Raw genomic sequence first — 71630 nt, forward strand, 5'->3', positions numbered from 1 at the left:
CTGTGTTTTAAATGTACGTATGATTACGTTTAATCTCGAACAATCCAGATGAGCATATTACTATTCCCCTGGACAGAGGAAACTGCTGCTTAGAGAAGCTCAGTAATTTGCCCCAAATTACACAGCTTGTCAGTGGCAGGATTCAACCCCAGGCTGTCTGTTCCCAGTATCTCCACTCAGCCATTCCACTCTCCTGCCTCCTAACAGTAAAGAATAATATGTAAATCAGGGTTTAGGGCTCTTTCTAAATCATACCAGCATTTCCTAAGCTTCTCTGACTCCAAAGCCCTTTTTTATCCAAACATTTATTAACATCTCCAGGAACTACTATTCCACAGGATATAGTTTGCGAAATTTGTGCTATACTAATTACTGCTATTTATGTAAAATGCTTACTGTTTAGGATAATTACTGTGCGACATAGTAACTGTTATAATTAATATGTCGGCTTAACTTGGTGCACGTTTTTATTTGATGCCACCATACTTTCGTGATTGCCCAGTTTTCTTGTGCCCAGATAGCAAAACCATGCCTTTGGATTTTAAACTCAGAGTGGACTTTTGTTTTTGTCTCATCCGTGGCCCCTTACCCTCTGACTATTTCTTTAACCTATGGGTTCCCCAGGGCACTGTGCTTCAGTCACTGCTCAATTTGAGTAGTTTCATCCATATTTATGGTTTTTACCATGATCTGGGCCCTGATAGCTCCCCTAAATCCCAGACCACTCCACTATGGGTATCCCACAGGCACTTCAGATTCTTCACATATGCACATAAACCTTGGTTGTTAAGAGCATCAATTCTGGAGCCAGAGTGCCTGGATTCTAACTGCTTTTCACCACTCTACCAGCTGTGCAGATCTGGCCAAGCTATTTAGCATCTCAAAGTTTCATTTTCCTCATCTATAAATCGAGAATAATAATATCTACACCTCATAGAATTATGAGTAAATGCATGAAAAACTCTTGGTGCAATGCCTAGTCCATAAGTGATTAATAAATGGTAGCCATCATCAGCATCTCTCTTCCAGATTCGTTTCCCTTTTCTGTATTTATCATCTCAGTTCATGGCCCCATTATCCACCCAGGCACCAAGTCAGAAACCCGTGAGCCCCGCTAGATTTGTGTGTCTCCCTTACCCACCACGTCTTCATCATCATTCACCTCCTGGCTATTTCTTCAGTTCATCTCTCCTTTCATTATAAGTACTTCATTCTCATTATGAATGCCCTGCATCAAGCACTCATCACGTCCTCCAAATGGTTCCTTGTTCCCATTCTTGGCTCCGCCTTCCCAAATCCACACTGCAGTGATCTATCTAAAATGCAAATATCCCAGGCACCTCCCTCTTCCCTGCTTGGAAAAAAGACCATGGCTCACCTCCCTGTGTCTCACACACACACACACACCAGTCTCTGCCTTTTCTCTCCAAAATTCCCCTCTCCCTCTTCAGTCTCTAGTAACACCATCAACTAACTGCCTGTGGTTTCCTCCACACCCAGATTCCACACTTTTGTCCATGTGGTTCTCTGGCCTGTGAGACTATGGCTTTCTTTCCTGGCTAACTCCTTTGAGTGTCCTCTATGAAGCTTTCCCTGAATCCCAGGTGGGATACATACCCCTCTTCTGTGCTTTTTTACATCCAGGTCTTATCACTGACCATGTTCTATTGTATCTGTCAGTCTTATGTTTGTCTATAGTTCCTAGCAGACAGGAATCACACCTTATTTATGTGTGGGCTGCAGAACCCAGCACAGTTCCTGGAACATAGGAAGTTCTCTGTAAGTATTGGTTGAACTGATCATGCCCATTAATGGCTGAAAATACAGCTTGGAAGGACACTCTGTCTCGTCCTCCACTCAAAGAACCATGGCCAGGCTCTTCTGTCTGTCTAGAACCAGCAATGAATGCTGTTTTCACTGGGCTTTTCCCACCTAGAGCCAAGTTGCTAGCTAAGGTAAATCATTGTCAGCCCTGGGGAAAGTCCAAGCCTGATTTCTGAATCGATTTCCTCCTCAAACTCTCTGCTGAGTATTTGGCTGATATCCTGACACCTTACAGGTAAAGACAATTAAGGGCTCTCCTACCCAAAACTAACTGGGTCACCCAGAAGAAAGAGGCAGTGACAGAAGTCATTTCACCAAGCCCTTTAGCCGTTGACTTGATTTAGGGGCTCCAGGAGGATGGAGAAGGATGAGAACACACACACTAACACTCCCATTGCAGTGCAAACTCTGGTGCTAGTTTCCTCTGCCAAGTCCCCAAGGGGGAAAACCTAAAGAAGAAAGGAACATGACTAGAACTACTAGAATCTGCCTCAATTCTTTGCTGATTTTTTTAGGTGGCCTTGAAAGACATACTTCCCTAGGCAACCATTTACTAAGTCCCAAATATTGCCCCAAATATAAGTCTGCTGAAACCTGGAGGAGCCAGCCAAGCTCAACCATATGACTGGAGCTAGCGAGATAAGCACTGGCTGTACTGGGAGTCAGAGGAGAAGTCCTAAGCCCAGTGTGGCTCTAGTCAAGTCATTTCATCTCTCAGAATCTGGATTTCTTCATCTAGAAAATGCAGGACTGGATAGCCTGTAAGGTAGCTGTCAGCCCCGAAGTCTACAATTCTCTAATTTCAATACCCTATCACAAAGGGTAACTTCCCTGTAGGTCAGAGAAAATATCTACCTCTAGCCAAGCTTTAATGCTCTTTTTCTGATTCTTCTCGCTGATCCACTCAGAAGTCAGAGAGCATCTCTCTCTGCTCCCATACCGCCCTCCAAAACTGGGATATCATTTTGTTCATCCTTGTAACCTCTCCACGAATAAAGTATCTTGACATAGTTAAGATTCAGCGAATGTCTAGAGCTTCAATTAAAATATCAAAGCAAATGGGCACCACGAAGGAACCAAGAGAAGATGCTCTAATGAAAGTATAGTAGTGGTGTCTAGGCCATGACTCCTCATAATTTAGAAGTCTTCATCCTCCAATATCTGTACAGTTCTGAGGAACCCTGCCCCTGCTGTGGGAGAATCATGGCAATGACACGGAATTTGTCAGCCCTTGAACATCCAAGATATCAGGTTAAGGTTCTTGGGTGTAAGAAATGTCTGAATAAAAAAAACAGGACTGGAATACCCCTCCTCACCCCCTCCCCAGACTCTGAGGAACGGGAACCATGGAACAGTTTCCTCAGGGCATCCCAGTGGGACAAATCACTAACGTTGTCCTTGAGTTGCCCCACTCTTGATTTAAATTCCCAAAGAAGGGCATCTGATTGGACAAATCGAGTCACAAGTCCACATCTTGGCCATGGAAGTGAAGAGCAGCCTGACTGATAGACCTTCTGAGGTTGAGCGGGGAAATAGTGATAGAAGGAAAATTCACATGCAGTTATAAGAAGCAAGAGAATGGGTACTGGGCAGGCAGAAACCATCAGTTGCTCTTGGAGAGCCTCAAGAGTGGGAGGCAAGATTTTTACATGGGCATCCTTGTCTCCACTGTCATAAAAACACACACTATGCTCTCACCCTCAGTCTGTTAGGGTGAGGTGGGGAATGTTGAGAGGAGCCCTAAAATATTTGATCTGCACAACTTCGCCTTTCTTTTTGAGGACCATTTGGAGGAAAACTTTACATTGTCAAGCATGTTGTAGTATGTTCCAGTTGTCAAAAGCTATTTTTTATCTTTTTCACTAGGAAATGGAGACCCACCTTATATTTCACATAATAAGGTAATTATATATAAACAGCTTGATTGAGATATAGTTCACTTACCATAAAATTCACCTTTTTAAAGTGCTCCATTCAGTCGTTTTTAGTGTATTCACAGAGATACGCAAACAGCACCGCTACCTAACTTTAGAATATTTCCCCACCTCAAAAAGAAACCCCATACTCATTGGCAGTCACTCTCCTATTTCCCCCCAATTCTCACTAACTTACTGTCTCTATGGATTTGCATATGCTGGACATTTCATATAAATGTAATCATAAAATATATGGTCCTTCATGCCTGTTTTATTTCACTTAGAATATTTTCAAGGTTCATCCATGTTATCCATGAATCTGTCCTTCATTCCTTTTTATAACCAGTTAATATTCCATTATGTGGCCATACCACATTTTGTTTATCCATTCATCAGTCGATGGACATTTGGGTTTCCACTTTCTAGCTATTATGAATAATGCCTCTATAAACACACTCATGTACAAGATTTTGTGTTGGTATACATTTTCAATTCCCTTGGATATACACATTGGTGTTGAATTGCTGTGTTTTATGGTAACTCTATGCTTAACCTCTTGAAGAATGGTCAGACTGTTTTTTCAAAGCAGCTGCACCATTTAAAATTCCTACAAGCAGTGTATGAAGGCGGCAATTTCTCCACATCCTCACCAACAACTGTTATTATCTGTCTTTTTAATTATAGCCATCCTAGTTAGTGTGAAGTGTTATCTCATTATGGCTTTGATTTGCATTTCCTTGGTGGCCAATGATGTTGAACATCTTTTCACGTGTTTATTGGTAGTTTGTATATTTTCTGTGGAGAAATGTCTGTTCAGATCCTTTGTTCACTTTTAAATTAGGTTATTGGTCTTTTATTATTGAGTCATGCATGTTCTTTATATATTCTGGATACTAGGCCGTCGTTAGAGTAATAGTTTACAAATTCTCTCATTCTATGTATTGTATTTTCACTTTCTTGATGGTGGCCTTAGAAGCACAAAGTTTTTAATTTTGATGAAGACCAGTTTGTCTATTTTTCCTTTTGTCCTTTGTGCTTTTGATGTCATATCCAAGAAGTCACTGTCTGACCCAAGATCACAAAGATTTACTCCTATGTTTTCTTCTAAGAGTCTTAGCTCTTGCTAAATGATCTAGTTTGAGTTAATTTTTGTATATTGTGTGAGATGGGGATCTAATTTCATTGTTTTGCATGCAGATATTCAATTGTCGCACATCTTTAGTTGAAAAGAGTATTCTTTCACCACTAAATTGTCTTGACACACTTATCAAAGATCACTTGACCATAGATATAGGAGTTTATTTCTGGACTCCCAATACTACTCCATTGATGTATACTTCCGATCCATGAACATGGGATTTCTTCTCATTTATTTAGGTCTTCTTTAATTTCTTTCGATAATGTATTATAATTTTCAATGTACATGTCTTGCACTTCTTTTGATATATTCCTAGGAATTACATTATTTTTGGTGTTATTGTAAATTGTTGCCTTAATTTCATATTCAGATTGTTCATTACTAATGTATAGAAATATAATTGATTTTTGTATATCGTAGTCTGTATTCTGCAACCTTGCTGATCTCATTCATTAATTTCTAATTGTGTATGCATGTGTTTTCTTTAGAATTTTCTATATACATGACCACATCATATACATAGTTTTACTTCTGCCCAATCTAGGTGCCTTTTATTCTATTTCTTGCCCAATTATCCTGGCTAGAACCTTCAGTATAGTGTTGAACAGAAGACATCTTGGTCTTGATCTTGATCTTAGGGGGAAAGCTTTGTCTTTCACCACTAAGTCTAATGTTAGATGTGGGGTTTTTGTAGGCGCTCTTTACCAAATTGAGGAAGTTCACTTCTATTCCTGGTTTGTTGAGTGTTTTTATCATGAAAGGGTGTTGAACTTTTTCAAATACTTGTTTTGTATCTATTAAGATGATCATGTGGTTTTGGTCCATTATTCTATTAATGTGGTGTATTAGATTGGTTTTTAAATATGAAACCAATTTTCATTCCTGGAATAAATCTCATTTGATCATGATGTATAATCCTTATTTGTTGTTTGTTTGCGACCTACAGCACCCGGTCTTCCTAGGTGGTTTCCCATCCAAATACTAAACAGGCCTGACCCTGCTTAGCTTCCGGCATCAGACGAGATCGGGCGTGTTCAGGGTAGCATGGCTGTAGACCTGTATAATCCCTTTTATCTGTTGCTGGGTTCAGTTTGTTTGTATTTTGTTGAGGATTTTTGCATCTATATTCATAAGCGATGTTGATATATATTTTTCTTTGATGTCTTTGGTTTTTGGTATCTGGGTAATATAAGAAATGAGTTGGAAAGTGTTGTCTCCTATTCTATTTTTTGGAAGAGTGTGAAAGATTAATATTCATTCTTTAAATATGTGGTAGAATTCATCAGTGAAGCCACCTGAGCCTGGAATTTTCTTTGCAGGAAGTTTTAAAAATACTAGCAATCTCTACTTTTTTTAAGCCTATTCAAATTACCTACTTCTTGAAATAGTTTCAGTAGTTTTTGTCTCTCTACCAATCTGTCCATTTTATCTAGGTTATCTAATTTGATAGCATTATATAGTATAATTTTTCGTAGTATTCTTTCATAATCTTTTTTGTTTCTCTAAGGTCTGTACTAATGTCCCTCTTTCAGTCCTCATTTTAGTAACTTTAGTCTTTGCTTTTTTCTTGGTCACTCTAGCTAAAGATTTGCCAATTTGGTTCATCTCTTAAAACAACTAACTTTTAATTTCATTAATTTTTTTATTGCTTTTCTCTTAATAAAGTGGTTCTTGAGCACTCAGATGATACAAGCTGCTTGGGTCAAGGGAAGCTCAGACTGGGACTATTTCTTTGAGCAGCTGGATTCAAACTCAACTCCTTGTCTATTTCACTCTAAATCAAGGTTCTCTCTATTTTAGTGTCTCCCTCAGTCCCATAACTCCTGAAGTGATATGACAAAGAAGATAGAGACCACACTATTACTTGGGGGCTGTGAGAAACAACAATTTCTTTAAACCTATAAACATTTCTTTTTTTTCCCCATAAACATTTCTTAAACATCTGTAAAAAGCTCTTAGGAAGGCACCAAGGTGGATAGAGATGAGTAGCCAAAAGCAGCCTCAGACTTTTCCAGGCTCACAGTATAGTTAGGGAGACACTCATGTACACAACAACTTTAACACAGGCCAGACTACATTGAGGACTGTGATTGAGAGTAAGCAAAACTCTCGATCACAGTTGGCACATGAGGGCATGGGGGTTGGGGGCATTTAATCTGTCTGGAAGAATCAGGGAACAAGAAGAGTTGACATTTAAGATAAGTCTTGAAGCGTGGTAGGATTCAGGGGAAAAGAGAAAAGGGAGGAAGAGAAGATTCTTCAGTCAGAAAGAAGCACACAAGCCAAGGCAGGGAATGGTAGGAAGCCAAGCCTGGCAGGGACAGAGTGTGCTGGGGAAAGGAACAGGCTAGACAGAAAAGCTAGGGACAGACTTTAGAGGGGCCTGAAGGATGTGCTAAGGAGCTAGAACTTTATCCTTAAGAAACTTGGGACACATTGAAGGGCACTGAGCAGGAAGATGACATAACCAGCTTATATAGGAATTCGGGGCTGCACCAGAAACCTAAGTTGGTTTCTTCAGGCTCAATGGTGCCATCCACACCCATAAAAACAGCAGAGAGAGCTGCCTTTACCACTGTTGATCACCCCTCTTTGGTACTGTCTCCTCCCTAAGCTTCCATGGCAGAGCACATCCCTGATTTCCTTCCTACCTCTCTAGCTGCCTTAGCAAGCTCCTTGTCCTCTGCCCATCCTGAGTGCTGGTGTTTCTCAGAGTTTTGTTCTAGATCCTTTTCTATTTTCACTAGACCATTGTCCCTTGGAGATCTCACGTGTTGCCATAGTTTCAATGGCCAACTGTGGATTGAGAACTCCCAAATCTATATGTAGCTTTCTCAGACCCATCAGATCTAACTGACCTTTGGACATCTCCATTTATGTGCCATACTCATTAAAATTAGGTCCAGCTGTGAGTAGAAGGAAAACCCCAAATAAATGGCCCAAAGAAGAAAGGAGTTTATTTTTCTTTTAGATAAAAGGAGTACAGAGGTATTAGGTCCAGGCCTGGTATGACAACCTGGGAGTTATATCTCTGAAATCTTTCCTTCTGTCTTTATGCCCAAGCCACCATCCTCCTGCAGGTCAACTGCAACAGCTTGGTCATTCTTACTCCTCTCAAATGCATTCTCTATATCTACCCCATCCAACATGGTGGCCACTAAACACATGTGGCTATTAAGTACTCAAAAGGTGGCTTGTCCAAACCAAGATGCACTGTAAGTATAAAATATATCCTAGATTTCAAAGGCTTAATAGGAAAAAAATTAAAATATCTTAATATTTCTCTATTGATTATATGTTAAATGATAATTTTGATAAATTGAATTAAATAAAATATATTATTTAAAATTAATTATGCCTCTTTTTTATACTTTTTTTATTTTTTATTTTTTTTAGGCAAGGCAACCCTTGGTTGACCTCACCAATTACAAGGACCTTGTCAGCTTACAATCTCTTATTTTTTTTTATTTTTTATGCCTACAGCACCTGGTCTTCCTAGGTGATCTCCCATCCAAGTACTAACCAGGCCCAACCCTGCTTAGCTTCCGAGATCAGACAGGATTGGGCTTGTTCAGGGTAACATGGCCGTAGACTCTTTTTTTTTTTTTTTAATTTTTAATGTAGCTACTAGAAAATTTCATATCACACATGGTTCACATTTATGGCTCTTATATCTTTATTAAACAACACCGTCACCCTGAAAAGTAGAAAAGATCTTTCTAAAACACAATTCTGAACATGTCACACATCTTCTTAAAAACTTTCAGTGGTTTATCTTTGTCTTTAGGATAAAGTTCATTCTACTCAATATTGTTTTCAAGTCCTCTGTAACCCAGCCCCAGTCTCACCCTGTAGCCTCATCTTTCACTACCTCCTCCCTCCGCCTGCCCCTTTCACACTACGCTTCAGCCCTCTGCACTTTTTTCAGTTTCTTACATATACCAGGTGCACTCCAGCCTCCAGGCCTTCACACATGCTATTCCCTGTGCCTGGAACAGTCTTTCCCCTCTTGGGTGGCTTATTGCTCCTCCATCTTTCCAGCCTCAGCTTAGATGTGTCTCTTCTCCAGGAGGTCTTCCCAGCTACCCTGCTTCTCTGAGCTCCCATTACTTCTCTATCCTGACCTCACCCCACTCCATCCCCAAATAACAGTGTGCCAACTAACTGTGACCTCCAGACCAACCAGAATCTCGCCTGTCATATTCACTGTGGTATCCCCTGCACCTAGAGCAAAGGCTGGCACATGTCAACAAGTCAACAAGTATTTGCTGAATGAATGAGTGATTACCCAAAATTTCAGATGTGGGTACGGCCAGACTAGATGATTTCTGATCTCAAAGAAAGGGCCAGCCAGTGACCATTAGGTTCCCAGTTTTGGAGGTGAGGCAAAGAGAAACTTACAACATATTGCCTGGTTTTCCATCCTGCCTCAGGCCCCAGAGGCCCATTTATGGAGACCTGGGCCACCACCATCTCTTCCTCCTCCTCAGGAAACCCAAAAGGCGCTCACTTTCCTCCCAGGAAAGCTCCCTGGCACGTGCCCCCACATTTTCAGAAAGAGCTATTTGAGGATTCTCACCAGAGATGAGCTTCCTCCTGGGTGGGGGCGGGGCGGGAGGGGAGGGTTGAAAGGGGAGAAGGAGGAGGGTGCCCGTTTTGAGTTACTGTTTACCCAGCACCAGGAGAGTTGATGTGTATGTTGCTAATGGAGCGTGAGCCTCTCTGTTGAGATTTCCTTTTAGTAGACTGGTGGTAAAGGAGATGGAGGAATGGGGAGCCAGAGCCAAAGACAGGAAAGAACTTGGAGTCAGGAAGCCAGAGAGGGATTCCCTGGGGCTCCACTGCTAATGTGTTTTGTGACCCAAATTACATAGCCTCTCTGTGCTTCAATTCCTCATCTATAATCAGAAAACTCCGCTTTCTGTACCTCTGGAGGGGCTGTTGTAAGAATGGAAGGTGATGATGGATGTAAATGGGCTTTAAAAATACAAGTATCAGAGTAAAAGGTACCATGCAAAGACAAGGTTTTTAGACTGTTGTTCTGTTCCACAACTGTATGTTCATCTCTTGTAGATGTGGAAATGAGGCTGGGAGTGGTGGGTGGGAGCCCACCTTCTCTCAGCAAGTGTCAGAGCTAGAAACCATCCTCCCTACCATGGCCCAGTAGCCTGATCTGCCTATTCTAAACTTGGACCAGAAAAGATAAATTAATAAATAAATTAAATAATTAATTAATAAAAAAATAAACTTGGACCAGAAAAGCTGAGTTTTGAACAGAGCCTTGGAGAAAGTGGACCCAGCTGGGACCTCAGGACCCTGAAAGAAGCACAGTTCCATTTTGGCCCCCGCAATGCTTCTGATATACTCAGGTGAACATGAACACACACACAAACACACACACACACACACACACACACACACACACACACACACACACTTTGTAATTGATGCCCAGGTCTTCTGCCGAGGTCCCTGAACCTTAGAACTTCCCATTACTCTTTCTCCACTCGGAAGGACTACAGGTGGATTAACACTGCCCTTTAACCCAGCTAGAGACCACCCTGCCATGGGCTGCTCCACATAGAGTCCCTGATTCCAAAAGAGGGTTTCCCTTTGTCCTACTGAAGTGGGTCCGGAAGTTGGGATACATGTTGGAGGCCCCTCCCTCTTGGGGTAGACCCCACACCTGACAAAGCCATCGCTCACAGCTTTTATTATCCTTGTTTCTCTTTTCCTTTCACAGCCAGGTCAGATCTCACAAAGCAATCAGTAGTACCCACAGTTCCCAACCTGGAGAATTGAAAACACATTCCCCAGCATGCTGCCAGCAGCAGCCAGCACGAAGGGCTCTGTAATTACAGACAGGCAGGAGTTTGCCTTCTTGTTCTCACTCATCTATGAAATGCCTCCATTCCCTTCATTTCCCATGGTGCCTTAAAAAAGGAAATGTGAAACCGGGCCCTTCAGAAAAATAAGTTCCAATTCCCTACGCCATTGTAGGCAGACTTTAGACCTCGCTATGATTCAAATCCATTAGGTCACATGTTCATTTCTTCGTCCAAAACACATTTAATAGCCTCCTACCATGTGCTAGCACTGGGCCTTGTGTTGGGGGCACACCAAATGTAACCCAGGTCCTACTCTTGAAGAGCTCACACTCTTCAAAAGGTATTTATGATATAAGTAGTTACAGGAAAAAAATAAAAAAGTAATGTGTAATAAAGAAAGTGAAGATACAATCGTAGATAAGAGAAAAATAATTTTGGAAAGGGTAGCTGTTTCTTGAGAGGTAATATAGTATAGTGCCTGAGAATATAGAGTCTGGAGACATAGGCCTGTGTTCAAATTCTGACTTTGCCACTTAATAACTGTGTAACCCAATGGATAAATGGGGAGAATTTTGAGGTTATTATAAAAAAGAGTATAGTGTCTAGTGCAAAGTAGAACTCAACGGTTGTCAGCTGGTATAATCAGGGAAGGTGACATAGAACATGAATTTTCTGGAGCAGGAGGGTAGGGCATTCTAGAAGGATAGGGGCACAGAAAGAAAATTATGTTTTTATGGAATTCCTGTTGGCTACAGCATAGCCTGTAAGAAGGGAAGAGATGAGGCTAGTAAATTGGGTCAGGGTTAAACTTTGAAACATTTAATGAGCTTAAAAAGTACAATGACATAGGGCAGAATGCCCACTTAGCCTCAAGCAATGGTCCGAATGTTTAGAGCCACGTTCTGTTGAACCAAACTTCAGGGTCCCCAAAGATCGGGGAGCCTGCCCTTGGGGCTTGGTGCAGTGTGCTGGCCTGTCTCCTGGATTCTGCCCACCTGGAAAGGTTTATTCCTGTCTCTCCAGCAAATTGAGCCCTGGAAACAGAGCTGAGAAGAACCATCTTCTTTCACAGGGATGAGTGGATGTGGGCATCTCTGCGTACCAGAAGGCTGGTGTTGGGGCACAAAGGCTGGGAGAGACTTCAGGAACGATGGCTGATGGGTAGGGAGGTGGGAGTAGAGGATAGATAAGGTCAGGCAAGGCTGATCAGGCTCATAGTCATTATCACTAGCCTGTTTTCCTTTGGGGTTATACAGAACTTCCTCAGTCCTATTTTGGAGTGAGGCAGACTGAGAGCAAAGATGTCATCAAGTGCAAAACTAAGGAAAGGCCCTGATGAGAGACTGCAAAGGGGGACAAGAGTCTCAGAGAGTGATTCCTAGCTCAGGGGGCATCCCAGCTCTGGATTGAGGGATCAGATTGGGAGGTACCGTGGTACCTTGCAAAGGGTCCTCGCCTAGAGGAATCAGGAGGCCTCTGTTCTTATCTAGATTGTGTCTCCCTTTGTGGACTTTGGGGAAATCACTTCCCCTTGGCCTCTGTTGCTTCTCAGTAAAACAAAAAGATTTTACTGGGAACATGTCAGATGCCTTTACAGCTCTTTACTTGAGTTAAGCAATGCCCTGCTGTTAGAATTTGGGGTGCTGGAGTGTGTCCTAGATATTGGAAGAACCACCAGACCTGAGAAGAGAGGGAACTAGAGGGGCTGTCCTGAGCCCCCAATTGGTCTTCAGGGTACACGGGTGAGAGCTGCAAAAGGTGTGGGGAGAAGAGAGAGAACGAGGAGAGAGAGGAGGACAGCCTATCTGAGCGCCTGACATCTCCAGGGCAAAAGAAGCTAGCTGGTAAGTGTTTTTCTTCTACCATCTTCAGCTACCTCAGGATCCTGTGGAAAAACTGCATTATAATCGATAGCCTCATAAATAAATGAAGAGTCAACGCATCCTGTCTCCAGCTCAGGGCTTCTTCAGGAAAATCGAACCTTGACCTACTTCTGCTCACCCATTCTGGATTTCGAACTCTGACAGGTCATCTTGGGCATCTCTCCACTCTGGGCTGGCCTGTCATGCACCCCATCCAAGAAGGTCAAGGGCTGGGAAGTGTGCCCTCTGCCTCCCCTCAACCCCACCCGCTAGGAAGGCCCTCCCTCTCCTGCAGTCTCCCTTCTCCAGTCCCTTGGGGCTCTCTCACTCTTACCTTCATCCTCTTATCCCTGGTAAATGCTCCTTCTCAGGCTCTTTGCCTCTCACCTCCCCTAATGTTGTGCCTTTCTTCTGACTACTGCTTGGCACCAAACAGAATCAACAGCAGGAGGAAGGAAGGAAAAAAGGAAGGAAGGAAGGAAGCTGCTGCCCAACCTCTGAAGTCTCCCTCTATACCCACCCCTCAGACTCCTTGTCATCAGTTGTCGATGAGCCCCTTGGGGTCTGACAGAGTAGAGGTATTTCTGGAAGCAATGGACAAAGACCCTTGTAACTTTATAGAACAGATCCGTGCCAGCGAGTTAACTGCAAGGCAGTCTTTCTATTACAACACTGGAGATGTTTTCTCATAGGAAAAAGCAAGTCTCCGATACAGCAAGTTCAATATTTTGGACCCCGAAGAATCAGATGGTGGTCAGCTCTCTGTGGTAATGGGCAACTGTGTTCTGAGTGTGCCTTGACACACCTCAGAACCTCTCCTCTGCGTGGGTGCTTCGGTCTCTCCTCTACGTCCTGGCCCAGGCAGGGAACACCCCCATCCTTAAGGATCTTAGGGACTGCCGGTGCAGTGAGCACGGAGAAAGGAGCTGTCGGAGTGTGACAGCCCTCTTTGTTCATAATTAGTGACCACCACACTCCAGCTGATTCCTGGGGACTGAACATTTATTTAATTAAAGGTTTCTGACTCGAAGGTACCACATCCCTGCTTTCTCTGTTCTTCAAGTATGAAATTTAGAATATTCTATTTTCTTCAGAGTTAACCACGGCAGAGTTTTCCGCCCCAGCTTCCCAACCCCACCTGACCTCCTCCTGTCGTCAGTAGTTTCCTGAAGGAACAACTAAGGGTGACTTGGTAGCCAATGTCCCCACGGTGCTTCCCAGTGTCATTCTGAGACACCTACACTGCAGTTCTGTTCCCTTGGCACTGATAACTGGGGTTTCATTGTCCCAGGGAGGAACTCAGGCCTAGGAAGTAATCAGGGCTCCTGGCTCTGGTTTGGCTATCTCACAGCTGACAGGACGTAGCTCTGGCTGCCCAGAAAGTGGTAAAGGATTCATCCCCTGGGACCTCCTAAGGAGCAAAGGTGGCCAGTAGCACACTTCAGTGGACTTGTAAAGCTTGGTTACTAATTCGCAATGCTGAATGAATGAACTCCTTCAAAACATGGGGAACATGCCTGTAACGGAATTCCTACCCTAGGAAAAGCTTACAAATGCAGCACGCCAACCTTCAGCCATAGCTCTGAGAGCCGAAAGGGTCTTCAAGAAGTTATTTAGCACACAGTTGTCCCTTTGAGCAACACTCAACACCCAGCCTTGAAGTGACTGGCCCAGGGTCTCATACAGGGCACTAGGGTCCGGCCTTAGGCTCCCAGCTCTACCCGCAGTACAGGCTAGAGCTGGCACTGAGCAAATGGGTTGTGGCTGTCACCAGAGAGGGACTGGCAGCAGGCACAGCAGACTATGTTTTCTTTGCAGGCTGAGGGTAACTAGAAGAAGCTGAGAATTCTTCTGCTCTGCTCTGCCTCAGGCAGGAGGAAGGGGAATAGGGAGGAGAAGGGGAGCTGGGAAGGCCAGGGGCTTTCACTCCAAAGGAGGAATTGCTCCAGCTCCTAGGATAACAGAGGTAGTTTGGATCAAAGATGGAAAAGAAGACAGACTTACGGCCCCATGGAGTCCCTGAGGAGGATGTTAGGAGCCTGGGTCTCTTGTTTGGAACTGCTCTGGGGGAGTCATGGCGAGAGCTAACATTTACTAAACGCTTTGCTCTGTGCCAAGCACTGTGCTAAGAACTCTGTTGCATTATGAAGGCAGTTTATATAAGAGATGGGAACATGGCCTAAGTGACACAAGCCCAACTTTGCTACTCACTGGCTCTGTGACCTTGGGTAAGTCACTTAAGCTCTCTATGCCCCAGTTACTTCATTAATAAAATGGGAATAATAATAGTACCCACCTGATAAAGTCATGAATATTCAGTACATTCACATACATAAACCTCTTAGAACAGTGTCTGCCATGTAGTAAGCAGTTTTTGCTATCACTCCTTAGTTGAATCTGAAGTAGATATAAATTTCTCAGGCTCAAAGAAACCAAATTGTTGAAAACATGGGTGCCCTCCTAAAGTTCTTTTTGAGAGGAAGCAGCTTCTGAATTCACCAGCTCCCCACCCCAGGTCCATTTCTTTTTATAAACTCCACAGCTGCTTCATCAACAGAAGGAACAAAGGTGGATCTCTATCCTGCCTCAGAGGCTTGGCGTGCCTCTAGGGGCCAGGCTGGCTGGTGGCTTCAGGCCTAGCCAGAGGTCCCACCCACTGACTCCTGCAGCACCCAGACCAGGGAACCTCCTAGAGGCCTCACCCTGCATCACCGCCTCCAGCTTCCCCTGGAGTCACCACCTTCCCTATAGTTTCTCCTTCTTATGCAAGATGCTGGCCGCCCAGACTGGAGGGACCCTTTCAATCTCAGGATAAACAAACTGCTGCTGTGGCCCAGCCCTCTGCTGGCTTGCTGTTCCCTGCCCCCCTCAATCCGCAGTGCATAGTCGCTCTGTTCTCCTGCCAACTTGGCAGCTCGTCTCTGCTGTTACTATCAACACCTCCAAGGGAGAAGGGAGCGGAGTCAGCTCTGATCGCCTGGCGCGCTGAGCAGCAAATTCATGTCAGAGCCAGCCCTGGAATGTCTCCCAAGCTCCCGAGGCTCCTGGTGAAGAAGGAAAGGTGGGCCTGATCACAGCAGCCTTGATTGCAACCCAGCCTCCCAGCAGAGCCGCTGGGCCTGGCCAAAGCTGCAGACCTCCCAGGAGCAGGCAGCCCTGATAGAAAAGGCTGCAGGAGGGTGCTCTGAGGCTAGGCAGGAGCAAGCTGCAGGGGCTGTCTCATCCCGGCTCTTGCCATGGTTCAGGGCAGGGTTGGTGGCTTTGATTACAGAGATGGTTGGTCGGGGTGGGGCAATCTGTAGCCAGGGTTGAAGAAATAGATCTTTCTCTCCCCTGATAGTGATTCTTGGAATACCTGGGCTATGCCTTCTTTCTTAAACTGCTGTCTTTCTTAAACTCCTTGTGTGCAGAGCTCTTGCCTCCTTTGTCAGATTGGACTGGGAGCCCTAAGCAACCACACTTTCCCCACGGAATGGAAACTTCCCAGAAAGAAACCATCTTTTCCTTTTCCCAGCCCTCTCCCCCAGCCTCCTGGGCCCTGCCCATTGTTTCTATAAAGCAGCTGATGTCCTTATCTGGCTCCTGCCAGGACTCCTAGGGCCCTGTTAGGAAGAAAAGTGAACCCATATCTTGAGAGATGCAGTGCCCACCCTCAAGCAAGGCCTTCCCATGGCACAGGGTCTGTGGTCAGTCATCTACCCCTTGGCAGGACCAAAGGTGGTCACTATGCAACTCTCCCAGGAGGAATTACCTTTCCAGCTTTTTCACTGCTTGTCAAGGGAAGGCCTACGGGCCCTGCTCAAGACCACTGGCATCAACAAAAGTGATGAGTTCAGGGGAAGCTTCCTAATCCTTACACCACCCAGCTACCTGGGCTATTCAAGGATGTGGTTATAAGCTCTCACTCTGGGTGCTGCTAGACTGTTTCCTTCTCTACGACATAGAAATAACCTTTATAACTCACTGGGTTACAGCAATGGTGATAAAGATATAAAGACAATGCCTATATGCTTCTAGAATTGTGCCTGGAACTTAAGTCCCTCCTTTCTTCCTTCCCTCCCTCCCCACTTCCTTCCTTCTCTCCCTTTTCTTCTTTCCCTCTTTCCTTCCCTCCCTCATTCCTTCCTTCTCTCCTTCCTTTCATTCTTACTTCCTTCCCTCTTTCCCTTTTTCCTTTCTCTACTCCCTCTAGGAATCCTCCTCCCAGACACGAAACTGGTCCTAAGATGCCTTCTATTTCCTCCTTGAAAAGTCTGAAAAACACCACCAAGAGAGACTCAAGCCACCTTCCTTGCAAAACCCCCCAAGTTCCTGGAAGGCCAGCTGACTTTCTAGGCGCCTGGAAATAGGAAAAGAGAATAGTGGGCCAGGAAGTAAATAAACCACAAAAGGCTGCACCATTCCAGGCTGCACCTGTGAGCATCCCTCGGCTAAAGCCCTGTCAGCGTTTCCATGACAAACTCATATTTCTGGATGCCTCTCTTCTAGCTTCAAGAGCATGCCTTGTGGTAAGACTTGACACTGAAAATGCTTTCATAATTTTTTCCCCTAAAAAGGTTGCATGCTCTAAAAATCCACCTGCTCGTTATATATGTTAGCTTTCCATTCCGAGAGGTTTTTTTTGGATATTGTATTTATACAGTATGCATGCAAGCATACGATATACACGTGGGAGTTCTGTGGTGGAGAGCTGTAATGGCAAGTACGACCACCACACAGCATGATACGACCTCTGCCCTCCCTAAAACAGCTCCCACATTCCTTTGCCTGTCCCAGAGCTTGAAATTGTACCATTAGAGATTTACTATTTTTGAGTTTGAATGATTATCGGTCCCTAAGAGTCTCCTATGACAATGCATCACCCTCTGAAAGGGACTAAGCTACCATCTGATAAAGCATTAGGAAAAGAGCCACGAGTCATCAGGAAGGATGGCCCAAGGGTAGAAGAGCCCTAAAAGAGTAGATGAGTGGCATCCAAGATGGATTACCTGTTTTACAGGTTTGTTAGGCCTGCCTGTGGGAGGACACATGCCTGCACACAGTGCTCTTTATATAGAACAGTTGTTCCCCAAACCTAAATGGTGTTCAGATTCATCTAGGATGCTTCCAAAAATGCAAATATCCAGGCCCTGCCCCCAGACATACTCATAATCAGAGTTTCCAGGGCTGGAGTCAAGCCCAAGACTGCATTGAAGCGAAGCATTCAGGTGATGCTGATGATCAGACAGGCTTAGAAACCATTGATATAGAGGATAGAGTACCAGGAGAAGAACTGGAACACCTGAACTTGGGTTGCAGTATCACCATTTTTTGAGGGTCCCTGGGCACAGCGCTCTCTGAACATGGGGGAAATGTGAAACCTAGCTGCCATGGCCTGTATGAGGCAGTGTTACAGAAATGCCTGTTGAAAACCATCAGACAGTGCAAATGTTAATTGTTATCCCACACACACACAGGGCATGTGGCATACATGGGTACACGTGTTCATGTGCATCCAGGTACGTGAATTTCCTACCAAGAGGGCAGGTCTGATCTTCATTCTCCTTCACCTAAGCTTGTGGCCGTCTTCACTTCCTGATGGACTTTCTCACTTCCAGACATGCTCCCTGCTCTCCTCTTCCAACAGCTTAGCACAGCCCCCAATAACTCAAAAAAAGTTTTTCTATCTAATGGTTTTATCTACCATCTATAATCTCTCAGATGTTCATCCCTTCCAAGGAGTAAGAAGGAAGAGGAGTAGTTGCTCCCGTTTTATGACAAGGAGAAACCCAGGCAGGTGGTTTTAGATGACTTTATACCATTTAAATGAAAATATACAAACACAAAATTCTTCAAGTGTCAGGGTTTCATGGATTTCCTGACACCTTCCCATGGCCTCCCTTGGAGTCCAGGAACCCAGGCAAAAAACACCTGCCCCACCTGGCTCTGGCAGCCCACACCCTCTGAGCTCGCAGAAGGTCCCATTCAAGCACGGGAGACATCCTTTCATCTGTGCCTTTGCTGACTGACTGACTTGTCCCTCCCTCCCCACAAGCTTGGAGATGAACTTGCCTGACCTTCCCTCCTCCTCAAGAAAAAGAGTTAAAATCCAGCGATGCAGTGACATATCACCCGTGTCAAGACAGGATCTTCTCAGACCAGACTCTGCCTTCCTGTTCCGGAACCTGCAGCACAGAGCGTCTGAGCTGCAATAAGATGTCAGGAGGATGGATGATCATTTTTGCAATAATGGAAAACACAACTCAGACTGGCTTAAACAATAAAAGGAATCTATTGGTCTGTGACAATAAAAAAGTTTGAAGAAGGGTAGGCTTCCTGCAAGGTCCAATCCATCTGTTCTGTGTTGTTTCTTTTTGTCTCTCCACACTTCTCCATGATGTCAACTTCGTCTTAAGACTCTCAGCCTTCAAGGTTACATCTTGGTCCCCTGCAGCAGGAGAGAGAATGCAAACTACTTTTTTGATAGTTCCTGTGAAAGAAAGTGGAAGCCTCCTTCCAGAACCGGTCAGTCACCGTCTCCCCACATTTCATTAGCCCACATTGGGAAACATGCCATCCCAATAAAGGCCTCTGACACTGGAGTGCGCACGGCTGGGAAATTCAGAACATAGTAAAGATGGCATGCCTCGATGCTCAGACTCCCAAGTCCTGTCCTTGGGCTTAACACCCCCACCCCTGTGCAATTCAAGCTACTTCCAGGAAAAGAATTAAAGACTCAAATGATTTTGTAAATACCCGGGCTCTGGTATTGTCCCACACAGGCCCTTGGCAAAAGCCTGAGCCTTCTCAGAAAGGAAAGGAGAGATGGATTTTCACTTTCTAGAAAGGGAAGGAAACAGAATCTGCAGTCAGTCAGCTGAGTGGAATGCAGGCCACGTAGGGAGTTGGAGGCGTGGGGGATTATGCCTCCTTTTTCCCTTAGGCAGCCCTTTGGGTTGCCATGATCAATTTGTTTACCCTCTCTGGCCTCTGTACAAAAAGAGTAAAATGATTATCCCTTCCACTTCACAGCGATCCTCTGTGAGGTACCACAGCTTGGGAGGAAGCTGAGTCTAAGATTCTGGGCTTGTGTTCTACTATGCAGAAGACAGAGAGCGTGGTGCGTGGAGTGGTTTCTGGCCAGTCCTCAATTGTCAAAACCATCCAGAGGTCTTCTAGTGTAACTCCAATGAAAGTATGGGTCCTATGGGGCCTTGGCTCACTCGAAGGTCATATAATTCAGAAACATGGTTAGGCAACTGAAAGTCATTTTAAAAGAAATTCCAATTATTTAGATCTTTTGAAGAGATAAAAACACTTGGCAATGTTTTTCTAAAGCCTTCTCTTCTCATCCCTAAGTCGCACATCCATAGCTACTCAAGGTCCTTTTATAAGTCAAAAGCTTCCATACTCTCTCCAGCACCCAAATATCTCCCCTCTTTCTGAGCTTTATTATGGAGGGTGGTTTAGCCTCTTGCATCCAGTCCTTTTTTCCTCCAGTCTCTCTTTCCACTAATTCTCCCAATTCTACAACCCAAAAGATGTGGACATCACAGTTATCAAGCCAAAACTCGCACTTCAGTAAATCTTGTCCCTGCCACATAAGTGTCATTGGGGAAGACTTTCAGTCTCATATACATATAGTTTCCTCTAATACTATGTATTAGTCAGGGTTCTCCAGAGAAAGAGAACTAATAGGATATATAGAAATATATATAAGATATTTAATATAGGAATTGACTCACAATTATGGAAGCCAAGAGGTCCTATGATCTGCCATCTGTAAGCTGGCAAACCAGAAAAGCTGGTGCTGTACTTCAGTTCAAGTCCAGAGGCCTGAGAACCCAGGGAGCCACTGGCATAAGTCGTGAAGTCCAAAGGCTTGACAACCAGGAGTTCTTATGGCCACAGGCAGGAGAAGATGGACGTCCCAGCTCAAAAAGAGAGAGGGAGAATTCACCCTTCCTCCACCTTTTTGCTGTATTCAGGCACCCAACAGGTTGGATGATTGATGCCAGTCGCACTGGGTAGGGCCATCTTCTTTACTCAGTCTGCTGCTTCAAATGTTAATCTCTTCCAGAAACATCCTCACAAACAAACCAGAAATAATATCTTACCAGCTATGTGAGCATTCCTTAGCCCAGTAGACACATAAATTTATTATTTATTTTTTTAAATTGAAGAAATGATTTAAATTATTTCCCCCCTCGTGTGAGCCTCCGTCTACTTTCCCCCTCCCCCCTCTTACCCTCTGGTAACCACTAGTCCATTGACTATGTCCGTGAGTCTCTGTTTGTCCTGTTCATTTGCTGCTTTTAGGTTTATATCCCACGTATAAGTGATATCATGTGATTTTCCACTTTTTATGTCCGGCTTATTTCACTTAGTATAATTATTTCAAGGTCCATCCATATTGTTGCAAATGGCGGTATTTCATCTCTTCATATGGCTGAATAATATTCCATTGTATAGAGGTACCACAGCTTCTTTAGCCAATCATCTATCGTAGGACACTTCGGTTGCTTCCATGTCCTGGTCACTGTGAATAATGCTGCTATGAACATTGGTGTGCACATATCTTTTTGGATATGAGTTTTCAAGTCTTTGGGGTAAATACCCAGTAGAGGGATTGCTGGATCATATGGTAGATCAATTCTTAGTTTTTTAAGGAACCTCCATACTGTTTTCCATTGTGGCTGTACCAATTCGCAGTCCCACCAGCAGTGTATGAGGGTTCCTATTTCTCCACATCCTCTCCAACATTTGTTATTACTTGTCCTGTTGATTATAGCTATTCTAACAGTTGTGAGATGGTATCTCATTGTGGTTTTGATTTGCATTTCCCTAATAGCTAGCAATGTTGAGCATCTTTTCATATATTTGTCAGCCATTTGTTTGTCCTCTTGGAAGAAGTGTCTGTTCAGGTCCTCTGCCCATTTTTTGATTGGATCGTTTGTTTTCTTGTTGTTATTGAGTTGTATGAGTTCTTCGTATATTTTGGATATTAGGCCCTTATTGGAGGAGTTGCTCACAAATACATTTTCCTATTCAGATGGTTCTTTCTTTACCTAGTTGATGGTTTCTTTTGCTGAGCAGAAGCTTTTTGGTTTGATGTGGTCCCATCCATTTATTTTAGCTTTTACTTCCCTTGCTTTTCAGGTCAAATTCATAAAATCCTGTTTAAGTCCAAGGTCCACGAGTTTAGTTCCTATGTTTTCTTCTTTGCATTTTATTGTTTCAGGTCTTACATTCAGGTCCTTAATCTATTTTGAGTTAATTTTAGTGTGTGGTGATAGACAACAATCTAGTTTAATTCTTTTGCAGGTGGCTTTCCAGTTTTCCACTGGAAAAGGCTTTCCTTTCTCCACTATATGTTTTTGGCTTTTTTGTTGAAAATTATTTGCCTGTATAAATATGGGTTTACTTCTGGACTCTCAATTCTGTACCACTGGTCCATGTGTCTGTTTTTCTGCCAATAGCATGCTGTTTTGATTACTGTTGCTTTGTAGTATAATTTGAAGTCGGGCAGAGTGATGCCTCCAGCGTCGTTATTTTTTCTCAGGATGGCTTTGGCAATTCGAGAAGTTGACACATAAATTTAATTATTACATACCTCATCTTGAAGTAGAACATCAACTTTTGTTGTTTTTGCTAGTATAAACAGGGGGTCATGAACCATCCACCTTGAGAATATTACCTTCTCATAGCTTTGACTCCTAGATTTGACATTCAGAACAAGTCTGTAGGACATTCTCCACTGGCTTCCTCAGCTCCACTTTCCAGCCTTCTCTGCCCCATTCTGAGATCCAAGAGGCTGACCTGCGTGGTCTATACCAAGAGTCTCCCTTGCTTTCTGGTTTCTGGTTAGGTTTGGCCAGTGGGAGGCATTGACAAGAGATGGGAAGGAGAAGGAGGTCCGGATGTTTATTCGGCCAGCTCCCTCCCTGCTGGGCTGATGGTTGAGTAAAGTCCTCATTCCAAGCTCTCTCTCTCCTAGCTGCAGCTGCCTCTGGGATCGGGCCACTATTCCCCACTTGCTCCTTGAGCCTAGAGGTGATAACGAGTCCCTGTTCTTGCTGGTCCCTGGGACTCCTTACTGCCTTCTCTTGCTTCTTCACCCTTGTTGCTTACCTGAACCTTGGAAAACAGCCCCTTCATCCAACTCTCCTCACTACCTGGAGCGACAGGACCCAGACTGATTCAGTGCTCCCGACTTCCACAGCATTGTCACTTCATTGAGGTCCATCCTATGGTTATAAAGTGAAGAGGGGAGGGATGTAGAATTACATTCTTATTTATGGAGGTTCTGACATGTGAATCTTTTGAAAATGATTCAAACGTCAAGGTCTAATTTGCATTTTTGGATTGAAATATCCACGACTTTTGGCCAAGTAAAGGGCTTAGTCAGTGGCTGAAGAATAGCGTTTATGAAAAGCTAAGATAAGATGAAATCATATCTGCCCATATCTGAAATTTCCTCAGTAGAGTGGCATAATTTTGCCTTTAGGCCAAATGTAAATACGGTTCCCTGAAAGGAATAATCTAACTGCATTTGATTAATAGTTTCATTATGTGCAAGGCACTGTGCTGAGCACTAATGTTTTAATCATATTGGTTACTCTTGAGTATGAATAAACTGGATATCAGGAAAAGAAAGAGGAACAACAGAGAGGTGGAAAGAAATATGCCAAAAAAAGGAAGAAGCTGAAGACACACTTTGCCTTTATTCATTCTGTGCTCAGGGGAGAGGCTCTGGATAGTGATATAAATAAGGGGTCTTGCAGCATATGGCTGGTGTTTAAAGCCATGGGACTAGATAAGGCCACCCCAGAAAAAAAGCCTAGAGAGGAAAGGAGAGGAGAGGAGCAGAGAGGAGAGGGGAGGGGAGGAGAAGGGAGAGAAGTGAGGTGGAGGGGAGGGAAATGAGGGGCAGGGAAGAAAGGAAAAGAGAGGCTAGTCAAGAACTAAGCCCTAGGGCATTCCAATCTTAGAGCAATATGGTCCTCCTGTGGTCATAGGTCATGAATTTAAAGGGAGACTTTCAGCACAGTCATGTGTTTTTCTCCAGCTACATTTAACAGCTAGAGTATAGTCATGGAATAGGTGAAAGTTAGATTTGACCAGTGTTGGGGTCTTGCTAGGCCCATAAGTTGGGAGGGATGAAAGTCAAGATGGTTGTATCTATTGTTAAAAAAAAAATTATCCCAACACTCGGTGGCTTAAAACAATAGACATTTATTATCTCATAGTTTACATGAGACAGAACTTGTAGTTTGGAAGCAGCTTGGCTGAGCAGTTCTAGCTTGGCATCTGTCATGAGGCTGCAGTTAAGATGTTAGCTGGGCCGTCATCATTTGAAAGCTTGACAGGCCTAGAGAATCTGCTTCCAAGATGGAGCACTCCATGACTGGCAAGCCAGAGGTGGCCGTTGGCAAACAGACTCGGTTCATCTCCATGTGAGCCTCTTCACAGGCTGCTTGAGTGTCCTCACATCATGACATATTCCCTCTCCCAGAGCTAGGAATCCAAGAGGGAGAACAAAGCAGAATCTCTCCTTAACAACCTAGACTCCAGTCACATTGCATTACTTTTGCTACATTCTATTTGTGAGAAGTAACTAACCAAGTCTACATACACTCACAGTCAGATGATAATACAACATATCTCATAAGGTTGTTAAAAGGACTAACTGAGCTAATATTTAGTGCTTAGACTGCCTGTGTGGTGTGTTTTCTGACACAAACCAATTCTCCGGCCGTAAATAGGTGTGCAACAATTTAGTTCTGACACTGTCTACCTGGATTTAGCATCAGATCCCACAAGTTAAAGGACTCAGTCCCACAAGACTACCGCCACTTCAGATGTCAGCTGTGAATGGGGTGCCCAGACTTCCCACACTTCCACCCAGACAACTATAAATTTGCGGGCTCCCACAACCCTCCTCAGGTTCGGTAATTTTCTAGAATGACTCACAGAACTCAGGATAACACTTTACCCACTTTACGTACATTTATGGGTTCCTTATAAAGAATATGAATAAACAGCCCAGTGAAGTGGTATATAGGGTAAGTCCAGACACAGGTGCCTCTGTCCCTGTGGAGTTCAGGTACACCACCCTTCCTGCACGTGGATGCAGTCACCAACCCAGAACCTCTTCTGGGTCTTGTTGTTCAAGACTTCTTTTTATCTTGAACAATCTCTAGCTCTCCCTTGACTCCAGAAATTGGGATAAGAATGGGACTGAAAGTTCTCATCCTCTAATCTTACCTGTTTGGTCTTTCAGGTGGCCAGCCTCTATCATGAGCTGTCTAGGGGCTCCACCCTGAGTCATCTCATTAGCAGAAACTCAGATGTGGTTAAAAAGGGGGGGGAGGGGCTCATTATAAATAACAAAAGACATTACTACAGTATCACTCAGGAAATTCTGTGGGTTCTAGGAGCCCTGTGCCAGAACCAGGAACAAAGGCTAAAGATATTTTTTATTATACCACAGCCTGCCACATAGTAAGTGCTCTATCAGGTATTAATAATCCCTTGTTACAAATGAAGCCACTGGAAGTACAGAGAGATTAAGTAACTTGTTTATGGGCACAGCTAGAAGGGCCAAAGTTAGGGACTCAAACGCAATTGTGTTAAAGGAAAGAGCCAATCTATTGGAGGAGCCACCTATCCGGAGGATCTTAAGCAAACCTTCCCTGCTACCATTCTTTTTTTTTTCTTGAGATAGTCTGAGTTGGTTGCTTTTATTACAATGAAAAATGCTCTGACCAGAGTGGCTACACCAAGGGGCGGAACAGCCTATGTGAGTGATGAAAGCGATAAGTGGCTGGAAAAAAAAATTTTTTAAGGGCCAATAGCAAAATTCCTCTTTGAGAGAGAATTGTTGGAGTTCTAAAACATAGGCTTTCATACATAAGCTGGAAGTTGAGGGCAGAACAAAAGGAGAGTTGAATTACTTTGCTTAAAAATCAAAAGGAATTTGGTTTTTCATTTGGCCTCTTAGGAAAGGTTAGGCTGCCTCCAACTTCACTTCATTATGAAGCTGTCATGAACAAATAAGTATTCTTATAGTCAAAACTCCAACCATATTTCTAATTATATCTTTAAGACCAGATTCTAAGAAATGGAATTATCTGGTCAAAGGACATAGATACCTTTAAGACATTTTTCTTTACCTCATACCAAATTGCCCTCCCCAAAGATCAGAACAGTTGATATTCCTACCGGCAGCGAATGAGAGTGCTGGTTTCCCAGCCTGTTCCCATATGTTTAAATCTTTGACAAATAGGTGAAAATTGCCATTAGTGTGTATTTTGATATTACCAGTAAGCTTGGACTTTTTTAAATGTGTTGATTGGCTATATCTACTTCTTTTAAGAATTGCCTTCCCACCAGCCTCTGTCTGTGCTTCCCATCTTTCTGGTGAACAAAATCAGAACAACTCCTCTTGCCTGCCTATACTGCCACATCGGTTTACTCATCACAGCCCCTCACAGGGTGACCGGTTTGTCTGGTTTTAAAACTGGAAGTCCCATGTCCTAGAGATCCCATCAGTCCTGGGTAAATGGAGACAGCTGGTCGCCCTACCTCTGGGCCTTAAATCTTTGCCTGGACAATGAGGACCAGAGGCCCTCTCATGTCCCTCCCAGCTCTTCCGTCATTCATCCCACAAATTTGTACCATGCTCTACTACTGCTCTGGACAGGCATCCTGCTAGGCAGGCTTTAGGGATTCTTCATGAACAGGATTCAAGTATCCCTAACATCCATGATGATTCCCGAAGGGATAATATCTTGATGAATTTTCAACTAACACCTTAATGTGATTGGTTGATAGCAAATAAAGGAGTCCTAACATGGGAGAAGGAAGAATGGTCCCCAGGGTATACCTGAGAGGAGTTGGATGCCAAGAAGGGTGAGAGGGATAAAGGTGCAAAAGATAAACCAGACATACTTTGAAGTTTGGCCAAGGACCAGCCTGTCCATGGCTCAGCTCAGGAACAAGTAACAACGTCCACTTCCCCAGAACCGAGACAGATGCTGTACTATCTGAGGGTATCCATTCCCTCACACCCTTGCCAAAGTCCAGAGCTCTCAAAATAGGCATTTGAGAAACTCCCCTGGGTTCCAAATGACTTCATGTGTCTCTTTTATTGGCCCAGGTTTACATCTCCCAAGATTTTGAAAGAGTTTCTCTTCCTGGGACATCTTGTAGAAATGAATATCACTAGAGATTGTCTATTCAATGATCCCCAACCTTTCTGATGATCTGAGGTGAAGCTGAGGCAGTGATGCTAGTGGCTGGGAAGCAGCTGCAAATACAGATGAGGCTTTGTTCACTCACCTTCCACTCACCTCCTGCTGTGCAGCCCGGTTCCTAACAGGCCATGAACCAGTACTGGTCCGCAGACCAGGGGGTTGGGGACCCCTGGTCTATACAGAGCAAGTACTATTGTGCTCCACATTATTGAATGGCAGAAAATAAATTTTCACAGCGCCCAAATAAGGACATCAGAGAGAAGCAGCCAGGGACACAAAGCTGTCCAAAACCTCTCTACTCTCCTCAAGGGTCAAGTGTACCTGGCTTTTTGGTTCTAATCAAGAGACTGCTGGAAGGACAGGGAGCTCTCTGAAGGCAAGAACAAATTTCTGCCTCCCACACCCGGCTGCAGCACTGAACACAGAGCCTGCGCATGGGAGGAGCTGAGTAAGCGCTGACTGAACTGAGTGGACCAGGCGTGGAGGAGAGGGATCAGGAAGGGGAAGAGGGAGCTGGAGCCCAGAGCTCCCACCAGGCGCCTTCAGGCTGCGGGGAAATTCTAGTGAAAAGCCTGCCAGACCTCTAACCAGAGCTAAACCGCCAGTGGGCTGTGATTGCTCATTGTTTGGTTGTAATTAGGAGCGTGCTCTGTGATGGCAAAGGTGCAGCCTGCAGCAAGCAGGAGCAGGGCTAGGGGAGGGCTGCCACCCTCGCAGCCACCAGACCTGGGCTCCAAACCCTGGGCCCCTTCGCTTTCTGGCCCAGCTTGCCCCGTGCTCACAGGCAAGGCCCTTGGCTGGCCAACGTCCATCACTGATACTAAGCCAACACCAAACCCCGTTCTCAGGCCAAAGAGGAGCTGCTCACTGTGACTGCATGAGAGCATGTCCTGAAAAATAGGCACACCTGGGTATGAGACCAAGTTCTGTCTGCAACATACAAGCTATGTGGCCTCAGGCAAGTTATTTAACCTTCTGAACCTCAGTCTCTTCACCTATAAAATGGAGACAGTGTAGGAGTGAAAAACTTTCCAATAAATCAGTCACAGGGAAATGATATCTTCAGGCACCAGCCCCCAGGAAAGCACTGACAGCCACAAGGATGCAGATAACGAAACTGCCTGCTAGGCCCTGTTTGATCTAAGAGTTCCCCAGAAACATTTGTCTTTGTGTAAGATGTTTACAGCCAACATCTGCTTTCTGTAATCTGCTTGCTTGCTTGTTCAGAAGACCACCAGGATATGGTCTTAAGCTTTATAAGCTGCCTCCTTTGGAAGCTCGGGGCTGATCTCCTCTGACCCTGCGTGGTAGAGAGTCAGTCGCAGGCCGGCTAATAAAGGCTCATAATTAATCTCAATTGGCTCCGTGGGTCTTAGAATTGATCGGGCCACAACAACGGTAATAAAAGTACTCAGCCTCCTTATGGGGTGTGGTGAGACTCGAAAGAGATTGCTCATTTAAGGTATTTGGGAGAATGTCTTGCGTGCTGTTGGCACTCAGTGCATTGTGGCTGCTGTTGTGAGGCGATGGGAAATGGGCTTCTTCTCAAGCTCTTTCCTCTCTCTTTCTGGCACTGTGTGTCAGCAGCCTGCTACTCTTCTCTTCCCCTGTGGAACCAGCTCTCAGGGGAGGGTCCGCTGTCGCAATTTCAGTCTCAGTGTGAACATATCTAATTGTGTTACCTCTCCCAGAGAGTAGTTTCGAACTTTTTTTTACTGTGACCCACAGGGAAAAAAAAAACAAAAACAAACCTTTCACACAGTGGCCCAAGACACAAGGTACAGGCAGATAAAACAGAAACAAAAGGTTCACGAAACAATACTTATCCAAATCAAGTGTGATGTATTCTGATATGTTCTGTTCTCTTCCCTTCTCGTGTCTATATTTATTTATATCTATGTATGGTTTTGAAGTTTTGCCAGAGTTCAGGACCCGCTAAATTGATTTCATGACCCAACAGTGGGTTGAGAACTTCAGTGTGTGAAAATGCCCCAGGAGGAATAGGCCAGTTAACTCTTTTCTCTCATTATAGAGTAAAAGGCTTTGTTCCCTTTTAAAGGGATTTTTATCAGAAAGCTAGTGGGAGAGAGAATTTTGAAAAGCTGAAGCCACATAGCTGTGTCTGAGGTTTAAAGATGAATTTAAAGTCTGAATTTCTGTCTGTCATGAGGGTGGTTTTTTGCCTAAATTTTGGGGTGCTTCAGAATCAAGCCTCAAAGAATAAGAGGTCATCTATTCTTTGCTCCTATGCCAACCTGCAAGCTAACTTTTCCTTAGCTGGGATTCCAGCAAATCTTCTAAACGCCACTATGCCTGGGTGCCAGGGAAGAGCAAGATTTATGTAGACTCAGCTGGACAAAAAATGCTCTGAGCTAGAATTGTACTTATGTTTTTTGTTTTTTGTTTTTTTTTGTTTTTTCCCATAACAAAATCAGGGCCTGTAGCCTCATAAGTACTTACGGAGACAATAGGATAAAATATTTAAAACTGAAACGGTCATGGAAAGTCACAAACTTGGGATCGCAAGGTTACCACGAAAAGTGGAGCCAACGGTCAAGGCAGAAGGAAGGAGAAGTCCTCTTTCTCATGTACCCAGATTCTCCTCTCTGATTTGAAAGGAGGCTTGGGCTTCCAGAACCTTCTGGAATACCAGAAACTTCTGATTTCCCTGAGGGTGTTGAGTTATTAAATGCGTTAGTGGATCTGTAGGAGGACTGGATCCTGATTGGTAAGAGAAGTAGAGAGAGTAAAGGGACATGGGAGGCCTCCAGAGTATTTCATGATTTTGCTTACAATCGCTTGGGCTCCCGGCTTCTTGCTCAACCTGCCTTGCTCCAACAGCCCCCTCCCCTCACTCCCTGCCCAATCCCCACAGCACCCTCAGCTAATTCTACTGTGAACAACGTGACTGTGGCCAAAGGTGGCTGTTGTTACTGAAGAACGAAGAGGGGCTGAACTGGGCTGGGCTGAACTTTCACACTCGGCTCTTTTCTTTGTGGATCACTTCCGTGTAGGAATGTGATAGAATAGTTTCCTTGTCATGTGAGGGCTCAAATGCTGGGGTTCCTCCCTTCTACGCTGCAACTCAGGTTTCTGAGGCTTGAGTAGGATAACAGTCCTGTGGAAGGGTCTAAGGACATCCGCCCGAAATCTCCTCTACCTCATAATGTCTTCTACGTCCAGCCCTAGTTATTATATACACTGCCCACATCTACACTGCGCAGTAGGACACACAGCCAATAGGAATGGTCACCTCCAGGCCTGGGCCTTCTGTGAGCCCTCAGGGGGTTGATTCCAACATGTATATTCAAGGGCTTGCTTCAGGACCTAAGGGAGGAAGCCGAGTGAGACAAAGAAAAACTCCCTCTGAGAACTCTTTCTGAGACCTTCCTTCCACAGATTCCATGAGAGAAGGTAAAGGGATCATGGATTACCTCTTAAGAATTCTTATCCTATTAAACAAGCCCAGCTCAGCCCAGCCCATGAATGAAGTCAATGGTCAATAGATCCCGACCTCAGTGCCAGAAAGTAAAACTCGAAGTCCCTCTAATCGTTTTCCCAATTACCTCGTTCCAAGATCTGACCTCTCCATTCCTTAGCCCTGTACCTTCTGAAAACAGTGCCTTTAATTAAAAGCCCGACTACTGTTGCTTTCTGCTATCTGCCTCCTTTGCCCACTTGTTTCCTATGTCTATGTTTCTAGGAGTCTAATTGTGATTAAATTACAGGGTAATACTAATAGAGGGGTGAGAACCCAGCTAATGGCTCACTGTTCCACTAGGCAACAATTGTAGTAATCACCAAGCTAAAGGCTCCCGTGCATTAGCTGAAGGTTACATGGGTTCCCTGGCCTACGCTTCCTCCACACCCCGTCTAAGCGAGTGAATACAGTTCACAGGGCACGCTAAAAACCCAGAGGCAAAAGAAGATGAAAATGACATTTTTGAGAGAATAAAAGGGAAAGCAAAAGAACTCAGAAATAAGAATTTGAGTTACAGCAAAAGTAGAAGCAAAGAGAATTGGGTTCAATATTTCAAAAGAAAAAAAAAAAACCTTGGAAAATGAAACCAAGTCATCATATAATTTATTAAAGGGGCTTTGGCTTAGGCGTTTTGAGATGTGATGAAGTTGGGGTAGCACTGGTCCTTCACTCTCTCCAGATTCGGCCTGATGAAGAGAATGTGTAAAATAAACATTTGCTCTGCAGAGAAAATCCACACCACAAACATTCCAACAGACAAAGGCCAGTAGCGCTACAATTCCATCCAATAAATTGTGCTCATATTGAGATAGAAGAAAAACAACATGCCATGGGTCTTGACTTCAGGTTCCACACAGTACAAGATGGGGGACTGAAAAGAGTTTAACTGTAAGTACCTATTCCTGACACTTGTGACTCACTTCTCAGTTTAGAAAGCACTGCACAGGATTTTGGCTGTGAGGAACATAGAGACTATTATTCCCATTCTACAGATGTAGAAAGCAAGTCTCAGAGAAGTAACTTGATAAAGGTCATGCATGGCCCAAGCTCCTGAATTTCTTTGACTCTTGCCCCTTTCCTGCAGGGAGTCCCCACAGTGGCTCAACCTGCTCTTGAAGAAGTCAGCCCCTGCCACTGCTCCACCACCTCCTACCACACCCTGGGGGTGCTAGAAAGCAGCCAAGGACAGCAACTCCCCTCTGGAGTCAGAGTTCCATACAGGAATGCGCCAAGACCATAGGAGTTTGAATGAAACTCTGCCTCTCTCTCTTTTTTTAAGTCGAGCCCCCTCTCTCACTAGAATCTAGATTTGGATTTAAAAGGGCAGGGCCTGGGAAATAAATCCAAAGGGTAGGCAGTATCCAATGCTTGAAAAAGATAAGTAAATGTCTTATTAATGCTCAGGATTCAAGTAGGAGCATTTTGGTTCAAGAGGTATCCTAAACCAAATGAAATCAGGTGTTAAAACAGGAGTTTCAGCTGAATCACAATAAATACCAAATTCCAAAATGAAGTGCTAGACCAGGATTGGCAAAGAATGTTTAAGGTACAGAAGAGTCGAGGGTAAGATTTTAGATGAGAATTCTTTGGAAGAAGTTGTGCTAGGAGTTCCACCCTAGCCCTATCTCACAGGTGTCAAGCCCAAGAAACCAAAATGGCAAGAGGCACAGCAGAGCAGAGTATTTATTACACTTGAGAATTAACTATGTCAAGAGTTGTTGGGGCAAAGTTGAGAGCTGTGAGTGAGAGAGAGGGTTGGCCCAGGATAGTCAAAGATTCTTGAGGGCAAAGAGATCTCAACCAAGATAAAGTGGAGCTGTGGAGGAAGGAGTAAGCAATGAACCAGAGGAAAGCGCATCACCTACACAGAGAGAACTGTAGGTGAGAGGGACCCAGCAATTAAAGTATTGCATACTGAATGTTTTTGTGTCTAAACCCCACCTCCTACCCCCTCCTCCAAATTCATATGTTGAAATCCTAACCCCCACTGTGATGGGATAAGGAGGTGGGACCTCTGAGAGGTGATTAGGTCAGAAGGGGGAGCCCTCGTAAATGTATTTAGGATCCTCATAACAAGAGGCTAGGGAGCTAGTTGGCTCTTTTTCTGCCTGGTGAGGATACGATGAGTACTGGTCAGCAGTCTGGGACCCAGAAGAGGGTGCTCATCAGAATCAGCCTGTGTTGGCACTCTGACCTCAGAACCGTGAGAATTAAATTCCTGCTGTTTCTAAAATACCAGTATATGTTACTTTTTTTTCCTTTTTAAAAAATTAATTTATTTTTAATTCTTTAATTTCACCATATATTTGACCCCTTTTATCCTACCTACCTACCTCCTCTCCCCTCCCCGCCCTTCCCTCTGGTAAACACTAGTCTATTGTCCATGTCCATGAGTCTCTGTTTGTCCTGTTCATTTGTTGCTTTTAGGTTTCTATCCCACATATATGTGATTTTCAACTTTTTCTGTCTGGCTTATTTTGTTTAGCATGATTATTTCGAGGTCCATCCATGTTGTCGTGTTACTTTGTTATAGCAGCCCAAACCGATTAAGACAGAGGGTGGGCAGGATATAAAGAACCCACACAAGTGGCAGCTTTAAACACCTGCCAAGTCCAGAGAACACCGATGCCAGATCCTCAGGCTAGGACCGATTAAGTGGGAACTTTCGTGCTTCTTCTCACTCCAACACGGGAAGCACCAGAAACCACAGTTAAAAAGACGGGAGAGGAAGGACAGAAGCATTGCGGACTTTAAGTGATCATTCCGCCTGAGGTGAAGGAGGGGGAAAAGCCTTGGTTTTACATCACATTTTGAATTTTAATGATTACATAAACATTTTAGTCACTGAATTGCATATATATTCAAGTGAGTCACAAGACTTAGAGTGAATACAGACTAAAAAAGACCAAGGAAGTCATGGGCCCACCTGAATTATCACCCAGGTGCAGCAGATGCACCAGCCCTACCTAACATAAAGGGTTAACAGGAGAGGAAACAAGTTTCTTTACAGTTACATCCCATCATTTGTGCTTGTTTAACAGTTGTTCAAAAAAAATGGTCTGAATTGTTACAATGCTTTCCTGAGAAAGCCAGAAACTTAGTATGCCATCACAAATAGACCCTGCCCCCGAGACTGGTATAGATTATTAGGAGGTGACAAGCCAATGAGAGACAGGGCTCACTCTCAGGTGACCAGCTTGAGGAAAGTGTGCAGTCAGGAGCAGGCTTGCCTCTGCAGGGTGGACCACTGGTCACTGCCTGAAGCTGTGCATCCCAAGGATGTCCTGAGTCCCAAGACTCTGCCAGCTCCCCTTGGACAGGAGAGATGGAGAACTATGCAGCTGAGTATTGGTGCAGGAGGAACCATGCACACAGAATCCGCTCTTCATCCCACTCTGGGCTGGGTGGGAGGAGGTGTTGAGCGATTGGTGCCACTTGCTTCTCTGTTCACAGTGTACCATCTATAAGCCTCTCTGCACATATGAGTGCTGAGGGTCAAGCAGACTCACTTTAGCTGAGGCATGCTTGTAGGCAAGGGAGAATGGAAATGGACTTTCTGGAAATTACTGAAGGAGTTCAGAGGTCATGCTTCTGGAAGGCAGCTCAACCTGTTTATCAGACAGGTACCAACAAGTGTGAATTCTAGCTGAGCAATAGGCTGAGACCTTTCTCTCTCTCTCTCTCTCTCAAACACACACACACACACAACGCATGCAGCATTAGGAAGTAAAATATAAAAACGCAGGACTTTCAGCAAACCTCTTCCCCAACATTGTCCTCGCCGGCCTCCCTGCCTAAAAATATCCCTCCTCCAATGTGGCCTGGACACCATCACACCAGACTAACATTCCTCAATCCCCGTTTTTATTTCACCCCTTCCTCAAGCATGAACGTCCTGATGCCTTTAGGCTCTATCCAACCTTCCGCAGTGCCTTCCTTCCAACAACCCTTTGTTCTTGTATAGCTACACTGCTCCATTTACTGGCACCCCTGAAGATGCTCTGCACTTTCCTCCTTACCTGTCGACACACTTGCCCCATCCTCAGCCCGGCAAGGCAGAGCGGCTAGCAGTGGACTGAAAACGAGGCCTGACCAGGGCCTCTGGCTCTGCCACTCTTCAGACTGTGAACTTCAGGAAGCCACCTCTCTAGGCCTCTTTTCTTCTGTCATAAAATTAGACTGAATAATTTTGAAGGTTTTTTTTTTCCCTAGCTCAAAGTTCAGTAATTCTTCCATCGACCCTGCTTTTAAGCAAACCTCTGCCTCTCAGGTAATTCTTAGGCCCAAGTAACCTAAATCCAATGACATATCACTACATTTTTTCTGCTACCCTTTATGCAGATTTTCTCTCCTTTGGCCCTGGACTGAGATGGGCTTGCATTGCTTTTATGATCCTCTCCACCAACAAAGGAAGCTTTGTCTTTTTTTTCCTTTCCCTAGTATCTTCTGGGTCCCAGTATTTGTGTTTTTACAGCAACAACTTGACTTGAGGCCCTGCTTCAAATGGTTCAAGTATTTTAAAGATGTCTCTGTCTAAGCTTTAACTGGACACAAAAGGCTCTAGGTTCATTTGGGGCCACAGGAACAGGATTCTAAAGGAGAGTAAGGACAAAGGGTTAGTTATAATATTTTCAAAACCCAAACGAGACTGAAATTTCATCACTCAGGAAGGACTGGAGACTCCCGAATTCCAAGAACCTGGCCAAGAGATGTTAGCAGCGCCTGCTTATCTGCTACTAGGTAACTGTTTTGGTCCCATTCTGGGTATCGAGGATCACAGTGTCTATCCTTCTTCCCAATCATAAGCCCATTTGAGAACCCCATTTAGATGGACATAGGCTTATCAGAATGAATATTAATCCTCAGAAATGCAAACATTTGCATTAAAAACTGGGCATCTCTGGGTACTGACCCTAGACAGCTGTTTTAATAACTGGCTGACTTTGGGCTAGAGTCTTAACCTTTCTGCCTCAGTTCATTAAAAAATGGGAAGTAACAATAGGGTTATCATGAGAATTAAAATAAAAGAATGAATGTGAAGCTCTGAGCATTATGCTTTGCCCTAGTGTTTCACAAATAAGATGAATAACCATATCAAAGGCTAATGGTCACCTAGCTTTGCCTCCTGGATAGTGGGGTTGGATAATGAGAGGACACAGAGAGGACACAGAGAGGACACAGAGAGGACACACAACCCAGGTTATAATTCTTGCTCTCATCTCCTTGCTTTCAACACGAGTTCCAAAGCACCTGCCTCCAGCACCAATGCTATAAAAATCAGAAGTAACATACAGGCAGCAGTATGATTAGTTATTATAAATAGCCATTAAAAAAGGCTTACGTGTAGGCGAAGATAAAATATAAGAACTGGAGGAGCCTCAGAGACCCTGGATTCCATTCACCCTTGAACTCTTTTTACAAATAAGTAAAGAAAGCCCAAAGAGTAATATCGAGCCAATGGTAGGACTAATTCAGGGAAATCTAGGTAAGTTGCAGACTGAAGGAAATATTGCTCAATTAAATTTTAGAGGGTTGTAAATATTTACTGGTTGTTGGTTTTTTGTTTGCTAGTTTTTAATTTTAAGGAAGTTTTTACTAAAGGGTAATAAATCTGACTCCCAGACAGAAAGAGCATTTTTTCACTGATTAAGAGAGCTGGGGAAAGAAATGGTCTGGCTTGGATCAGAGAAAGAAGAGAGGAGTAGGTGAGGCAGGCATGAGTCGTGGAAGGCTCCAGCTAAAACTGTGAAGTAAAGGCCAAGAAGGAGGACCCACAGAAACAGTTTGTGCAGAGCCTGGACGATGTAGCTGCTTCAAGCTAGTCTATTTTGCTGCCCCCTCAGCAATCAGAGTGTTGGCCAAGGCTGTCCTATTCTAGGAAGTTAACTTGAGGGTGGCCAGCGGACAGTGAAAGGGGAAGATCTAAAGAGTGTGGTATTTGTGTGCAGAGAGGAAACCCTAATTGCTAAGATGGCGGTAGGTAAAAATCCTGTCGGAAGTGGAAAACATCTAGGAAGTCTTCCAGGGGTGTCCTGGGTAAGGTAGTTTGGGGAAGAGGAAAGAGAAAAAGAACTTTTATTTCAGCCTCTACCGTGGGCCAGGCACAGTGCTAGAGAGCATTGTTTTTAAATAGCAATTCTTTTTTTTAGGCGAGGCAACCCTTGGTTGACCTCACAGATTGCAAGGACCTTGTCAGCTTACAATCCCTTATTTTTTATTTTTTATGCCTACAGCACCTGGTCTTCCTAGGTGGTCTCCGATCCAAGTACTAACCAGGCCCAACTCTGCTTAGCTTCCGAGATCAGACAGGATCAGGTTTGTTCAGGGTGGCATGGCCGTAGACTTAAATAGCAATTTTAATGAGATATAATTCACATACCACACAATTCACCCATTTAAAATGTACAATTTGGTGGTTTTAGTATATTCAGAGAGTTGTGCAACCATCACCAGTATTTAATTCCAGGACATTGTCATCACCCCAAAGAGAAACTCCCAAACCCACTGGCAATCTAACACCCCCACCACCATTTCCTCCTAATCCCCACCCTAGGCAACCATTAATCTATTTTGTCTATTCTGGACATTTCATATAAATGGAATTGCACAAAACGTGATCTTCTGTGACTGGCTCTTTTCACTTAGCATGTTTTCAAGGTTCATCTGTGTTGTAGCACGTATCAGTACTTCATTTCTTTTTACTATCAGATAATATTCCATTGTATGGATATACATTTTATCTATTCATCTGTTCATAGACATTCGGGTTGTTCCACCTTTTGGCTACTTTGAACAATGCTGCTAACTTGTATATAAACAGTCGCATACAAGTTTTTGTGTCAGCATACATTTTCCTATGTCCTAGAGCGGAAGTGCTGGGTAATACGGTAACCTATGTTTAACCAGTGGTGAACTGCCAGACCGTTTCCAAAGCAGCTGTACCACTTTACATTCCTATCAGCAGTATGAGGGTTCTCACTTCTCCACATTCTTGCCAACACTTGTCATTATCTGACTTTTTGATTATAGCCATCCTAATAGGTATGAAGTGGTATCTTTATATATTCTAAATAAAAGTTCCTTTATCAGAGGAATGAGTTGCGAATATTTTCTCCCATTCCGTGTGCTTTTTCACCTTCTTGATGTTGTTTGGAAGCACAAGATGTTTTTATTTTTGATGACGTCCAATTTATCTATTTTTTTCTTTTGTCACTTGTGCTTCTGGTTTCATATCTGAGAAACTATTGTCTAATTCAAGGTCATGAAGATAATTATTTGCTACTCTGGGTGTTAAGTTGATGTGTGGCAATTTTGATGAATTACAAAATAAAGACATATTTGATTTATAAATTACTACATCTTTAGTCCATAAAATATATTCCATAAAATTAATCTTGCCTTTATTTCAGCAAAATCACTAATTTTGTTGTTACAATCTAGATTTTTCACATAACTTATTTTCTGTTGATAGTAACGACCTAAAGCAAGGGTCAGCAAACTATGGACCACTGGACAAATTCTGCCTGCCATGTGCTATTACAAGTAAAGATCTATTGTCACACAATCATGCTCATTCATTTACTTATTATCTATGGCAGTGGTGTTGAGTAACTGTGAAAGAGATCACAGGCCCCAATAAGCTTAAAATATTTACTATCTGGATCTTTACAGAAAAGCTTTACCAAACATTGATGTAAAGGATTAATAAATAAAAAGCAATTTTATTCAAAATACATCCAATTTAAATACATTTCATCAAAAATGTTAAAGTAAATGTCAAATATTGAAAATATAAAATTAGATTCATGGTTTCAAAAGTTTCTTCTAAAAATTAAAAACTATTAAAATTAAAAGAAAATTCAAATTATAATGAACAAATATCAACATTTTAAATTAAAAGTCTAAATAAAATAAAGATTTTAATTTAATTTTTTGGAAACTGTAATTAAATTTTTACATTTTTTATAAAAATAAAAGTGTTCAATTCTAGCATTCAATGTCCATCTAGTGACTAATATGAAGAATCTGTACCATGCTTCACACATCATATTACCTACATATATGCACATTTAGGAGTGATATAAATTGTTTAATATTGCAACATATTCCTTATTCACTATGTGCAACTTTCGCAAATACCACTAATTAGCGTGAACCACAATGGAACAGAAAGAGAAATGAGAACATGGATGCTTAGCACTACTGGGAAATAACTTCATTATGCAACAATCTATCGCATTTATGCAGAGAGGAAGGATTTGACAAGTTAATTTGTCTTTTCTCTCACCTAAGTCTCTCTGCCACTCAGACCTAAAGCATTCTGTCTCCAACACAGGCAGCAGCACAACCCAGTCTGTTTCAGACACTGGGCTGCAAAGAAGCTTTGCCCTGGAGCCTGAATTGTCCACCACAACAGTGGAGGTTTAAGGTAAGTCATGCTGGTTCCAGGCTTAGTATAAAAATCAGAGTGCTAGAGGTATCTATGTCTTTATTTTTAATTTTTTAATTTTAATTTTTCAATTACAGTTGACACTCAATATTATTTTATATTTGTTTCAGGCGTACAGCATAGTGGTTGGAAATCCATATAATTTATGAAGTGATCCCCCCACTATACATGGTTATTACAATATTATTGACTATATTCCCTATGCTGTACTTTACATCCCTGTGACTATTTTGTAACTACCAATTTGTACTTCTTGATCCCTTCACCTTTTTCACCCAGCCCCCCAAACCCCTCCTAATCTAATCTGGCAACCATCAGTTGGTTCTGTGTGTCTATGAGTTTTGTTTGTTCATTTATTTTGTTCTTTAGACTCCACATATAAGTGAGATCATATGGTATCTGTCTTCCTCTGTCTGACTTACTTCATTTAGCATAATAAAGGCAGCTATGTTTTTAAAATCAGTGTGTTTTGTGATATGTGCGGAAACTTGAGCAGAGGCTCTCCTGCCTGCATCTAATGGTGGTATTTCCAAGACTGTAAGAAGGAATTGGCATGAAAACCTGGAGTTTAGATAGGATCATCCTGAAAGTAGTAACTAGGAACCAGTGTCTCAGTATGGAATATCTTACTATAATTCAAATCAATAACTATATTGTGGTCCTGAGCCTCAAACTAAATAAGTCTAGTTGGTTGGCTTCTCTTGGCTAAGATTTTGCCATCACATAAAGGTGCAGATGATAAAGCAGATCCTTGAAATATTTTAGAAAACGACATACTAGAGAAATGAATATATCAAATTTGTGGTTTTAATTTGAAATGTTTAATATCATTAGACATGATATTTAAATTTTCTTATCAACATACTCCATGCTTTGCAAAAGTAAACTATATTCTTAAACAGTTTAAAAGTAAAATAATGATTCGAGATTTATAACAAAAAAACAACAGTCCTCAGTCAATTCCAATAGTAATCATTTTCAATTCTTTTAGCTCTTCTAGTAACTACCTCCATATTTCTATGGTATACGGTTCTCTTTTAACTCATCAATTGCAAATGGTACGTAATGAGTTATTATTATGATATATGAGAGTGTTTAACTCTCTTACATCCCATCCAACTTCCAAATAAACTTAGATAACAATTTTTGCTTGGATTCATACTTCACATTTTAGTTACCATGACTATGTAAATATTGTTCAAGGCTGAATACTACTTAGTTTTTCCTGGAATTAATAACTGACTCAGTTTTAAAACAGATTTTTCTATTTTTGAACAGATTCAGATTTATAGAACTATTGCAAAGGTAGAACAGAGAGATCCCACATACCCCATACCCAGTTTCCCTTACCATTAACATCTTACATTAGTGGGGTATATTTGTCACAATTAATGAATCAATAATGATACATTATTAGTAATTAAAGTCAATATATTTTATTCAGATTTCTTCAGTTTTCCCCTAATGTCCTTTATCTATTCCAGGATCCTGTCTCCTTAGACTCCTCTTGGTTCTGATAGTTTTCCAGACTCTTCTTGTTTTTATGACTTTGATAGTTTTGAGAATTATTAGTCAGGTATTTTGTAGAATGCCCCTCAACTGGTATTTGTCTAATGTTTTTCTCGTGATGAGACTGGGCTAATTTTATTTTTAGGAGGATCATTCTCATCACTTCATACCAAGAGTACATGTTATCGATATGACTTATCATTAACCCTGATCATCTGGCTTGAGGGAGTGTTTACCGGCTTTCTCCACTATTAAGTTACTCTCCTGCCCCAACACACACTCATTTCTATACTGTGCTCTTTAAAAGAAAGTCGCTGTGCTCAGCCCACACTTAATGAGTGGGGAGTTAGCTCTATATAACATTTGGAATTATTCTATATGGGAGATTTGTCTATTTTCCCATTTATTAAATCATGTATTATATCAGTATGGACTCATGAATAAATATTTTTTATACTTTGGGTAATAAGCCAATGCAAATTGTTGTTGTCGTAATTGCCAAATTGTTCCAGCTTTGGTCATGGGGAGTTCTGTCAGTTGGCTCCCTTCGACATTATCCCCATAATCGTGGTGGTTGTTTTTTATTGGTTTTTTATTGTTCTTTTTTGGGGGGGAGGGCAGTTTCTTTTTTTAAGCACTTATTTTCTGGCACTACAAAATGCTCTAGGCTCATTTTGTATATTTCCTGCCCCAGTCCTAGAATCAGCTATTTCTCCAAGGAGTCCTGGTTCCTTTTATTGGAAAATGGTATTAGAAACCAAGATCAAGGTGCTGAAAGTGCTTATTACTACTGGTGTGTCTTTTCTTTAGGCAGGCCTTCTCAGCTGACAGAGCAAGGAGATATAAATGTGTATACTAATCAGTGTACACATGCATACCTAGGAGATATTGTGGGTTCAGTTCCAGACCACTACAATAAAGCAAGTATTGTCAAAGTGAGTCGTAATCTTTTTTGCTGGTGGAAGGTCTTGCCTCCAATTTGTAAAAAACACATCTGTGAAGCACAATAAAACAAGGTATGCCTGAATATACGTATCTATAAATATTTCTATATGTAGCAATCTGTATCTATACATATAAACATGAGTTCATACTGTCCCCAACTCTATTCCATTACCACATGAATCATCCTTGCTTCTTCTTCTAATATCTTCTTTTTTCTTGGTTTACTTTTTTTTTTTTTTTTAAGTGGAATATATTTTCCAGCAATTTCCTGAGAAATAGTAAATGGAAAATACATCACTGAAAATTTTGGCTTCACTCATGATTGAGAGTTTGGCTGGGCATAGAAATATCAAGGAATTGCTCCGTTGTTATTGTTTTAGCTCTGAGTGTTGTTATTGAGAAATCTAATGATATTCTGACTCATGGGAGAGTTTGTATGTGATCTATTTTTTTTTCTTTAAAAGCTTTTAGAATATATTCATTATCTATGGTATTCTAAAATTTCACAATGATGTCATTTTGTTTGAGTTTTCCTTTTGTTCACGGTGCTGTTTGATGGTATCTGTTAGTTTGAACACTCATATCTTTTAGTTCTGAGAGATATTTTATACTATCTCTTTGATAATATTCTCCCTACCATTCTGCATTTTTTGGAACACTCATTTTCTTATTTTTTTCTCTCCTTATTGTCATCTATTCATTTTTTTGGTTCTAATTTCTGATAAGTCTCCTTGATTTCACCTTTCAACTTTTCTTTTTAGTTTATTTTCACTATCATATTTTGAATTTTCAAGAGTGCTTCTTTCTTATGCTGATTGTTTTATATACATACCACATAAACATGCCAAATCTCCTTTTGTTCCTATTTGCTCCAGTTTCTTTCTTGTTAAACATTTTCCTTAAACATCTGGCATGTTTCCTTTTTCACAACTATGAATGGTCCTTGACTGGCCATTCATAGTATAAGTCACTAAAAAGATGACTGAAAGCACCATATGTATGAGTAGGACTTCACTATAAGGAGATCAGGCTACAATTCATTTACTTCTGGTCAAATTGAATTTTTTCAGAGAGTCTATCTCTTGTGTTAGTCTCACCCACCATGGAACCTGTTTCTGAGCTTTTCATGGGTTTTGAGAAGGAATTCAGCTTGTTGTGTAGGGCACCCAGGTTTGCCTTTCTGTGACTACGCCAATCTGGCAAGTCATCTATCTACTTTCTATTTCCACTTTCTACTTTTCTGTATGGTTTATGGCCTCAGATGTCTTCTAGTTCTATCAGAGATAGAGTTTGTATTTCTGATTTCTGTTCTTGTATTTTTCAAGATGAGAATGGGACAGAAATGTTTATACTCTGCCTCCTTAAAACTAGAAGTCTACTAGAATTATACTTTTATTTGAAAAGGTATGATGGATATTTGTGATTTTAATCTGAAAAGTGGGAAGAATTTGGTTAATTTCCTAAACAGAATTTTACAAATGTTGGGTTGATAAGCAGTGTTACATTAGGAAATTTTTCTTTATATTAGATTTGCATAATGGCCGTGAGTGCTATATATGAGTATCGTTCTCAATAAACTCATACCACTAGGGCTGTGGGTGTAAATGAAGTTACACCAATTAGTATACTTGTGCCCTAATACAACAAACTATAAAACTTTCCATTGTATAAACTATGACTAAACATCTACTATCTGCAGCATAGTAGCTACATAGTAATGCCTACAATGGATGCCTGTGATTCCAATTGCGAATGAAGTGCCAATGGAAATGATCCAGTTCTTCTTTTCCATTTCAATAGTACTTCCTGGGCATGCTCAGTTGCCTATGTTTGGCACACTGGAAACTGAACTGCAAGAGATGGACGATTATAATAATCAATCAAAACCAAAGCATCAAAATGACTGTATCAAATATCATACGTTGAATATCTAAGCATCAATGTATATTTACTGAACGACTTCTTTGTGACTGTGTTTCAGGCTGAAAAAAAACTTTTTATTTTTCATGACACCTTTCCTCATGAAGGTTTCAATTTACTTAGAAGAATCACAACAATGAGCAACAATGATCAAATAAGACAGAAGATAGAAGTCTGGCAATGTCTATCTTCCTGACGCTTTATAGTGTGTGGTGCTGATGAAACTTAGGGTTTCCAGAGTCATCTCTAGCTTCTTGGGTGTTGAGAAGCAACTGCAGTACTGGCAGCCAGATAGCACAATTCAGTGATGAAGCAATTGTGGTGGCTATTACAGCTTCCTGATCCTGGCTCTATGATCCCTGAAAGGCATCTTAGGCTGTATACTGAAGATTTTTTAATCTCAATAGTTCAGATTCTGGCCTACTGACTTCCACTTTCCTGACTGTAGAAGAGGAAGCAATGCTCTTAATAGGTTGGTTCTGCAATGTTTTGGGAGCCACACCTGGAGGTATGCCTTGAACCCACTCCTGCATTTCTTCCAACAATTTGCAGGTACCTAATCTCCTGGATTTAACCCCTTTCTGCCTAAAACACCTAGAGTGTTTCTGTTTCCTACACTTACTCTGACTAATGTAGGAATAATGTCAGAAATTTGAAGTGTTTGAGATAATCGGATATATTAAATATGTAATTACTTAAAATGTTCATGTTTCTTTAACTTTGTCCCCCTGATGTCCAGCTTAGGGCCTGGCATAGTGAGAGTACTTGATAAATGCTGCGAATAAAAATGAATACACAGGTAGATGAATGGATGGAATAAAAGGGCATTAATTTAGATGCCCAGCATAATATAACCAATAAATGGAAGTGTCAGGATTCAAATTCAGATCTGCTTAACTCCAAAATCTGTACTTTTCCAAGAACAGGCTGCTGCTCAGCACACTAAACAAATTAGCAAATGGAACTTGAGATGTTCTTCCAACTAGTTGGTTGTTTAAAAATTACACAAGATAAGTCCCAAGCAACAGAGAAAAGCATTACATCAATCGAGAGGTTTTTATCATCCTATCAGCTTTCCCACAAGGGAGACATTCTTCAGAAATATACAAAAGCAAAAGAGCTACATCACATTTCCCCCAGTTATATATTTGGGTAGCACTAGAGGCTGTGTCCTCTGTGATTAGGGACACTTTTGTTTCTCTACATGATACCTGGAGGGAATTTCTCAACTCTTTCAGCATTAGCCATATCTTCCCTGTCAAAACCAACCAACAACAAAAAACCCTTAACTTAAGCAAGAACTTCAACATTCTTTTCCACTAAGCTATCTATCCATAATATCAAGTTAGTCACAAGACAGACTAAAGTTTCACTTCTAGAGTAAAGTGAACCAACATTTGAACCTTAAGTGTTGAAAAATCCAAGGGCATAGGTAAGTGTTTAGACCCTGAGCAAGAACCACCATTAATTATTCAGAACCTCTGTGTGCAGGCCACTGTACTACATGCTATTTCATTTAATCTCCACAACAACCTTTGAAGTACTATTATTATGCCCAGTTTTAAGATGAAGAAACAGAGTCTTAAGCATGTTAAGGAAGTTGTGCAAGATCACACAGCTAGTAAATGACAGAGGGGATTTAAACCAAAACCTATCATGTTCAAAGGTCATCTTTCCATTACACCAGATTTCCAGATGGCAGAACGATAAGATATGTAGAGTAGTTCCTCTGCTGACACATGGTCGCCAATATGTAACATAAACAAGTAAACCTTGGTTATTCTGTAAGCCACTAAGATTTGGGGGGTTGTTTATTATTACAGTCTTACCTTAAAAAAGCTGGTTGGTATGGGTCTTTAACTACTTACTGTTTATAGTGGTATAAACTTTGGAAATTGCTTTAATAACTTGGTACAGTGCAAACTGTGCTTAGTAAGAGCCTCTATTACTTTATACCATCTCCAAACAAGTATTTACTTTAATTTAAAATAAAGCCTCAAAAATTATTGAAACTCTGCAAGGAAGGCTGTGAATATGTTGGGGCATGGCTTTGCATTCAAATAGTTGAATACAAATTGCTGCATAAACTTCTAGAAAAACATATTTTCTTAAGGGCAATTAGAGAAATGTAAGAGTACATTATCAGATGGGAAATGTAATTAGAGCCCCAATATTTATATGCAAACTTGCAAACTAAAAACTTATAAGAAATTTTCTAGAACTGATTTGATAAAATATTGCTAACAGAAATGCCTATAATTTTCTTAAAAACCTGTATTTAGTTGAGGCTAGGAAAATATATCTTAAGGTGATAAGCGGTTACTGCATCTATAAAGATAGAAGATCTGAATAATCCCTTAGACTGTTTTTGTGTTAGGAAGCCCCTAATGGGGCTCTTTAGTTGCACAAATTTAAACCAATACCCATTTACTCATCTTGGAAAATTTTTTTAAAAAGCTTTTTTCCGAACGCAGATATTTTAGAGTGAGAAGCTGAATATATTACTTGGGTATATAAATTACTGTTTTTGACAAAGACATGCTATACTAGTGCAAAATTATTATGGAGAATTATGAATGTATAGATAGAAATATTTCTTATTTCTAAGTGGATGTAGATGTGTGTTGTGGGAAAGTGTATGTTCTTGTTTAAGCTGTGGCTTGCACTGTTTCAGAAACATAGATCCAGAAGATCACGTAAAGGATTGTCAGACTTGTTTTTCATCACTTACTAGAGGAGCTGGAACTGCAAAAGGAAAAATATATTAGCCCATGTTTGGCTGGCAAGATTCAACCTCGACTATGTACTACATGTGGTGTTAATTGTGAGCAATCCAGATTTTGGAAAATATATTGATGTTGGCAGAGGAAGAGGTTATATTCCTGCAGAAAAGACAGGAAATTCTTATAAAGGCAAACATTCTCATTCTCATTCTCAATCATCTTATACAGAGATAGATTAAGCCAAGGGAAAGAATTTTTTCTCCCCTGGACTCTGGATTCTACAGAGTAGAAATTAACTAAGAAGGAATTCCAGCCAGACAAGGAAGGGTCCCATGGTCATGGGTCTACACTGTAGACTACACGGGTCCCCACATTTAGTAGCCCTCTAGAGCCAGCATGGTAGTACCAGCACCAGCCTGAAAACTGAGGGGATCCCAGAACTGTAGAACATAATCTGCAAATTTTGGAAAGTTCATCTGCAAATTCCACAGTGAGTAAACACTAATAGATACTTACTGAGAACAAAACCTATTATGGACACTTTGCATAAAACATCACTTCAATGCAAGAATGGTTATAGACACCTACACTCCTGCACTGAGCATTATGAGCCAACTAGACTACAAAAAAATAAAATAAAATAAAGCAACCAACTGGAACAGAGCAACAACTCCCGTTCTAGGCTAAGCAGACCAACAGGGGAGTTTGTTTCCACCAGCTCTTGGAGCCTTATTACTAAACTGTAGTAATGGTTGATGAAGCATATGGAGGGAACATTTCACTTGAAAAAGTATATTATGTTTACAACTATTAACAATGTAAGATTTACCCGCAACAAAAATATCTATAAGAGAAACTATGATAAAACTGAATTTTTGAATTAGGTTTAAGCAAAAGTTACAAAAGCAGGTTATTTTCCTCTCAGTCAGAGACTGGCAAACTTTTTCTGAACAGGGCCAGATGGTAAATATTTTAGGCTTGTGGATTGTGTAGTCTATGTTGCAATTACTCAACTCTGCAAGCAAATTTAGAAAAGTAGTTCTGAGAGTTTTCAGCTAATCTGGGGTACCTTCCAAAACAATAAAGAGCAAAAAATAATCATTCTTAAAATTTTAAATAAAAAAAAGTTTATTGAAACTCTTTCTAACACACTTGGCAGCAGTATTAATATATAATACCACTAATACTACTAATACTAATAGCTAACAGTTATATAGGACTCATACTATAAGATTAAATTGGCAAAAAAGGTAGCTTTTTTATCAAATAAAGCATATCTGCCATATTTTTAATATAATTCCTTAAAGAGCCATTTTCTCACTCCAATTAGGAAATGTACAATATAAAGTTGAGTTTTAAGTTTTAAGAGAAAGGACTAAGTAAGACGAGGGAGAGAGGGAGTAATAATTAGGAAGAAGACATGGTAAAAATATCTCTTTGCAATAGATCATTTTAAGAGCTGTTTTCTGGCAAAATCATATTCTATTATCATCTATAATGGAACAATAAAGATGAGAAGAATTAGCCAAAAACAAAACAAGAAGAATCAAAGAATGAGGGAGGCCAGTCCTACAATAAGATTTTCAAGAATGTATTATTAGATGACTTATTTGGGCTTAAAAACTGACCATCCTTATTATACTGTGAAATGAAAAAACAATCCTTGCACCCATCGTGTCTATCCTCTGACAGCAACATGATGAAATTTCCATAGAAACAACATTCTGCTCATCTAACATCTCACCTTTTTCAAAGAACAGTCAGTAAATTGTCAATATTTGTTTTAACAGAGAATTTACTGGTAATACAGGGAGTTACAGCAGAAATATGTCCTCAGCATAGTTTACTAAGGAAGATGAGACAAACAAATGAATAGATATATACTATTTCTTCGTTTTTCAGAGAATATTTATAACTAAAACAAGTGAAACCATGGAATAGAGAATTATGTGAGTGAACTGTTCCCAGAGATAACTCCTGCACACAGTAGAATCAAATATTCCTAATCTTTGTGCTTCTTAACCTAGTAAAAATAAGTTATCCCCAAGGAAGACAATAGGCCTTGACACACAAATATTAAAAACAATTGCCAAATTAGGGAAACCATATTTCAGTGCAAATTATTCTATAACACCTCCACCCACAGTATTGCCTTTAGAGGAATGGTACTAGAGAGTGTTTTTGCTGCTTGTGGAGATATTTTTTCCTCATTTTTTAAAACTTTTATTGAGTTATAACTTACATACTACACAATTCACTCACTGTAAGTGTATACAATTCAATGGTTTTTAGTATATTTAGAGTTTTGTATAATTGTCATCATAGGTATAGGGTTTTAAGTGGTCAGCAAATCACTGAAAAACTGGGTCTTCTGATTTCAACACTAACAGTAATCAACTCTTTGAGTATCTTTCTTTTTTTTCCCTCGAGTAATTATTTCCAGGGTATAGTGCTGACACTAGAACATCCTTACTGAATTGAATTGACAACATTTAAAAAGTTTCCTTTTGAGGAAGTAACTTCTCATAAACATCAACAGTGTTGAAAATAAAGCAGCTTCTAGGAATCGAGCTAGTAAAATCCATACTTAATAGATTAGCTAATTGCAGGAACAATCCATAAACCTGCCTGTGTATATATAACTAAGGAGTTTAGAAATATTCTAACCTTTTTAAGATGAAGATGTAATCTCAGGAGGCCAAACTGCAAGAGGTTGTAATTCAGTCAGCAGAAATCTATTCAATTGCCTCGCATGCTGTTCAGAGAAAGTTTGCGTGAAGATTAGCCTACAGAAAAAGAATGGCTAATTTTTACCCAGCTCTATCCAGGAATAGAGACACAAAATCCAGTGGGTATGAATTATGCTGTCACTGAAAAGATATACTCTGTTGTGGGGCAGGAATCATTTATCAGGTCTCACCAAGATCTGAATGAAATATCTCTCAAAACGGTTCACCTCATTTTGTTTTGATTCCTCATTTATTAAGCAATGGCCTGATTTGCTTTCCAGATCTGCCAAAACAGTTATCTTGGTATATGCAATTTGAGTGTCCTGGTTATCCAAAATGAATCTGCCCCACCACCCAACAAAAGAACAAATGGTTTGGTTTACTTGCTTTCTTGTCAAATAAAATATGTTAATCAACTCTGGTACACCAATAATATTAAGATCACAACCTTAACTAGAATAATCACCAAGCCAATGTCATCCTGGGAGACCTTAATAAACAGCCATTCCGACTTCTCCTGCTACATCCTGACCTCATCATGGACTCCCGAACCTATAATTTGGTTTTGTTCAAACACAATAAAAGAGAGCAACAGAGAAACAAGAATGTCCTATTCACTCTATATTGAAGTCTACTTTGTATTTTTCTGAACTGAACAAAATCAGAAATGACTGCATTAAATCAAAGCAAATTCACAGTTTTATTATTTTTCTGGAATGAAAATGTTTTGAAATTAAATGCATTTGTTTAAATCACTTCAGTTATCATTGACTTAACATTAATCAACAGAAGGTGAATCTGAATAATTCTGTATTTATGGATAAAAGCTAGAACAGAAAGATAACATGCTCAGTAAATAAGACAATGCTGGAAACTAAATAGATTTGTTAAAACGGTATCCTTTTTGATCAGCTACTCATTTAAAAAATTATCAGGTTCTTGCCTTTTTAATTAAAAGATCAGTTTTGAAAAATATCATTGAGGATGGTCAAAGGATAGACAATCTGTTTTTCCCTCTAAAATTTTCAGACGTTCTTTTCCCTCTTGGGATCTACAGACCCCTTTAAGAATCTGATTAAAATTTCAAATCCTCTTTGCAGAAAAAGGGACATGCACATATATACATAATTTCGGAAACCAGCACAGATTGTTCAAGGACTACCAAACATTTGTAAACTATGTTCAATCAACTTCTAGAACTAAGAAATAATACCCTTCTCCTAAACGATCTATTTTTTTTTTTTTTATCTCAAAGGAACTTTAGATTTAGAACGAATTTGTTTTTCCTTCTTTACTGTGACTTCTGGGATGACCAGTCAAATTTGCAGTTCATCTCTAGGAATTCACCAGGCTATTACTGCAGGCATTTTGTGTACTAACCTTATCCATGACTTATTTTCCCATTCCCCCTCATTTCTTCATCCAGTTTTAATAACGTTTTATGGCAGCTCTACAAACAAACCGCCCCATGTTCTTGGGGAGAGGGATTGTTCCAAATAAATGTATACTATGAAGAAAATCATCCTTAAAGTCAGGGTGCAGATTTGTTTTAGCACACTTATGACTGCAGGGTTTTTTAAGAATTTGAATTCATTACTAATATTTAAATCCCAACATTTCACATAAAAATTCAGATTTTAGATGTCTCTGGAAAGAATGTAAAAAGTTCTTATCTCCTTGGGTGAGCATGGAAGCAGGATCTGCTCTGAGCAAGCAACTGTGGTCTCCAGTAATCACAATTCTCACATATCCATTTTGCTCATTTACATTACCCGAAAGTCCCGATGAGTTAAAAGAAGCGAACTTTAGGATTTTATACACGCACACACTTTGTCTCGTTCTTTGAAAGAGGGTGGGAAAATAACATGCACAATTCGTTCTGTAAACCTTCACTGGACCTCTACTCTGTGCTAAGCCTAATGACAGGCGATTAAAGAGAGAAGCTGAGGTCTGGGTTCCGGTTGGCAGATACCACCAGTGATTGATCAGGGCACGAATCACCTCCACTAGCACAAGAATGAATTGAGCTATACATAGTTAAGTTTTGAACCTAAGGTTGGAAGGACACTTAAAGTTAAATATTTACTGGGTTCCCCTAAATGAGACATTTATCTAATCAACCTACAGCTTGTTCACACAGGAAAGGGAAGACACAGTCAAGCCTTGGATCTTGATTAAGGACAACGCGGTCCCGGACTCGGCGCACTAAGGATGCCCCCGTTTCCGGAGCAACCGCCGGTCCCACCCCCTTTGACCCCGCCCCCGGGATTCTTTCCCGCCAAAGGCCGTTAATGCCGCAGAGCATAGTGGGACAGGTTCTGGACTAGGTTTCACTAAATCCTTTTAAGGTGCTGAGTTGCTTTAAGAGGCTCGTTCCTGAGGAAAGTAGCTCTTAAGACTCGACAAGGATTAATAACTCCTTCAAGGAGAACTCTCTATTAGTTTATCAAACGGCGAGTCACTCCACGAGCAAACCACTCCGCAAATCGAAAACGCGGGGAACTTTTTTCCCTTCGCGCGGAGGGTGACGTCGCGCGTGCGTGGTTGTAGTTTCGCTTCACCCGTTACGCTCTTGCGCGTGCGTACTGAGATCAAATAGCAGCTTCCTACCGCTTCTCTTCCTCCCTCCTCCCATATCCGTGCGCCAAGCTGATAAAGGCGCCATTTTGGACGGGCCGCGGGAGACGTGGTGTCGCTGCGGTCTCGCTCTGCTGTGCGCTAGGCTTGGTGGGAAGGCCTGTCCTCGAGTCCGCGCTTTTCATAGCCGCCATGTCGGGAGGTGGTGTGATTCGTGGCCCGGCAGGGAACAACGATTGCCGCATCTACGTGGGTAACTTACCTCCAGACATCCGAACCAAGGACATTGAGGACGTGTTCTACAAATACGGTGCTATCCGCGACATCGATCTCAAAAATCGCCGCGGAGGACCACCCTTCGCCTTCGTTGAGTTCGAGGACCCTCGGTGAGGCGGCCTAGGCCTTGCGGCCTTGTGAAAATAGGTTAGAGTAGTTGGGGATAACTCCAAGGCCTTCATTTGGAGAACTGGGAGGTGGGCTCTTAGGTTGAGAGCCAGACCATATCTCGCAAGAGTCGAGTAAGGAGCTGAGTCGGTGTGGCTTTTCTGGTGGCTGGGGCCCCTGGTTGTTTCCAGAGCTTACTCAGACTCGGAGCGGGAAACTGAGGCGCTGAGAGCTTGTGTAGTTAGTGGTCGGGAGCCTGGCGTGCTTCTGGGTGGGGGAGGGGCCATTCCTATTATGTAGCGCATGTGGGCTCTTCCATACTGGGTGCGCATGTGCGGGGAGTCACTAGTTCCTGGCTGTGTTAGCTTCTCCAGGTCCTTTTTCTTACCCCTTTTGCTTTCTGTGATCATGCAGAGACGCGGAAGACGCTGTGTATGGTCGCGACGGCTATGATTACGATGGATACCGTCTGCGGGTGGAGTTTCCTCGAAGCGGCCGTGGTACAGGCCGAGGCGGCGGCGGGGGTGGAGGTGGCGGGGCTCCCCGCGGCCGCTATGGCCCCCCATCCAGGCGATCTGAAAACAGAGTGGTTGTCTCTGGTGAGTCTGCTGTTAATGTGGATTGATGAGAAGGGACAGAAATCACTTAAATTTTTTTCTTGCATGACCAGTTTGATAGATGCAGGTTTTTATGTTAGATCTTAAATTAGTTTGTGTGAATTCGGTAAACAAGGATTACTGTAATGAAGATTTATCAAATTAGGTTGCAGTACCTACAACATGAAGATCCTTACCTGTCAAATACTTTGGATTCTGGATTGCAGAATCTTAGGTCTTTACCCAGGATCTTAAATGCAATCATTAATTTTAAAGTAGTCTTTGTTGTAATGTAAATTAAGTTTAATAAGAAGTTTAAGATGATTGGAATTGAAAAACACTTTTTCAGGACTGCCTCCAAGTGGAAGCTGGCAGGATTTGAAGGATCACATGCGTGAAGCAGGTGATGTATGTTATGCTGATGTTTACCGAGATGGCACTGGTGTCGTGGAGTTTGTACGGAAAGAAGATATGACCTATGCAGTTCGAAAACTGGATAACACTAAGTTTAGATCTCATGAGGTAGGTTATACACTTATTCTTTTCTTTGGCCAGAATTGGATACAGTGGTCTTAACAGTGGAATTTTAAGGTAAGATTCAGAAAAGAGTGTCCAAGTAAAGTGCCAGATTTCTGGTATTAGCTACATTGTATTCATTCAGCATGCCTGAAGACAGGTAAAAGCTTAGATCTTTCAATCGAAAGTTCTGTCTATTCAATAGGGAGAAACTGCCTACATCCGGGTTAAAGTTGATGGGCCCAGAAGTCCAAGTTATGGAAGATCTCGATCTCGAAGCCGTAGTCGTAGCAGAAGCCGTAGCAGAAGCAACAGCAGGAGTCGCAGTTACTCCCCAAGGAGAAGCAGAGGATCACCACGCTATTCTCCCCGTCATAGCAGATCTCGCTCTCGTACATAAGATGATTGGTGACATTTTTGTAGAACCCATGTTGTATACAGTTTTCCTTTACTCAGTACAATCTTTTCATTTTTTAATTCAAATTGTTTTGTTCAGAATGGGCTAAAGTGTTGAATTGCATTCTTGTGTACTATCCCCTTGCTCCTAACATCTACATTCCCCTCATGTCTGATAAATTGTATTTTAAGTGATGTCATAGACAGGACTGTTTAAATTTAGTTAACTCTCCACGCTCTTCAGACTGTGATATTGTGTAAATGTCTTGTTCTCCTCTGGTTTGTGTGAACTGGGATGTTGGGGATGTTTTTGGTTATCTTACTTGGGGAAGTTCTTATGTTTATCTTGCTTTTCATGTGTCTTTCTGTAGACATATCTGAAGAGATGGATTAAGAATGCTTTGGATTAAGGATTGTGGAGCACATTTCAATCATTTTAGGATTGTCAAAAGGAGGATTGAGGAGGATCAGATCAATAATGGAGGCAATGGTATGACTCCAAGTGCTATTGTCACAGATGAAATTGGCAGTATTGACCTTATACTAAGAGGAAAGGGTTAAAAAAAAAGAATATATGCATCTACCTTAAAACATTTGCAAACATCTTATGCAGTTAGCTACAATTGCTTTGCTCATTAAACCTTGGCAATTGTGGCAAAATTACATTGCCCATTTTGTAACAATTTATTTTGCTCCCTTCCCCCCTTTTTTGTTTTAATAGGGACTAATGTGGGAAGAACTGGCTAATTTGTCACAGTGCTTAGTTACAACTGTTAATGTGTGACCTGCTGTTGGTGTACATGTGGGTACAGGGTGTCTTTAATTCCAATCAGATAGAGTATAATATCAATACTGCTAAATCTGCATGTCCTCTGTGTGACTGATATAGCGTTGCTATTTCATTTTTTTAAAGACAAAATGAAAGCAAATTATAGAATTCCAACATACTGGTGTAGATAATCTAGTTGGGAATACTTTTAAGTCTCACCTTCCCCTTTAAACTAATATTCATAATTGACTGATATGTTTAAAACTTTAATTTACAAGTTAAATTGCAGATGGGAGCATTAGATTTAGTTTAGACTTAGGCGTGGGTAGCAATCCCAGTATACTTTTCAACTACATAACTTTTTGCGACCACAAAACCTGTAATACGCTGTACAGTAACAAGTGTTGGCATTATCAGTTGAACTGTAAATATAAAATGCTTCTTCCAATTAGTCTCTATGATGATTAAGTTTCTAAAATTTATCTGAACACCATTCAGAAACTTGTTTTGGGGAATTTGATAGTTATTGATGTACATCTGTTAAACTGATGACAGACATAACTCATCATTCCCCAGAAACCTTTTTTGATTACAGTATCTAACATTTTGCCTCCTCTTTTTTGGTTTTGCTGGTTATAAAGGTTTGGATTGGAGAGGGCTCACTGGATCCCAATCCTTGGAGCTGGATCATTGGATTCAAATCATAATGTGGATAGGATAGGGAGGATGAATTACAAGGATTCATGGAGCGGGATCAGATTACCAGGAACATAGGAGTGGATTCCTGCCCCAACCAAACCGCATTCGTGTGGATTTTTTTTTTTTTTTTTTATTCAACTTAATTGGCTATTCCAAAGATTTTTTTTTTCCTATTTTTGACGATTGGAGCCCTTAAGATGCACGATGGAATTGTGTTTTGCATTTTTTGGTAAAAGGAGCAAAGCGAGGACCTGGAGATAAACGCTGGAGCAATCTCCTTGGAAGGATTCAGCACGAGTAGATGGTAAACATTTAAAGGGGAAAGGGGGGGTTTGTTTAAAATAGTAAATCAGTTAAGTCATTTCTAAATTTAAAGAAAACAAAATTGGAGTTGAAGAATAAGTAGGTTTCCAATTGGCTGTTGCCGTTTTTCTTTGAAAAAATAAACATTTTTTAAAAAACTATGCATGGTTGTCCTTTTTCCTCTTCTAAGCTTTTAATTGGGTGACTGTCAGTTAATACTTTGAATTGATAAGATTCTGACTTTGTATTTTTGTGTTAGTAAATTAAAGGTTCTTGAAAAGTAATCTCTAAAGGTGTTTATTAACCAATTTAATTGTTAATTGTAAAAATATTTAGGGGAAGATAAGGTGAGAAAGGCAATCCTGTATATGATATGGTAAATGAGGGCTGATACAGTCTTTGAAAGATAAGCTTCCCATACTTTGATAAAAATTTATAGATGCTGTTTTTGGTGATCATCTAGACAACAGGCTTTTTTATGCAAAATCAAGTGATGACTCAGTTAATTTGGAGATAGCCTTTGAGATTCTCGGTGGAACTCATCTCAAAGGTGGGTAAATATCAAATGTTTAAATTGAGCCCAGATTAGAACTCAACACAAATTTTATTTTCTTTTTGAAATGTAACTAGCATACTAGAAGATTTAGCTGCTGCTTTGAGTGAATCATTGCTAATAAAGAGCTTGAGCATTCTTTAGAATTTTGGCTTGTAAACCCTTTTCAACCAACTGTATCTAAAACATACCAAACCAGTGATTACATCTTATAGTCTGCTAGCTTTTGTATCTTTATTTGATATAGTCCCTTGGTTTTAAATTTTCTATTTGCTTGAATTGGAGGGACTTTTTACCTAAAATCCCTAATTGATTTCTTGATAGCGAGGCAGAACTATCAATCCACTTTTTCTGCACCCAAAACAAATAGCTAAAACATTTCTCCAGGGTGCCACAATTTGGAAGCTGAATTTAAGTCAAGCTATTCAAGTGACATTACAAACCTAAGAGAAACTAAAAATAGTTTGGTAGTGGAGGAAATGGGCCCCAATAATTACATAAGGTCACCCAATCAATATATTTAAATGAATCTTGTGGGATTGTCAGGAGGAAAAAAAGATATTCAAAACTAGTCTTCCACATTAAGTAAAGCAATTGGTTTAGATTCATTAAGGAAAGTTCAAAAGATGTTCAAGATTTACTAGTTAAGGCTAAAGTTCTGTTTTCCTGTTCAAGTACTAACTGGGCCGGACTCTACTTAGCTTCCGAGATAAAATTGAGTGTTTTCAGGATGGTATGCCTGTAGGCAAGTACAGTTTTATGTGTAGAATATTTTTTTAAATCTATTTTTAAATGACTAATTTTGGGAAGGTAAATGTGAAGTAGATTTAAGCAAGCTTGGGTTCATTTGTGTTCATTGAACATTTTGGAAATTGCCTTCAGAAGGCTGAATACGTTTAAGCTAACTTGAAAGATGTACTCTAAAAGTTTTAGTAGTTCCAACCCCAGATTGAAATGAGCTAGGAAACGTTTCTTGTATATCAACTGTTTGAAGATAAGAGGATATAATGCATGTTTGTAAAAGGTAAAGGGGCACAGGTTTTGCAGTTGAAAATCAGACAGCTAAAAGCTGTGAAAAGAGATGCAGACTGTTTCTGTTTTTTTCAGCCTTAGGAGATGGACCTTAAACCTCTACCCGTATTGGCAGCTATTAGAAGAAAGTCACCCTTTTGGAACTTAAAAGCTGGCTTGAATTTTTCCCCCTTTCTCCCTATTTACCCTTAGAATATTGTAGGGAGCCTATAATTAGCTTGTTACTTTCTAACCAAGGAAAAACTTAAGTCCAAGAAGCACTTATTTTCATAACATCAGATTGAATAACCCATCTTGCTGTTCAACCCACATCCTGGAAACAAAAGGTAAGAAACCCATTTTCTGATTCCTAATTGGGAGTTGAATTATGTTTAATAATTCTCTTAAAATACTGTTTGGAATATGAACAAATTTCCCTCAAATTTTTTTCCAAGTTTTATGTATTAATAAACTGCATGTATACATACGTGTTTTAATATGATTCTAGAATTTCAGCTATTTTAGTTTTGTCTTTGAAATACCTTGATCATTAGGGCTGGTGTTTTCAAGTTTCTGTGAAGATGAATTTATATGTGCCTTTTTGCTTTGTATATGAAGTAATGAAATACATAGTGTATATTTACCAGAAAAGGTATTAGAAGGAGAGAAACTATTAGACTGAAGTGCTATTGTACCATAATCCTTTGGTTTAACTTTATTACCAAATGAAGAGTGCAAAGACAGGAAACAATCTCTTATCCAAAAACTCAGAAAACAAAAATTTTTTTACTGAACTAATTGTAAAACCTGACCAGAATTGATGCCTTCATTTTGTACACTGTGACTAAAAACTGTTCCTGCAGAAATATTGATGTGTTTAATTATACAGTTGCCACCGGCTTTGTTTGCTGAGCGTGTTAACATTTCATATAAGGTCTGTATACCATATTTTTTTAAAGTGTGAACAGCTCTTAAATTTCAGATAACATCTGCCTCCAAGAGTTTGGATAAGGGATTGATAAACTGTGAAATAGACTATCCAGGGCTAAAGCTTCTGTGTAATTTCAGACCTGTGAGTGAAAACAAACCTGTTACTATGAATCCATTATTAATCGAGACGTAAGTTTTCTATCTTTTTAGGCAGAAGCAGCCACAAAAAAAGTATGACTTTTTATAGTCAGTCTGTTAGTATAGTGGACTCAACATTTGTATCTCACTGAAGGAAATATTTTGCAATCCTAGTATATACAGGGGAATACTGTATTTTTTCAGTACAGGAACGTTGATCATTCCGATTCTCTAGGAAAAGCTGGGATTTGCATGAAGCGGAAAGATAAGGAAACATCTATTTTATCTCTAGAACAGATAGTAATCCTGGCAAAAACGTTAGACCCAAGAAGTTACAGTATACTTAAATCACCACTTACTGTGATTTAGAACTAAAGAGATGCTTCTCCCTAACTTTGAAAGATACCTGACAACCCTAAAGGTGGTTATGATTTTGTTGGGATCAAGGGAAGGATTTTTTTCTATTAAAAAATCACTTGATGCTTCTGTAGTACACAAAATAAGTTAGTCTTTGTCATATAGCAATTTAGAAACCTCATAATAAACATTTAGGAGGTTATCAGAAGTCATTCATGCCTTTGCATAGGAGGTTATCATTTAGGTAGGTATGTAAAACAGATGAAACAACACTTATTGTTCAGCAGGTCCTGAGTGTTTTGCCTTCATCTCTTAAAAAGTACAAAGGAGTTAACCACTAGATAAAAAGTGTCTTAATTCCAGCTTACAAGTATCTATCAGCTATTGATAGAACTATCACTATGGTGATAGTGAAAATTGAGCCTCTGTAGGATGCCATACTCATCTTCACCAAATATACTTTGAACAAAACAGCGGATGCCAAATGTCTTTAAGATGATTTTTAAAAAACAATATTCCACTCTATTTGGATAAATGCTAGTGAAAATCAGCCACTAGAGGGAGCTATGATACAAAATCAACCAAGAAATTATCCCTACTGTAAAGGCTCCATACAGCAAGGTGGAAACCAGCTGTATATCAGCTCTAAAGTTAGGGTGTTCTGGGGTAAGTTTACTTCTGTAACTTTACCTCTGTCTTATCTATTGGCCAAAATCCTTTCCGTTTTCAGCTTTTGGATCCATTTAGGTTTCAAATACAACTTCGAGTACTGAATTGCTATAAATGAGAAAAATGGCTAGATCTTAGGAGAAAATGCTGAAGATGTGAATCAGCTTGTTTTCTGCCTACTTTGTACACCTCCAGGGATGGAATAGTAAGGCCAGGAGTTAAGAATTGAGTGCAGGAGTAGGTGTGCTGCAGAAAAAGAATCTTGTCATAAAATTGGCCACATACTACAAAAAAAGTACACTGTCAGAAACCTTTGCCGTTTTTATGTTGTTTCTGGAGTGATCAATCATTTCTTGGCATTCTTAAGATTTTTAGTTGTTAATGTATCTTAACCTATTTGTCAAGTTGGCTGTTTACATATTTTTATTTTCTAAGTCTTAAGAGGTACAATATCTTGTGACTAAAAAAAGTACAGTTCTCTACATATTTAATCAGTGCTGTTTTAAGCTGAAAATTATTAGGGATTAGCACTTCATTTGTCATTCATACCTTCCTCCAACTTTATTGCAAACTTCAACTTGCCTCCTGTTTAAATTGTCATAAGAACACAAAGTTTTTTAGGTCCACTTGATCCAATTTAGTCAAGAAAACATGGGAGCACTTGTCTGCTTTGAAGAATAAGATTAATAGAGGACCGATAATGGCATTTTTCCAGGAGAGAAATAAAAATAAAGTTTACATAATAGAGATTACCTGCTAGACATGTAGCAAGTGAGACTGCAGAAGTTGGTGACTAGCAGCCTAGCTGCAAATTGGATTTAGAGTATTAAATGCACTGGATTGATTATGCCTGTTCTTAATCCTAAAAGTGTTAACTCTGATGTCTCCTTAATTTAACTTGTGGAGAAACACTCTAAATCCAAACCTGTACAAAAGGAAGTCTTAGTAAAAGAATAGGCTAAACTTGGAGATTGCTAAAAGTGCCAGAAGGAATGGCTGAATAGTACCCTATGGTTGCTAGGTACTAGGGGATCCTTTACGTATGTGTAAGTTTGGGATAAGCTTTCAGGTTGTGGCAGTTATTAAGATTTAATATTAAGAATGGACTGCTGCATCAGTAAAACAAAAGACAACTTGCAGCCTTTAAATAGGACTTGAAGCCCTGGGTCAAATCTCTTCTACCTTTAAAGTGGCAGACCCAGAAATTTGAGTTACAGCATTTATACAGTCAGCGAATGCCAAACTGATAATTCATTGGTATTGTCACCCCAGTTCCATCTCTCTACCAGCTACTGTTGCTAAAGAAAACTTTCTAAAAGTAAAATACCATGTCAACACTAAAATTATTTGAAACATTGTATGGAGGATACACTCCTTAGAAAGGCAGGTGCAGCAGACCTTGGTAATCTGGCCCCCAGCTTACCTTTGAAGTCTCATCTCTATTTCTCCCCATGATATTCTCTATATCAAAGGACTTGGCATTTTCCAGCATTTCTTGGATTTGGTCCTACTGTTTCCTACTCCTGCAGTGTCTTTTGTCTCTTCATTTAGAGAATTTTAACTTACCTTTAGTACCTGAAAAATCACCTCTGAAAACTCTTTGACACTCATCAAACAGAACCACTCCCAAGTGTGTTGGCACAAACTTTGTTATGTACCTCTAGTATAGCATATGTCGCCAAGCTTGCTCACTCTCCATCCATCTACCTTGACACTCTTGGTTCATGAATTTTTATTTTCTAAGGAACCAAAACTGGCACATGATAAATGCTAAGTTGAATAAGCACTATTGGTCCTTCTTCAGTGTTCTCACATAGGATTAATACTATATCTTAAAACTTGAGCCAACATATTGCTTTGATATCAGTGAGTTGTTCATGTATCTGTCTTCCAACAGGTCATAACCTCTTCCCCTTTCCTCCCAGGTGTATATAGCACAATGCAATTGCACTGAATATACACTCAAAAGATGAAGTATTTCCCTTTCTGAATATCTTAGATAACCAGTAAATACAGGTCTTTTTTTCAAAGTTGGGAATAAATCCCTACTCAATTTATACTTTGTAGTAGAAGCTGCTAAATATTTGTAATAGAACATTTTCCATTTTGTGACCTGGGTATTACTAATTTTTGGACACATTAAAATATTTTTGATATTTATAAGATAAACCAAAGGTGACATCACATCTTAATACTAGGAATGTAAATTATTAGCAGTAGAGCAAGCACATCACAATAAAGAAAACAAAATGGCAACTTTGTCTTCTAAAACTAAGTATTAGATTTGTGGCAAGGTGATAGTCAAGTTTTATGACCTCTTCCTCTGCTCTGGTTGATTTGGTAAATACTTTTTACTTACCAAGCTTGTTTTTGCCTCTGTGTTTGCTGTCTTTGGACTTATTCCTTCCCTACACTTAGCAGTCACCCTGCGGCTTCAAATCCTGAATCATTTTCAAGTTAAACTTCATTCCAGAAACTGGAAAGCAAGCTGCTAAATTCATGTAATAGCTCACAGATGCATTCAGTCTCAATTTATTACTGTAGAATGTTAATTTTTTCATACCCTATGGAATTTTTATAACATCTGTATTTCCCAATGAGCCAAATACAATGCTGACAGTTTAATAGATAAGAAATGAACTTAGAACTCTTTAAAAGCAAAATGCTATGTAGAAGCTTATTCACAAACTTGGTGAATTGAATGGATTAAATCACCTCTGAATTTAGTGGTCCTCTCTCAAAAAGGATTCCTGCAGATTTCTGAGTGGGATTGAATCATTTTGGTTCTTTTTTATTCATAGAGGGATTCATATATCTGTATAAAGAGTCACATAGAGTAAAGAAACTGAATGGTATATTTCATTTGAGAGTCTTAACATTAATTCAGTCCCCGACTCTGGTCTTTAGGCTGATAGAAGATGAATCAGCTTCAGCAGTCTCAAAGCCAAGAGACACAGCAAACATTTAACATGCACAACACACCCAAAACCTACAAGCATCCCATTTCTTTCACCATTAAAAATTCTTCCACCCCTTTATGATCAGCTAAAGATCTAAGCATTCATGGACTAACTGCATTGCATTTCTGCTTTGCTTTCTTTGCTTTTGTGTAGTGTCACATATAATGCATGTACTTAAATGTTGCCTCTAAGCTGTCTAGTTTCACAATACTGTATGTTTTTTTCCCCAGCTACATGGTAGACTTTGAGAGCAAGGACTGTGTTAATAACCGACATGTCTTTCAAGATGCCCAGTATGCTAGAATATACACTGTAATAAATGTTTATGAATAAATGTTCATGAAATCCTAGGTAGGCCCCATAACTTGGACCCGACATGTGGTGTGGTCCTCTAATCAGATTGGGCTTATTCCCAAAGTAGTGACTTCGCTACTTTTTTTTAATGAAAAATTTGAGGGGAAAATACAAGGACAAGACAAATAACTTATTCTTACTGAAAGCAGCTAATCGTTTTATGAAATAATTTGATTAATTTTAATCCTCAAGTAGTAGTATCCTCGTTTTACAGTTTGAGGAGATAATCTCAGTTAAAGTGACTGGCCTAGAATCTGAATCCATGTCTCCTGGTGATAAGTTCTTGTTTATTTTAATACTACATTGTTTTTTTAAAGCCAACCTGCTGTTTCCAGTGGGGAGGGTAAGTCTTTGAACGTCGCCTGTAATATCCACCTGGTGCCACCAGGGTGTCCCATGGTGCTGTCTGATAGTATTTTTCTGGTTGCCTGGGAGTTGTTACAAAGCAGGAGTTAATCTAGTTGCAGTGGCTGCAGCACAGAGCAAGAAAGTGAGACGCTTAGCTCCTTGGCTTTCCAGTGTACAGTGCCCAGCCAACATCAGAGAAGCCCTTGCCTTCTTTTGACCACTAATCAGGCTGGCCCCACAGAAGGACAGCAGGTCATGCAGCAGTGAGGGCCTGGCTAGCCACTCCAGGCAGCAGCTCCACAAAGAACAGTAACAAAGACCCCATGAATGGGTAAATATCTACAAATATCTGCATTTGCCTTGGTATTTGTATTAGTAACAGATCCACAACACAACAGTATTGAACTGTTTTACCAATTCTAGGTAGATGAGTTTTAAAAACTAATATGTGGTGGTTTCTCACTTTCCAGTTGTAATAAAAGTCTGCTTTACATTTAACCCTGAGTGTACAGCCTCTTAGGCATCAGTTTTGATATTCAGCAACCCTAGAGGACAGTTCTCAGGGTCACAGCTAACACGTGAGAAACAATGAAGTGAACTCTCAGATTTAGTATTAAAGAGACAGCACCTTTAAAATTTTGCCTCTTCCCAATACTCTTTAAACTTTGTACAAATAACTAGTCTATAGTTTCAAGTTTCGATTACTGGAGGAGATCCTTCAAAGTAAGTCTAATGACTAGTACAGTTCTTAGCATTTAGTAGGTGCTCAGTAAATATTTGTTTACTGAAATAAAGCCTCCATAATAGAGTACTTCTACGCATGAGCCACTTTTCTAAGGAGGGAATCCACATTAGGGTTGTCTTTTGTCTTCGAGCCGATTAGAACCCATTATGAACTGGGAAGTTAGTCCCTGGGGTAGCCTAGCTGATCTTTCAAAATCTTATTCTAGGTTGTAATTAGCACAGCGTGAATTTGGGGGTTTATCTGAGCTGATTCTCTTTAGATATAACCCATGCAGTATCTCTAAGACCGGCTGTTTACCCGATGGCACCTAGAGCCACCAGGAGAGACTAAATTAGAGCAAACATTATTGATTGGAGATGTTGAACTTGTGCCCTTTTCCCTCCCTCCTTTCCTCCCTATTTTCCCAGATTCTGGTTTTAAGGAGATCACAGTGGAGTGAATCCCAAATCTACCTCTAGTAGTCAAGCTTCCCTTTCAATTTTCTCAGCTATTCTCGGTTGAAAGAGCTAATCACAGATTATAGTACCACCTTGGCCCCTTCCGTATGCTTTGCTTAAGTAATCAGAGTGACTGCCTCAGTGTAGTAAACTTATGTATGGAACATATATGGGGCTTATCCCAACTCCCAGAATGCCTGTTTCTGGGATTGCTTTATACCTGATGCTCAGGAAGCGTTTTTTACTAGCTTAGATTGACTACTTGTCATCTGCTCTCTGAGCATTCACTGCTGAATGAAAGAGGAGAGAAAGTAAAAGGAGAGGTGTAGGGGGAAGAGGAAGCAAAAAAAAATAAGGAAACAGCTGAGGAGTTGGGGGTACTTATGTAAGGTCGGTAAAACAAAAAACGGAGTCAGGCATTGTGGGTAGAGGGCTAATTAACTTCTACTTGTCGAGTAGAGCCTTGCATGCTTTGTTAAAGAGACTAAAGTTACTTCAAAGGAATAATCTAGGTGCTCTGAATCTGACTGTCTTCCTTGTGTGCCATACACAAATTGTTGATGTAGTCAAAATCTATCCTGTCCTCTAGGAATTCTGATCCTTTTTCTTCAGGTCTAGCAAAGAGCTTGCTGCCACTGCTCAGACAACCAAGGGTGAAATGCTTCAACTAGTACTTATGGATAGCAGGTAAGCTTGCTGTTTTATTCACAGCTTAAGGAGGAAGTACTGAGTACAGTGTTGTCCCTAGATTGAGTGTTAACAGCCAGCTTTACCTGGTCCCTGCATCTGCTTTTATGCCAAGACCCAAAGACTAGAACTTTAGGCAGCTTCTAGTTCAGAGACTTTTCAGGTTCAAGAAACATCTTTAAAGGAGCTAATTCCCTCTCTAGGAGCCTTCCAGATCTTATGCTATCCTGGCCTTATGTTGCTCTCTCTTGGCACTGCTTTCTAGAAAGGCGCTGCCTTCCTAAGCTTAGTCTAGTTAGTCTTCCAATATCACTTCATTATCTTAGGTCACCACTTCTCACATCCCTTATGCAGGGGGCATACTGCATAGGTTCCTCAAAACCTGTTTCATTGTTCCTTGTTCCCTTCACCGGAAATGGAGGATTCCTTTCAGTTGTAGATCAGAGTGACACAATGAAAAAAATTTTTTTTTTTTTTTTAAATCTAGTCCAATGAAAGGGAGAAGGAGTACACTCAGAGGGAGACATAAACTATGCATGTATTAATATGCTAACTCTTTTTAGTCTTCTGAGAACGATAAGTCTAAACTATTTCCAAATCTAGTATGAAGAAATTGAATAAATGTTTCTACTGGAGTTTGTGTAAAGAGTATTCACTCCATATATGTTTTTGCTCTGTCCCTACTCTTCACAAGAACATTTGAACAGGCATTTACAAGTAGTAATTTTTTTTTTTGTCATATGATTAGCATTTTTCTGGTAATGTAAATAGGGAGCATAATGCTGTTTAGTGTCATTATTACATCCTTCTAACCAGTAGAACGTATTTGGGTTGGAGGCGATAGCTATTGAAAAGTGCTTTACTTCTGCACTGGGATAACTATATAAGGATTTAATTTGTGTTTTTGGCTGTTAGCATGATGTTTTAACTAAGGTAAACAAGCTTTGTAGTTTGGGTTAGGCCCACCAAATTTGTGTGACCTTTTAAGTATCAACTTTTTTTTTCAAGCCCAGCCATTACCCTGGGCTTGGGGCATCTGAGGGCAGGGAGGAACAGGTGTCCAAAGGAGAAATGTTGGTGCCTTAGAGTATGTTTTCCAGTTGTATTGAATTTCTTACTTGGTGTGTTTTTGACCTGTCTTAGTTTCTTTCGTTCTTGTGTCCTATGCTGTTTTGCTTGCTATTTATTGGATATCCTCTGTCAGCCATTCAGAAGTTGTAAAATGGAAGTTAGTATTTCTACTCACTTTGTAGATGAAACCGTTAGGTTTAGCATTGATTTCTGGCAGCTGCTTTCAAGAAGAGTTAAAGTGATAAATGTGTTTCCCTGGCTTTGGACTTGTTTTTGGCATCTTGTTTTTCTTAGAAACAACAGTATTTAAGAACAGTCAACTACCAGTTGAACTAAATGTACTAGGAAAATGGGTAGATTTGTTCCCTGCCCCTTTGTTCTCTATGACTGTTTTCCCACTGTCAAGGAACTTAAACAGGTATTCAGAAAAAAAGAAATATATATTTGTTTCCCTTTTCTCACCTTACCAGTTAAAACAAATAACTAGTAATGACACTTTAGGTGGTACAATTGAAACACAAACCCAACTTCTGACCACATGGGCCACAGGCAGTTGGTTTAAGCCCTTAGGTGTGGTTATGGAGCTTAGGGCAGAGTGGAGGGGGTTGGGGAGATGACTTCTGCTTTCCTCTCAGGGAGGTTTGGTTGTTTTTGTTTTTGCTTTGTGGGGAGGGGGTGTTCCTTTTTCATCTGGTGTAGAGTGTGCTTCCTTTTCTCAACTGCATTGAGGCTGGTAATGAAGGGTAACATTTCCCTCTGGCCAGTGTTTTTTGGTATTTCTAAATATTGCAGTCTTGATTTTTACTAGTAGATTTGTGAATTGTCACTTCTAGCTTTTTTGCGTAAGAGTCCATTAACTTGCCAATTTAAAGGTTCTAACTAGATATTCTCTACTGAAAGTTTTGAATTTGATTGCTTTTGGTTTATTGAGTGGACTTATGTGGGGACAGGTAGTTGACAACAGCAGAGATGCTTTCTATTTCTAGGATTTTAAATCTAATACTAATCCTTAATGTACTCACAAGATTTTAAAATCCTCTCCAAAATAGGAAAGAAATATCCTTTTGCTTACTAATGTTTGCTAAAAGTTGTTTTTAGAAAAGCTAATCTTAATAGGCATTTTCTTTTCATGTATCATTAGCTGTTTGGCCACCTACCATAAGGACAGGGCATGGGGAAAAACTTGTCACTTTGAGAGAAAATGAGAGGAATAAGTAACTGGCACAGAGCTGTTATGCAGAGTTCTTGGCCCCAAAGTTAATGGAGGACTACTCAGTAATATCAATAAAAATACTTAGCACTTGTTATATCCCAGGAAATGTTCTAAGCATTTCACACACAGTTCTCATTTAATCCAGAAGTCACCCTTGTGAGATAGGTACTTTCTCATTTTCCAGATGAGGAAACCGAGGCTCTGAAAGGTTAAGTTGACAAGTTATACAACATGGGGCTGGGGAAATGGGAAAGAGGAACCTGAATAGGATAGGGAGGGGATCCGAGTTTTATTTGAGTGGATGTAGGGACAGTGTATTCTTTGCTTAGATACCAAACATTGCAGTTATTTATCATATCTGAAGGTAATACATTTATTCACTCACTGAAAGTTGTTTACAATAAGATGAATGTACTGCCTTTAGAGATTCCTAGTCTTCTGACTGGACCGCAGTGTGGTCTGTGAAAGCTGGCTTGAGGAGGGGCTTATTTTATTTTTATTTTTTTGTAGCTAAGGATGTCGTGTGTCCTTAGGATGAAAATGCCTCTTCTAGGGCTGGAGTGTTTGATCTTACTGGTTTCATTATATTCCTCAAAACAGTTGGAGCTGATTGTTTTTGAAAGCCTTCCTAAAGTTTAAAACGTCATCTGAATTTAAAAGGTTGTTAAATTTCCTTTTTAAGACAGTTTGGGAAGCAATCAGGAATTCTGGTTTCATCTCATGGATGGAGATAAAATTAGCTGTTTTCCTCAAGAAAAGAGATACTCCTGAATCCTAGCTCTTCAGTAATGAGGACTGGACTGTTTTCACTTGACCTCTACTTCCTGTTAGTGGGAAAACCCCTTTCCAGAGGTGCTGTGAGAAAGATTGCTGGAGAAAGTTTTCTACATCCCAAGATAAGTTCAGGAGTCCAGCAATATTGTGATTATAATAATGGTCTTTGAGTACGTGTTTTCATAATCCTGAAGCTTTATTTTTACCAGTTTGAAAGGCAACAAAGTAGGAGAGGCTACACAGGGAAGGAGGAAAATTGAGATGAATTTACAGGAATGAAGTGAATGTTAAAGCAGAAAAGAAGCAGAGACTTGAGTTTACTGAAAGAAAATGAAAGAACATGCAATGTCCAAGGTCAGAGGTAAAAGGTTTTTACTTAGTTAATTCCTTAGGTTTGCAACTTAGTTCCCTCCTTATCTTGCATGTATACATAAACTTAGGCTTTCCAATAAAAAATCATTTTATTACATTTTTTTCCAAAAGAGCCTAATGGACATTTATAGGGGACATAAGGGGGCCACAGTAGCAGTTTAGCTGAGGAATGTATTAGAAATTGTTCATCATTTTCTGTCCCCTCCTGTCTTAGGCTGACCAGTTCCTTGATGTGTTATCTACTTCTGCCGCTGATTCAGATTGCAGAAGTTGTCTTTGGTCTCCAAGGCCTCCAGGCGGTATCCAATAGGGAATCAACTCTAAAACGAACCAGACCAGTGTTTTCCAGCCCCTTCATTCTGGTGACTGAGGGAAGGAAAGAGTGAGAAGGGGATATACATGTGTAGTGGATGGGAAGGAAACAAAGACTGTCAAATTACTATACCTCTTCAGTTTAATTTACCAGTAGAATTCTTCAACAATATTATGGGAGAAGTTGGAGATGGTGACCTTGATTAGAATGTATGAAGAGGAATAAGTGGAGGGGATGAGGTAGAGACAGTTGGTTGTGAAAGATGTTGAAGTCTTGAAATAATGCGACCATCTGAGGATATTTTTTAAACCAGAGTTTATAAAAATATCACTGATACAGTCAGCCCCCTCATTTCCTGCCACAGGAGACTTCTTGGACTGGAGACACTCGTTTAATAAAAGCTTGTCTCTGATACTCCCAGTAGCTACGTGTATGTGAGTATAGGAAAGAAAACCTCTATGTGAGTAAAGGACAGAAAACATCATCATACAAAGTGCCAGTAGCAGTGACGCCTACACGGAAGACTTGGAACTGCAAAGAGGTTGGGGTCACCTCAGTCAGTGACATCTGACGCTGTCCAACAAGAAGTTTTGGGAGATGAGGAAACTAACTGTACTAAAGGATTAAAGTAGTTTCTTGACTATACTTTATCACTTATTTTTTATTTTTTTGGCAGGAGAGGTGGTGTTCGGGGAGAATATTACAGCCTATCTGGAGTTAAGGGGAGGATGGGGAAGCTCAGCCCTTTACCCAAGAATAACCCAGTTATGACATCTCTAAGCGTGGGAAGTGTTTCCCTCGGCACTGGGAGGATCTGAGGCTGCACCTCAGTGGGATTCCCTGCTTGAGTTGGAAGGCCACTCAGAGTTAGATGCTTATCAGAGAAAGAGTTCATAGGATTTAGCTAACTGGGGATGAAATACCAGGAGAGAGAGATTGGAAGTCGAAGGCTTCCCTCAGTTGGAGGTGGGGGCTGTGCTGCGCATCAGGGACTGGAGAGCCAGGTGGCCGCCTGGGCCTGTGCCTTCTGTTGAGGGTCTGATAGGGACGCGACGCTGCTGGGCACCGTTTCTAAGTCAGGGGAGACGGCCCAGCAGTGCCCAGCCAAGCAGCGCCAGACCCTGGCGTCCTCCATCTTCTCTCCTGAGCTCCCCCTGCTCCAGCTGCCTGAGCCACGGACCGCAGCACCACACACCCCCGCGGGGGGGGACGCCGCGCCCCATCCCCGCCCCCGGCCCCACCCCAGCCCCCCCGCGGGGGCCCTGACCCCACCGCCGGCGGGCACTGGCTGAGCTCCGAGGCGGCGAGCCGGCAGCGGGGACGCCCAGGAGGGGTCCGGGGAACTGGGGGCGGTGGCAGCCGGGTTGGGGCTCCCCCCCCGCCCGCGCTCGCCGCGGCGGTGGTGCGTCCCGGAGGTTACCGGAAGTGGCCGCGCTCGGCGCTGCCATGTTGAGGAGCCGCCGCTGCCGCTGCCGCCGCCGCCGCCGCCGCCGCTTTGTTGTCGCCTCCTCCGGCTGAGGAGGCTCCCCGAGCGGGGGGAGTGGGGAGGAGGGGGGTCGGCCGCCGCAGCTATGGAGGCCAACTGGACCACGTTCCTGTTCCAGGTACTGGGGGCCCCCCCGGGGGGGCGCGGGGGGGGACAGGGGGGCCGGGCCCCGGGCTGGCGGGCGGGCGGGCGCTCCTCCTCCCCTCCCTCCCGGCTCCGCTCTCCGGCCCGGCCTTAATCCCCCTTTGTTTTTCCGCCCGCCCGCCTCGGCGGAGCAGGGCTGCTGAGGTGAAAGGAGGCGGCCTCACGGGGTGCGGGGGAGAGTGCAGGCCTCGGGGTGAACCCCGGGCCCCCCCCCAGCACACTCACGCACACACCCTTCCCTCCCGCCCTGAAGGGGAAGGGAGGAGGCCGGCCGCTGTCACCACCCGCGGCCCAGAGAAAGGAGGGCGCCGGGCCGCTGGATAGCGCGGGCCGCTCGGCCACTGCGCGCCGGGCCGGGGCCAGCACTGTGGGGTGAGGGGTCCCCAGGTCCTTCTCTAAGTCCCCCACCACTACCACTTCTTCCATCTTTCGTTCGCTCTCTTTCCTTTTCACCTCTCTCTTTTTTGTGTGTGTTGACTTTCTGACCCCCATCCCTGCGAATAGCGGGTATCCCTGGATTCCCCGCCACTCCCCCTTCCCGCCGCCCCCCCCCCCAGTTGTTTACCCAGTTGGGGGGGTGTTGTGAGTGTGTATTCCCTCCCCAAAGTTTTTCACTAGATTTACATTTTGTTTTTTCCTCAAGCCTCTGCCGACTCTTGGCAGCTGACACCTTGTCCCTCTGTCCAGCTCTCCCGCCGTCCCATTCAGTTCGGGGAATCCCCCAGCCGGGTAGGCGGGGGAGCGGCGGTGGGGGCCGGGACTCCAGGAGCGCTTTTCTCTCTCGTCCCACCGCTAACGTTTCCTTCGACCAAGTGGGGGAGACGGAAAGTGGAGCGAGCAAACAAAGTCCGCTTACAAAGCCCCCAGATGAGTCATTCGTTGGGGTGTTGGTCTTCACTTTTTGCAAGAAACTTGATAGTGACTGTAGCCGATACGTTTGGCAATCCTCTTGCTAGACCACTTTAGGTGGGGGACCCCTATTTGGAAGACCTAGGCTGGAAGTTATATTTTTCCTGCTTCGTTTCTATTTGCAAAGGAAGCATTTAGTGGGCAGAAGTGATGAGCTCACGGGGAAAGTTCGGAACCGGAGGAGGCTAGGAAGCTCGTCACTTTAAGTGCGTTCTTCCCGCCTCTCGGAGATATTTTCCTTTGAATAATTTCGTGAAATCTCAGACGCGTAGCTTGGGCGCTTGAGACCTTTTGGAACAAACTAGGAATGGAAGCAAAATTTTTAGAAACTTCTCCCAGCCACTGAACTCATTCCAGTGGATTTAATTTAGGAAATTGGGTAATTCAAACATTACCTATTGTGTAGAGCTGGTTTATTGTTTTAAGATGTATATTATTTCAAATGTGAGTAATTTGGTTTTTAAGTAGTTGTTGAAATATATTCGGGCTTCTTAAAATTGAAAATACCCATAATTATGGAACTCACAAACTTCCCCCTTTCTCATTCTGATCTAGTCTTGTTTTATCAGGCTTTGATCAGCTTGATAATTTAAGTCAACTTAAAAATGCATTGGAAAATAATTGATATATAATTTGCTGGCATCCAGATTGGTGTAAAAGTGGCAAACGCCCTCTCTAGAAAAAGCTTTCAAACGGTCATTTTAAAATATGGGATTAATGGGCCATTGAAGTGATTTTTCATGTCAGGAATGAATTAGAGTTACCATATTAAAGCTGTTGTCTATAAACTTAATAGAGATTGGAAAAAACTAGAGTTCTTTATGTAAAAGAAAAACCCACAACTAATTTTTGGAAAGCTAGTTGAAAAATCTTTTGGAATACTTTTATTATTTTCCGGGATAAAGCAAATGCCAAGTATTTATTGACCAACTTTTTAATTAGATTTTATATTATTTAATTTTTTTCAGCTATTAAAATCTTTATCCACCTGATGGAGAAGTGTGAAAGCTAATATTTGATTTTGGGCTTGGTAATGTATGCAGTGAAAATTGTTGGAAAACTTATAATTTAGAGCTGAGGACAGTCGAATGGGTAAAGAGAATATTTCAGTCTTTTCTATGGAAAAGTAGACTTATATCCAGTTTTAAGTAATTTTCACTGGGGAAAAGGAGATTTAAACTGTTTACTGGAGCATCCTATTGAATTCCTATTTTAGAACAATTTAATACCTGCTTGCTTTCCAGATAACCTGGTGGAAAGTGAAAGCCATAGGTGTTAAAATGTTTGATGGATGATTCTCCTAACAGGACATTCAAGATATGACTCACTGATGCTAATTTGTTTCGGTACAAAATCTT

At 41.3% G+C, this 71630-nt stretch overlaps 2 protein-coding genes, 1 long non-coding RNA gene and 3 pseudogenes across 6 annotated transcripts in view; 2 read left to right on the plus strand and 4 right to left on the minus strand.

Annotated features, from left to right (window-relative positions):
* Positions 1-5815: 5815 nt before the first annotated feature.
* Positions 5816-5934, minus strand: LOC111729427 (annotated as a pseudogene).
* Positions 5935-8352: 2418 nt separating this feature from the next.
* On the minus strand, positions 8353-8471 carry LOC111729421 (annotated as a pseudogene).
* Positions 8472-18820: 10349 nt separating this feature from the next.
* Positions 18821-51044, minus strand: LOC111729397. The gene is made up of 4 exons (XR_002776223.1): positions 48500-51044; positions 22679-22794; positions 20293-20634; positions 18821-18995 (listed from the first exon to the last, which is right to left on the minus strand). It is a non-coding gene; the product is annotated as an uncharacterized LOC111729397 (long non-coding RNA).
* On the minus strand, positions 36511-36629 carry LOC111729416 (annotated as a pseudogene).
* Positions 51045-51129: 85 nt separating the features above from the next.
* Positions 51130-54962, plus strand: SRSF1 (serine and arginine rich splicing factor 1). Of its 2 annotated transcripts, XR_896791.2 has the most exons (5): positions 51130-51524; positions 51937-52121; positions 52468-52640; positions 52840-53520; positions 54441-54962. XR_896791.2 is itself a non-coding variant. In XM_011375097.2 (4 exons), exons 1-4 carry the CDS (start codon positions 51331-51333, stop codon positions 53032-53034), a joined length of 747 nt encoding a protein of 248 aa, XP_011373399.1. In that variant the 5' UTR covers positions 51130-51330; the 3' UTR covers positions 53035-54962. The 2 variants fall into 2 exon arrangements, 1 of the variants encoding a protein (XP_011373399.1); XM_011375097.2 differs by having other exon boundaries at positions 52840-54962.
* A 14191-nt stretch (positions 54963-69153) lies between these two features.
* Positions 69154-71630, plus strand: part of VEZF1 (vascular endothelial zinc finger 1) — a 15168-nt gene continuing 12691 nt past the window's right edge. For 2 of the 3 annotated variants that reach the window (XM_011375098.2, XM_011375099.2), the window contains exon 1: positions 69161-69337. In XM_011375098.2, the coding sequence (XP_011373400.1) occupies positions 69305-69337 (33 nt within the window). In that variant the 5' untranslated portion in view covers positions 69161-69304. Of the gene's footprint in view, positions 69338-71630 lie in introns of all 3 variants that reach the window. The other variant, XM_023520381.1, reaches the window with a different exon arrangement.

This window comes from Pteropus vampyrus, unplaced genomic scaffold, assembly GCF_000151845.1.
Source record: "Pteropus vampyrus isolate Shadow unplaced genomic scaffold, Pvam_2.0 Scaffold261, whole genome shotgun sequence".
In the NCBI taxonomy this organism is placed as follows: domain Eukaryota; kingdom Metazoa; phylum Chordata; class Mammalia; order Chiroptera; family Pteropodidae; genus Pteropus; species Pteropus vampyrus.

Excerpts from the sequence above, each read along its gene's own strand:
- SRSF1 (XM_011375097.2), top strand. The coding sequence starts at position 51,331 with ATGTCGGGAGGTGGTGTGATTCGTGGCCCGGCAGGGAACAACGATTGC. Across the intron at positions 51,525-51,936 it reads GTTGAGTTCGAGGACCCTCG|AGACGCGGAAGACGCTGTGT; the intron begins GTGAGGCGGCCT and ends GTGATCATGCAG. Across the intron at positions 52,122-52,467 it reads AAACAGAGTGGTTGTCTCTG|GACTGCCTCCAAGTGGAAGC; the intron begins GTGAGTCTGCTG and ends ACACTTTTTCAG.